Source organism: Tachypleus tridentatus, chromosome 1, assembly GCF_004210375.1.
Source record: "Tachypleus tridentatus isolate NWPU-2018 chromosome 1, ASM421037v1, whole genome shotgun sequence".
Classification (NCBI taxonomy): Eukaryota; Metazoa; Arthropoda; class Merostomata; order Xiphosura; family Limulidae; genus Tachypleus; species Tachypleus tridentatus.
In genome coordinates this window covers 120,131,305-120,203,393 of record NC_134825.1, presented here as the reverse complement: position 1 = coordinate 120,203,393, position 72,089 = coordinate 120,131,305, and the positions used below count along the sequence as shown (strand labels likewise).

General features: G+C 34.6%; 1 protein-coding gene across 1 annotated transcript; it reads right to left on the bottom strand.

Moving 5' to 3' along the window:
- Nucleotides 1–30,596: 30,596 nt before the first annotated feature.
- On the bottom strand, nucleotides 30,597–71,185 carry LOC143222476 (uncharacterized). The gene is made up of 4 exons (XM_076449071.1): nucleotides 70,745–71,185; nucleotides 37,012–37,217; nucleotides 33,932–34,067; nucleotides 30,597–33,424 (listed from the first exon to the last, which is right to left on the bottom strand). The coding sequence occupies exons 1-4, from the start codon at nucleotides 70,779–70,781 to the stop codon at nucleotides 33,330–33,332; spliced, it is 474 nt and encodes a 157-aa protein (XP_076305186.1). The 5' UTR covers nucleotides 70,782–71,185; the 3' UTR covers nucleotides 30,597–33,329.
- Between the last annotated feature and the right edge of the window lie 904 nt (nucleotides 71,186–72,089).

Genomic DNA, 72,089 nt, shown 5'->3' with positions numbered 1-72,089 from the left:
ATAGCGGGATTGACCGTAACATTATAACGACCTCACGGCTGAAAGGGCAAGCATGTTTGGTGTGACGGGGATTCGAATCCCCGACCCTCGAAGTCGAGTACCTTAACCACGTGGTCATGCCGGGCCTTATTGAAAGAACCTTAGAATCTTAAAAGCATTCATTCAGTTAATAAAAAATGTATTCCTACACCAGAAAAATTAGATATTTTATTTTTATACCAAGAAATATTTTACAAGTTTAAGATAAATTCACCAGTTTTTGGAAAAAGAAATTGGTACTTTACATCAGCAAAGAACGGAAAAAAATATCCATAAGCCACCTGATGAATTAACCTTGACTTTGTATTATTTCCATAACGTTAACCCTCATCCTGCCTTTAAGATTTTAGTTCCAAGCTTGTAGATTCTATTATGATTTAAAATACTATCATAGGGTCTTTGTTTGTGCATGATATATTTATAACGGATGTATGTAACCTACTATATCAGTGTCGAATACCAAGTACAGATTCTGGTTATCTTACGTTAACACACCAACAAATCATTATTTTCGTCTCGAGTACAGAATACATTAATTCTGAGAAGGTATCGTATGACAATGAAATCTGTAAAAGTTATATGATTTGAAATAGGCTAAATACATATATATCATTTCCAAGAGTGACTCTCTAAAATGACATTTGATGACACGCAAAATCTAACTTAATGCTATCCTTTTCACTTAACGTTTTTTATTTACTTATTAGCTATTAAAATGATGTTTTCTTGAACTCTGCAGTGCACGTGTGCAGATAGATGTACGTCTATCAGGAATTGATTTCTTTACTGAGTTTTTGCATCGTTTTCAGTATTTATCGTGATAGAAAACCCCACAAAGTTTGATGGAATAACTTATTTTTTCTTTGTTGAATACAAAATGTCACTTCATGTTCGACATGTATCTGGAACTGTAGTTTTAGAACGCGAGTTGACACATGTGAAAGGTATTTTTAGTTTAATCTATGCCGTTTTGGACTGAAAATAATCATAAAGTTAAAACAGTTACTGTATAAATCTACTTTCAATATTATTGCGTTATCAACATTCAATATTGTTGCGTTATTGCGTTATCAACGTTCAATATTATTGCGTTTTTGTGTTATCAACATCTAGTTTACTGCAGTAGCTGCTAAATAAATTCGTGCACATTGAAATTGTAACGTAACTGTTTCATAAAGCCAAAAACTGACGCAGTATCGTTTGTCAACTGAAGAACGTTCATCACAGATGGCATACCGTCAGCTGATGGATTTTAGTTAAACATAAGCAAAGCCACATTGAGCTGTCTACTTAGTTCACGGAGGGGAATCGAACCCCTGATTTTAGCGTTGTAAGTCCGTAGACTTACCGTTTAAACACAATATCTGCGCTCTCACTTTTGCGGGCCAGACATAGCCAGGTAGTAAGAGCATCGTATTCTAACCGTGGCGGGCTCTAATCCACATCCCAGCAAATAAGCTCGCTTTTACAGTTATGGGGGTATTATAATGTGATGGCCAATCTCTCTATTTGTTAGTAAAAGGCTGACAATGGTTGGTAATGAATAAATGCTTTTCTTTTAGCCTTTCAATGCTTAATTATGGCTGGCTATCGCAGGTATTATTCTATAAATCATGTGTTGAAAGACGTACTTTTGCTTTAAAGACATGTATCTGAGCGCAAATGTCTGGCGAGTTATTGTTAGCTTATTATAATAATTTTCATATTTTGCTTGTCATGATAATGCGCGCGTACCTTACTATTTAAATACGCATGCGTGCACAATAGACACAAAAACTATATGATGAGCTATATGATATATCAAAATGAGCAATTGGCAAAACAATATATTTTACCAAGTTATGGTAGCTTGCCATTTAGAAATATAACAGCACATACTCTAATAATGGGTGGGCAGACATCTATTTTTAAGTATAGCTGTAATTATATTGATGGTGGAACATACTTGTTTCAACACTGTATTGTTCTGTCTTCTTCTGGTTTCTTTGCCAACATATTTGCAAAACTATCGAAAGTATTCACTCAGATTATTATGCTGATACTGTTTATATTTTGAACCCATCTTACTATAAATGTATAACCTATATGTTTTTGTTTCTGAGAAACATAACATAAAATGTGTTGTTACCAAAAAACACTGGCTTTTCTATATATTAGAAATTGTTATATAAGGAACCAATTCTTTTATATGTAGTTTTTTGCTAGAGTGCCTCAATAAAAAGATGTGTTCTTGCACGTGTATAAGTAATACTCAGGTGCACACCCTCATGGTTCATTTAATATGGATACAAAATTTAAGATCTCTTAGTTCTTTCCTTTTGGAGCTCTAACGGTCACACAAAAAGACACACAGACTTAAAGACAAGCACTTTTATCATTATAGATGCGCTTTCTTACTCAAGTAACAGATATCCTTATTGTTATTGATCCATTGATGTGTAAAGAATGTGTAGAAGCTCTTATAATCATCTTCAATCAAAAAAAATTGACAATGTTTAGAATAATGTTTCTTTACAATTCAGAAAACTAAACATAAATATTTCAACAAAAATAGTCTTGGAAGCTAAAATAATTCGACTGTTTCAAATTGATGTAGCCCCAAAGTCGACTTACCGAGTCTGTAATCGCGTGATCTGAAGTTACAACGAAATTAGAAGTTGTCGATTATAATAATAAATTCAACTCAACTCTTCAATAAGACTAACTTTATTTTTCTAGCTGAATCATGCAATAAGGTTATACTTAGAAACCTAACTCATCAGTCGAGTTTGAAAATTTTAAATATATAACCTCCGATAACAATTACAATAAATACAATTACCTAGCACTCACTTGAATAAGTTTTTACCAGGCATGAAGAAGAAAAATTATAAAGGAACTTTGACTTAATTTTACTGTAGGCAGATTAACGAAAAATATTGTTGTCAAATCGCCCTTTAGGTTTGTATGAAAATATGCAATTAGAATTATAAAATATTTTGTAATACATGGAGGTACAGAAAACAAAGTTCCAGTTTCAATCATTTCTTTTTGAAGCTGCATTTTTTATAATAACTTACTTGCTAATCTGTAGTTGATTGTTTAAAATCGTTATAATTCAAAGCAAATGTTTACTAAAATAGCAGTTTCAGCGTTTCTTTCAAGGAAAGTAACAATACTGCAATCACACATATCAAGTGATAAAAAATGCGATATGAGTATTCTGTTTGATTGGTTTAATTTCAAATTACGTATTAATATTCCATGCTTTGATGTGTGTGACACATAACAAAACGTTGGCAAATTATTTTATATTCCTAAGCTGAGTTATCAAATTTATCTTACATATGACGCGAACGTTTCACTCATCTCAGGAATTTTAGCGAGTTTGTTTCAGCTCGCTGTTTTTGCATTATAAACAAGGGATAAAACAGCCTATTTATTATAATATTTAACATTCGTTTAACATATTTGAATACTGCCACATGTTTAACTCATAAGATCTGATTTAATACCATTGCAAAAAGGCTGGGATTGCTTCAAAAATGTTTTATGTATGTAAACAATATAAAAAAAATGGACCACTTCGATAAATAAAGATAACACACCTACTGTAGCAAACAACTTAGCAACAAACATATCTGTAGTGTTGGGCTCAAAGTTACGAGATAGAAAACTAAGACAGTTTAAAATATCTTTTAGTTTTGTTCAGAACATTCTACACAACACGTCTTACACACTTTATTCGAGTTTGGTAACATCTGAGCTTTACGATAACTCCCGTAATACGTTTTGATTCATGTTAGTGACTTGAACGCAAATAATATTTTCTATTTATTTAAATGTGGTTGATAAATCAGTTTTATAGACTACTTATAGAAATTCGAATATCACCAGAATAGGCATCAGAATGTTTAGCATGATTTAAAGTAAACGTAAACCAAACTAAGCGACAACTGATAATTATTAGTTTTACTTGAATTGTGTGATTCATACTGTTACTACACTGTACAAGTAGACGTTAAGATCAAATATTTTAGTCTCCTCAGACAACTGATAGGTATTAGTTTTACTTGAATTGTGTGATTCATACTGTTACTACACTGTAGAAGTAGACTTTACTACGATCCTCCAAAGTGACTTGTTGTTGTACCAAAATAGAAAGTGATTAATAAACATTCTGCTTAACACGCTTTAGACAACATAAATGCGGTTCCAATATTTTGTGTCTCGCTCCTCGTTATCGCCAAAAAAAAAATCGCTTTCCGCAAATTGGGGCCGTGGGTGAATTAAAATAGTGACAGTCAAATCCCACTTTTTAAGTAGAGTTGTCAAGGAGAACGGGCGAGTAGCTGCCTTTCCCTAGTCTATCACTTTAGGATTTGGGGCGACTAAACGTATAGTCTTCGAATAGATTTTCGAAACAAATTAACAAATCAGCAACAATAACAGTATTTACAGATAATGAGCAAAGCGTAGAGTTATATTCTGTTATTTACAAAAGAAAATCATATACTTATTTCTCTTATACTTGCATTGTATAGAGTTACGGTATTCTAAGGTTTAGGCTATATATTTTTAAACAAATGCTTTGAGATAATTATACATGTTACATAATTTACACTTTCTAAACGAGTGGTACAGCTGAATTACTTTGATTAATTGTAGGTTTCAGGTCAATAACATTATCAAACTCCTCAGGATTTCTCATTTTTGTCTCATTGTCAGCTCTAGTCGCTACAGTAAAATTCTAACTGGTAAAAGATGTATAAGGCCTAGAGTTAGGGTTTCACTCGCATCTGCTGGTCGTGAGCTTGAATTTCCGTCGCTCGTCCTTTCAGCCCTATGGGAGTTACACTGTAGCAATTAATACCATTATTCGTCGGTAAAAAGAATAATCCAAGAGTTGGCGATGGGCGATACTGACTAACTTTTTGTGCCAAATTATAGATGACTATTAAAAGATAAATTAGTATCGTCAGATGAAATCCATCACCAGGAAAACAAAAGGGGCGTTTGTAAAAATTTTAAAAACATTGAAATACATGACGTGCAGATAGCCCAGTTGCTTTGCGTCATAAAATACCAAACAACCAACAAATACGTAATAGTTCCTGAATTTGCCCAGGAACTTAAGCTTTTAAAGGAGTTGAGGAAAACCTAGTAGTATATCCCAAATTTCTTCCTCACAGCAATTACGTGAAAAGTGTAAGTAACAAATTACCTCTTGTGTAAAGGTATCAGATCCTTGAAATAATTCCAAAATAAATTTTAGCATAGGTTCTCGCCACACCAAAGTTTTCTTCAGCATAAGGAAGTCCTTTAAGTATCCAGTAAATCTTCAAAGGATGACAACTAGCGATCAAACTTTAATGTCTTAGGAACAATCTTAAATGCTGGTTTATGACATAGTTTTTAAATCCACTGCTTTTGATTCGCAATCGAAAATAAAAGTTAACAGTCAATAGAAGTAGAAATAAATTTAATTTTCTTATTTTCCAGTTTCATACTTTGCACACCAGATGGAAGAACAGGTCCAATGGAAGAGCTAATAATAAGAGACTACAAGGCAGAAGTAGGACATTTGTCATTGGAACTTAGGTAAAACGCAAAAACTTAAAACAGAAGTCACTAAATCAATGAGTTCATTATTTAAGCAGTTTACAACCTTGTGATTTTATTCTCAACAATTATTAGCAGACTAAGCTACGTGTGTGAGTGGTGTCATGCTTGTATAGCTAAAAGCGCCTCTGGCGTTTTCTTTAGTAATTGAGGCGACTAGGACGAGTTTAATTAGTTTCATTGTAAATATACGTAGTAGACGGATCGGATTGTATGAAAACTCTGTAGTGCTTGTAACGTCCAAAAACTAGTCGCCTTCTTTCTCAATATAAAAACATACTCAACCAATTCCAGTAGCAGAAAAAATAGTTCAAGACACGATAAAGGCCTCTTTTTTCAAAATATTGTTGTTGTTTTGAATCAATCACTAAGCTACACAAGAAACTATATTTTCTCTGCCCGCTATGAGTATCGAAACTCAGTTTTTGGCGTGTGTAAGTCCGCATATATATAACTGTATCACTTAGGGGATAGAAGGAAACACCAGACCTGTCTTTCTTACGCTATTTACTCCTCTGACCATGTTCTATAATCACCTACTCTAAATAACATTTCTTTATATATAAGTAATCATGTATTGTGTGTTTTTCTTATAATAAAGACACATAAGGCTATTTGCTGAGCCCACCGCGGGGAATCAAACCCCTGATTGTGGCGTTGTAAATCTGGAGATTTACTGCTGTACTAGCAGGGAACCTATTAATTAATAATATTTTCCTTCATCTGTATGTTATATATTTACTAAATCTTTGGTTCAAAGTATAATGTCTTATAAACAAACGAAGTTGTTGTTTTTTAGATAAGCGACCAAAACCTTGACAGATTTGTTACCATATTTTATTTTATACGATACTCACCATCTAATTTAGGAGAAAAAGACATGTAAATAAGAAAAATATATTTGATTTTTATTCCACTGATGTACTTCCCAGTTTTTTTATGGTTTCAATGTAATTAATGTTCAGTATTGTATTTGAAAAACGCGGGCTATTTTCATTTTTGCCTCAAAATTAATTAATTATGTACTTTCTGAGTTAAAACTGGTTATTTGTTACCACATACAATAACAAAGTTACTACAGAAAGTGATTAATGGCTACACATACATCACATTCTGATATAAAAACTTATTCCTCGCGCTAGTACAGCGGTATGTTTACGGATTTACAACGCTATAATCAGGCGTTCGAGTCCCCGCGGTGGGGTCAGCAGGTATCCCGATGTGGCTTTTCTGTAAGAAAAATACACCTAAAAGGATAAAGTTCATGGATTCCTTTGTAAAGGAGTGTTTGCAACATGTGTTTGTTGTTTAGTTTTATCTTGTTCATTTATTGTTAAACCCCAAGCCAAACAATGGGCTAACTACTTTTAATCCACCGTGGATATCGAAGCTCGATTTTTAGCGTTTTAAACCCTGGAGGTAACTCCTCAGCCAGAAGAGGGTTTTCATACCGAAATGAAAAACATACATATATTCTGCATACCTTTGTATCAGATATTATAATAACACTTTCAGTTTCAGTCTATATTTAGTATTTTGAAATTTGCATGGAAATGTAAAACATATTGCATGTTTTGGCAAATAAAAGAAACAATAAAAATTACAAGAAAATAAACTTAAAGAAGAGCATAAAAAATCAGTACTGTAAAAAAAATTCTGTCCAAAAATAGCTGAGCCAATAACCTGTCACGAGGCTTCGCACCGAAACAGACGAATAAGTACACGGTAGCTATAAATGATTATTAATGCCCTCGAGACTTTTCGTGGTTTTATTTATGCACACGTATGATAACGTGGTTATTAGTAACACATTCTTAAAGTATGATGCAGAAACGTGTGAGACATTGTAATACACATCGTACGATTTCGAGCTGCAGAACTAAAAGAGATGTCAATGCAAATACATGATCCTTTTAAACTTTAGCAGTTTTAACAGAGTGAAGGGACCCGGCATGGCCAGGTGGTTAAAAGGCACTCGACTCGTAATCTGAGGGTCGCGGGTCCGAATCCTCATCGCACCAAACATGCTCGCTTTTTCAGCGGTAGGAGCATTATAATGTTACCGTTAATCCTATTATTCGTTGGTAAAATAATAGCTCAAGTGTTGGCGGTGGTTGGTGATGACTAGCTGCTTTTTCTCTTGTGTTACACAACTAAATTAGATATAACTAATGCCTATAGCCCTGGTGTAGCTTTGCGCGGAATTTAAACCAAAACTCATTGAATAAGATTGTTTGAATCAACAGTAGAAATAGTCTTAGCTTAGTTTATCTTGATCGCTGACAAGACTCCTTAAGTGTTAATCACAATCAAAATAGTTGTAATTTTGCATCTTATTAATGTCTGGCACTTAGTAGTGCATTTAAGGTTGTGTAGGTCCAAAGGCTAATAATTTTTGTGGGTCTTACATCCCATGCAATTTTACATAGAATAAAACTACCAATGGACCTCCATTAAGACTGTTTGCCCTGGAGTTAGGCCCCCCATCTAACCTACTACCTAAATACGCCAGTGCTGGCTCCATAAATTTTAAGTTTCGATCAGAGATGCAATGAAACATGTTACGAGGTCTGTTCAAAAAATATGCGGACTGACGTCATAAAACAAAATGTACTTTATTTAGAAGTTACAGGTCTGGCACCCCTTCAAAGTACTCTCCTCCCCAACGCACACACTTATCCCAACGGTGTTTCCACTTGTTGAAACAGTCCTGGCACGCTTCTTTTGTAATGTCCTCCAGCTCCTTCGTCGCATTTGCCTTAATCTCGGGAATCGTCTCAAATCTTCTTCCTTTCAAGAGTCTTTTGAGTTTGGGGAACAAGAAAAAATCACAAGGAGCAAGGTCAGGTAAGTAGAGGTGGGGGGTGGGGAAGAACAGTGATCGAGTGTTTGGCTAAAAACTCACGAGTTCTGAGGCACAAATTTCGCAGCAACGCGGTGCATCTTCAATTTTTCGGTCAAAATCTCGTAACAAGATCCAACAACTGATATCCCACACTCTTCAACAAGCTCCCTGAGAGTGAGACGTCGATTTGCCCGCACCAGGGTGTTGATTTTGTCGACGTATAGGTCGTCAGTTGACGTGGAAGGACGTCCAGGACGCTCATCATCTTCAATGGACTGTCGACCATCCTTAAAACGTTCATGCCACTTGAAACATGCCGTACCCTTCATAGCAACATCACCGTAAGCCGTGTAAGCATAGTAAAAAGTTTCAGTCGCAGATTTTCCAAGTTTAACACAAAATTTCACAGCAAATCGTTGCTCCTTCAGGTCATTCATTCTGAAATCCGCCAAACGAAAAAATCGCACTTCACTTAAAACCGCGTAGCTAATACACAAATAAAGATATCTGCAATCGGGAAATGGCGTCCTAATGAGCTGATCTGTGCGAACCTAGCGACACCAAGCGGATTCCCCTGGAACCAACTGGAGCTGCACAATTCAAACAGTCCGTGTATTTTTTGAACAGCCCTCGTATTCTAGATGTTTAATCTGCATGTAAAATATAGCACCTCATTCAGTTGGATCATGTTTTATAAATAAAATTAGACCTCGTTAGAAAAGTATACATTTTGCATGCAATTAATTTAGTTACATTAACGTGATTAGTCGCTACACAGTGATGTGACTTTCCTTATTAAACAGGATATATATAACCAACATTTTAAAACACAAACAAGCCCAGTTATACCGAAGTTTCGCTGTTTATACTATTAAGATAGGCTTGTGTTCAGTAGGCTTAATGGAGACGAAATAAGTAATTACTGGGTTATTTCTCTTCATTAAATGAAAGGTTTGTTTTGTTTGTTTGTTTGAATTTCGCGCAAAGCTACTCGAGGGCTATCTGCGCTAGCCGTCACCCACCTCCAACTCTTGGGCTACTATTTTACCAACAAGTAGTGGGATTGACCGTATCATTATAACGCCCCCACGGCTGAAAGAGCGAGCATGCTTTGGTGCGACCGGGATTCGAACCCGCAACCCTCGGATTACGAGTCGAATCTCTTAACACGCTTGTCCATGCCGGGCCTAAACGAATGGAAAAGATTCCTCATTTAGTATTTAGTTTTTGTTAGTAGAGCTGATATTAAAACAATTATAAATAATAATAATTTATAGAAACAAGTATTAAAATTAAAAATCATTCCCGTATACGCACTCTGAAGTATCATTACAATTTAATTTACCTACATGGGCAGCAAGTTTGTAACGTAAATAAATCTATCGCTAAAAATGTTACAAGGAAGGGGATGCCATCTATTGAAATTCTGGTTAACTATAGGAAACGTTTATCAGATGGATGTCACACATCTTCAGTGTTTACTTTTTCATTGCATTTCAAAATTATTGTTGTTTTAAAGGACTCAAAATTTTCACTTTCTAATATTTTTAGACATTTCAAATTTCAACACGTTACTTCTTATTTACTTATTTACTATTCATCCATTAATATTGATTTCCAAAGAAAATTTCACTAGAAAAAGCAAAACGATATATTTAGGAATATAAATCGCTTAAGCTTTTCAAAGTAAGCTTGATCCTAAGATATAAAGCACAGTGAAAATAACTTTTAAGAATATGTGTATGTCTTAACTGTTTATTTACACATTACGTTACTTAGAGCATAGTGAAATCATTCAGTTTATTTGAATAATGAGGTTTCGTATAATTATATATATTTTACGTCATTTTTACTTTCGTTTGATTATACACATAAGTCACAGTTTATGTGTCACTTTTATATTATTAATATAAATATCTTACACAGTAATTATGAATACACCAGTATCTTATGTTTAGTGAATCTCTCGGGAGTAATACTAAACAAACCTTATCAACACAGGTCAAATTAGATGTTGCCTGTTTTGTTTAACTTGGATTTTGTGACGCATTATAGATTTTGTGAAATGTTGCTTGTTTGTTTGTTTGTTTTTTCGAATTTAAAGCAAAGATACTCGAGGGCTATCTGCGCTAGCTATCCCTAATTCAGCAGGGAGTCATCACTACCCACTGGCAACTCTTAAGCTATTTTTTCGCGAAGGAAAAATGTGATTGACCGTCACGTTATAACGCCCCCGTGGCTAAAATGGCGCGTATTTTTGGTGCGACTGGGATTTGTACACGCGCCCTGCAGATTATGAGTCGAACGTCTTAACAAACTTGGCCATGCCGGGCCTAACATATTACTTGTTTTAGGTTATATATTATATATATATATACTTTGTTAGGTCTCACGGAAAGGATAATTACATTTAAATTAAATCTTTTGGGTAATTTTTGTCTAATAAAAATGACACGAGTTCGAATAGTTTTTCTCTCAAATAATTTATATTAATAAACTGTCAGGGCTATGTTCAGCCTTATAAGTGGGTACGTATTTTTCACCTGGAATATCTGATTGCCCTCTAAGAAAATACCTACTTACAAAATGTTACGTTTGTGTATATTAAACCAGAGGAAATAGATCTTGGATATGGTCACGACTGTAAGTTTGCTGTCTAAGTAGAATATTCTGGCTACTCTTACATCTTCTAATTTTAATTGTCACTTATTTATATGCAAGCAAAAACAGTACCACTATTACAAACCCGTTTATTGTACATTGTAATATTATGTTGAACAAATAAATTCGTAGTGGATTTAAATGAAATAACTGTCTGATAAAATATGCTCAGGAATAAAGATATAACGTGATGAATCCACATACCTCAATAAATTACTATCAGTCACGTGATATAGCCAGCGAATCAAAAGCGAGAAAGCTTATTGAATTAAAATGCATTTAAACTCACCCAGTGGCAGAGCACAGATAGTTTTCTGTTTAGCTTTGTGCTTAATACTAAATTTTATCTTCTTAATCGTTTTTGTCAGTTTTAAATGAAGGAACTGCGGTTTGGTTTTTTTTTTGGTTTTTTTTTTTGAATTTCGCGCAAAGCTACTGAGGGCTATTTGCGCTAGCCGTCCCTAATTTAGTAGTGTAAGACTAGAGGGAAGGCAGCTAATCATCACCACACACCGCCAACTGTTGGGCTACTCTTTTACCAACGAATAGTGGGATTGACCGTTACATTATAACGCCCTCACGGCTGAAAAGACGAGCATGTACGGTGCGACCGGGATTCGAACCCGTGACCCTCGACCCAGGAACTGCGGTAGAGAACTGGGTGAAAGAGGAATTTGTACGTAATGATATATCTCTGTGACATTTTAGAGACATCTCTTGTTAACGTGATCGTAGAATAAAATGTTCCAGAATCACACGTTGTGGGTCTTCTTGTGTGGAAGCAATAAATAAATTGATTATTAATACATGTATTTAACCGTTGTCATGGTTACTTCGGTTACTCTCATCATAGAAAAGTTAAACGTGACAGTGTTACTTCTCGCACAGTCCTATCAAATATCCAAAACCAGTTACTATCAACTTAGATTCAGCATTACATAAACTATTCAGCTTTCATTTTGGCATTATTGAAGATCGAAAAACAGGACAATAATCACACTGCACAACAATTGTTTTGAAAAGTTTTACTTCCTGAAAAGTTTTTGCTGATTGTAACAGGTACCTGGTGGGTATGTACAAATATAGTTTTGGTTTTGCTTCATCACGTAGGAACTCTGAGAAATAGACAGTTAACTGTTTACCGGCAATAACGTATTTAATTGCGTTTATGTTTCTGATACGCTATTAAGTTGAACATAATTAAAAGTGTTTTCGTTTGTATTCAATGTCCGGTGCATCACGTTTCAGTGTCCAACAATAGTCAACAAGCATTGGCGGATTCCAGTTGCTCTGATATCGTTTTCCAATTGTAGCAAAACTGAAGATTTCGATGAAACAGTACATGATGGACACATTTAGTTGTGATTTTCGTCATCAGCCGCCAAAAATCTATAAGGAACAGTCAACAGTGTTCAAGAAGCAAAATCTTTGTTGTGCAGTGCTATTGTTCAATGTAAAGTTTGTTATGAATTTGGACAAACTACCCGAAAGACAACACTAAATAACAGATGTATTACACGATTATGGTGTTTGTACTTAAAGTTAAATAGCTTAAAACATATGCAATTATTATTACCGGAGTAACTGCTCTTCATTAAATAACCCATGGTGGACACAGTACAGGTAGCCCATTGTGTAATATTATGCTTAACAATAAACGAACTTACATATTTGCCAAATAAACACTAGTATAGTTTTAACTGGCATAGTGTGTAAATGAACTTCATGTGCATTGGACAACTTGTGTAACGTTGTGGATAAAATATCTTGGTCATCAGCCTTGTTTCTTCTCATAACGGTGCACAGGATGACTTCTAAAGAAATGTGGCAGTTCTGTGTAATCAAATCATGAATTCAACATAGTTGACCATTTAATATGTCATTTACAAACTGAATGTTCGTATTTAACTGGAAACTACAACTGTTGTTCCTTTACATTTGAAATAATGAAATATCGTATTGAAATGTATTCATCAAGACTTGTTTTCTTTAAGAAAACAAACCAGTGTGATTATGGCTGTTGTAGAATCTACAAGAATATACAGTAACTCTTATTCGTGGCACTTTCTCTTTTATGGCCATATGTGTCTTGTTTAATGAAGCTTCCTCATCTTAATGGCTAAATATCCTGATGATTGTGGCTTTTGGACAATTCACTATGATGTTATTTATCACCTAGTCTTTATAACATTTGCTGCATTATCACAATGCTGTCCACAATAAGTACTTTGCCTTCATTGGAGTAACATAAGATTTGAAATGTAAATTAATATGGCCACAACTCTAAGACTTCTTCATTTTGTAACCTTTTTCGTGACGCCATTTTGAATCGAAAGTGAAACAATATGTAAGTAGGCCAAATGCATGTATGGTTCTGACATCTAACGTTGAAGTTAGGTATTATTGAGAACAAATTAACTCGTCCGTAGCACTGTGTTAACGATCGGCTTGGACGAGTTATCTCGTCTACGGCACTGAACAGGTTAAAGCTGTATGATCTGAGACACCATTGATAAAAATTGAACAAACGACAACTACTCTATGAAAAGCTTTAAACATTTTGTAAACCTTCATATTGCACTGCTGCTTGTGCAGAATCGTTGCAGATAAACTGAGTATTAAAAGGTTTTTCACTTATGCATATATACATATGTATAGACACATTCATGTCATTATATACTTTCAATAGTTATCAACAGTGATGATTTATGTTAATTTTGGTCTATCATTATACGTTTTCATGATCAAATAAATGATTGAATAGCATATATCTGCAATATATTCTTGGTTATAGTTGTTTTGTGTTTACTATGCCATATAAAATAATCTCCAGGTTGAAAGGAAACTAAAAGGTTCTGACAAAGTAATTCAGTCTTCAACTTATTACATAGTATTAACAGATGATTTAATATTTGATGATGAAATAACGAATGCTATTTAATGGCATAAGTTTCACTCAGACTACCTCCGTGACAAAACCAAATCGAGCGTGGCTTATGCATATATACATATGTATAGACACATTCATGTCATTATATACCTTCAATAGTTATCAACAGTGATGATTTATGTTAATTTTGGTCTATCATTATACGTTTTCATGATCAAATAAATGATTGAATAGCATATATCTGCAATATATTCTTGGTTATAGTTGTTTTGTGTTTACTATGCCATATAAAATAATCTCCAGGTTGAAAGGAAACTAAAAGGTTCTCACAAAGTAATTCAGTCTTCAACTTATTACATAGTATTAACAGATGATTTAATATTTGATGATGAAATAACGAATGCTATTTAATGGCATAAGTTTCACTCAGACTACCTCCGTGACAAAACCAAATCGAGCGTGGCTTATTTTAAGCTGAAAATTGTGTAAGTTTTTAAAACACTTTGTATAGTACATGAGCTCACATAGCTCATGTGAAAGTAACATACGAAAGTATGTTAATCCAAGTACTAGATAAAATGATTTATATCCCATACATTGAGCTTAAATAAATCTGGTCTATCACATCACTTTTATCAAGATATGGATATGAATCATAACCCAATATTTAGAATTCTTAAAACGAAATAAAATTTTCATTTTCCAAGAAATATTAGTCTCATAATATAATTCCATGAATCCGTACTAATTTATACTCAGTTATTATTAATGCTGAAATAAAATATATAGATATAATACTTAAATAATTTTGGAATCTATTATTACATTATAACATGCTGAGAATTACTGAACCTTTAAATAGTTTCATTCAATTAAATTTGAATGAGAACATGTGATTAAAACCTTTGAACCTAACCTATATAAAATTTATTAAAACCTATATATTTTATAAAACCTATATAAAATTTATTGTTACATCACGCTTGATTTCTTTTGATTTCTTGAAATTAGTGGAACCATGAAAGCCAACATGCATTTATCCGTATAGAATAGTTAGATAACTGTCTGCTTATTACGATTTTAGTGACCAGTATGGAAGAGGAACATGAGTGAAGGGTTGTGTGAAACCCTACATGTGTAGTGAGTGTTGTTATTTTAAGTTTAAAGTAAAGACGTAGTGCATACAATTTATCATGAAAGTAAAAATATCCATTAGATTTTATACTTGAATCGCTTACAATGGAGACTCTAAATTAAGAAATTAACAAATACTTTTCCAATTTTGTTGTATTTACATTAATTTCTGTATTTTAAGCACATAGATTAATAACAAAGCACTTTCATTGTTAAGCAACGTGAAATTAAACCCACTGAAGGAACATTGTGTCACCAAAACACAATTCATTTTTTGTAAATATTAGAAGTTCTTAATCAGACTGATTTTATCAATAATTATTTTACGAATAAAATATCAGTTTATTTCACGACTAGTTCACAAGAGAATTTGTTGGTCAAACTTGACTTTGGAAAATTTATTTATTTCGGTGAGGGTATACTATGGGGTAGGGGTGGTAGTACTTGCCTGGTTATTTTTGTGGACTATACGCTAGTTAGAAAATTATAGTTAGTTATTTGTGTCTTTATTTCATTATGCCATCACAAAGCAGATAAAAGAAAACATTTCGAATTAATTGAGTTCAAACAAGATACACGAAACATACATTGTACAATATGCAGGAATTGCATTACAAAATATGCTCATTGAAGCACTCCAAAAATTTCAAAATTCTTAAAGCGAGTTCTATTACGTCTTTAAGGTATATATCTACATTAAGAATATTTACATTTTAATTATTAAGTATTGGTGTTACAATATTTCATCCTGGCAGGCACAAAGCTCTACACTTAGCAGACCGTTCTGATGACGCAAGCAAATGTGCTTTTATTTCGGGAACATACCAAATTTAGGTTAATTATAAACACCTTCTTCCCATATTGGCACAATATCACCATTTAAGTATGTTCCAAAACTTAATTCACTTAAATTGCACAAGAGGATTTCTACCTGCCATGCTTACTGTTTTCCAGGTGAGGACAGCCTTAGATAACGTGTCAAACAGTAAGCATGACAGGTAGAGGCTTGGAAAAGGTCTTCATCAACAGATTTATTTTGCTCTTGGTGTAGTTCTCATTACATTCACGTTATTGTAGCAGTAGTTTCCTTTATACCTTTGATTATACATTGTTGTAACCAGCTTTAAAAATGCTGAACTCACGGGTTCATAAACTACCTCGATCAGATGGTACTAATTATATGACAAGGTAATACCAAAATGCACAAACTGTGCCACGTGTGTAACTATTTGTTTTTTAAATTTTGTTTTGAATTGAACAAATTAATGAGCTCGGCGTGACCAATTATTAATTTGTACATACTCCGAATACCTTTAAGACAGCTACTGTATGTCTAAATATCTACAAACCACTCGTTTTATTCGTCATTTGTGTCACGTAAACCTTAGACACTGACTGATGTACTGACAAAGTCCGTCCACAACATTAACCAGATCCATGTTTCTGACATAAACACCCAACTTTCTAGCAATTGATGACTTCCAGTAGTTTTGTAATGCAGTTGGTAAAATAATTTGTACATGAACTAACTATCTGTAAAGATTTGTTTGTTTGTTTTGAATTTCACGCAGAGCTACACGAGGGCTATCTGCGCTAGCCGTTCCTAATTTAGCAGTGTGAGACTAGAGGGAAGGCAGCTAGTCATCACCCACCGCCCACTCTTAGGCTACTCTTTTACCAACAAATAGTGGATTGACCGTCACATTATAACGTCCTCACGGCTGAAATGGCGAGCATGTTTGGTACGACGGGGATTCTAACCCGCGACTCTCGGATTACGAGTCGAACGCCTTAACACACTTGGCCATGCCGGGCCTTCTTCGAAAACCTATGGATACCTAGTCAAATTATTTCAAGTTCCCTTGCCACATCTGGAGTTGAAGATATTCTCTCAAGAAGTAATATATTGTATTAACAATGTTGAGAATATACATTTGTTTCTCATTGTAATTCTTTGACAAACCAATTTATGTCATAAGATATTTCAACTATCATTTGAGATGCCATTTTAGAGGCAAATCAAAGCTTATTCTCTCGTTTTGTAAATTTGTTATTTGGTTGTCTGAATGGATATCAACTTGCTGTTGGGAGTAACATTGTTCTTTGCTCTATTTTTAATGCCTCAACTTTTTACTCCAAATACTTGGCTTCCGTGGCAAGTAAAGATGTCGTAGACATGCATGATGCCATATATGTTTGACGTTGTTGTTGCGGCTCTGTGTGGCTTTGTTTTGAAGTAGACTCAGATAAACATGATAACTAACTGCAGGTGTTGTGATTTCACACGAAGCTTACTCTGCAGCTCGCGTTATCAGTAGATCTTTATCTTCCATTGTCACTTGTGGACAATTTCATTTGTGGACTACTCATAAATATGGTGCAGTTAGTGATACAGGTGGAATAATAAACGAATTAAAAATGAAACTTTAAGAGGCAGTTTCTATCAAAAAATATATTAAGGAGAGATTCATATATTTTTTGATAGAAACTGCCTTTTAAATTTTCATTTTTAATTCGTTTATTATTCCACCTGTATCTAACTGCACCATATTTATGAGTAGTCCACAAAGGGCATCACAATTATCCTATTATATCCTTTATAGCATAAGAAACGTAAATGTATGGGGATCTTCGCCTGTGTTTCTTGATTTCTATGGTGCACTGTTACTTACATATCTTTGTAAACACAATATTGGTAATTTTACAATATAAAAATGTGAGAAAGTAGATCAAATTATACTTTTTTTTGTAAAGCCTAAACTAAACACTATGCCACTTGGTGTCGTGCTATTCAGTTAAATGAGTAGCAAAAATGGCGTGGTAATTAAAACATTTGACTCGCAATCTGAGGGTCGCGGGTTCGAATCCCCGTCCAACCAAACTTGTTCGCCCTTCCAACCGTGGGGGCGTTATAAAGTGAAGTTCAATTTAACTATTCAAAGAACAGCTCGAGAGATGGTGGTGGCTGGTGATTACTATCTGCCTTCCTTTCATATTTTTATTGCTAAATTATGGACGGCTAGTGCAGATAACCCTCGTAGTTTTGCGCGAAACTGAAACAAAATCTCAACAAAACTTTATTTCAACCAGAAATAAACAAAACTTTATACAAGCACTGAGATGAGACCGTACTTTTTAGATTCCTGCACGGTGATCTTTCTGTGATCACAAAGTGGACTGTTTCTACAAAGTGGCAAGTTTAAAAAGGTTGGAACATTCTTCAAGGTTTTTTTTTCAACTACTCAGTATGTTCGATTCATGGTATAGTGGTGTTTGGGTTATTCTGTTAGCAATTCACTACAATCAGTAGGAGATTCACGTGCTGCTTAAAAAAAAAACAACCAGTGACCTTAAGTTTATCAACACAAGGTTCGACGCTATGTACCAGTACCATAACCTAACCTTTAACTGTGTTTACTTTACTACTCATCTCAGGTTCGGTTCAGAAAGTAGGGTTCACCACAAAAAAAAGGCAACTTCATCTTTTTGTGAAACTGTGTTGAAATAGGAAACGTATAAGATTATTTTAATGTAGTTAACGTTCAGGAAATTTAAACAATATAGTTTTGGATAGGCTTAGCAGAAATGTATTCGAAAACAAAATTGAACTTTAAAGTCACCAACGAAAGGACGTACCAACGCAAAAAACAAAACCAAAACCATGTACATTAAAACATTCACTTAACAGAATAATAGGATTGACTGTCAGTATTTCAAAATGCTGAAAGTGTTCAAACTGTGAACTTCTCAGTCTCAGCCTGATATGGTGACCATTAAACTGCACAATTACCCAAAAGGCCGCAATCGTATTATAAATATTCCTACGTAAAGCTGGTGTTTCTGAGACTAGCTCTATTAGATCTTGTATGTTGTCTAATCTCCTTAGCGAAATTAGTCGAATTACATAAATCGTAACTGGTTGTCTCATGTACCTGTTAGGATTGTTTGTTTGTTTGTTCTTTGGAATTTCGCGCAAAGCTACACGAGGGCTATCTGCGCTAGCCGTCCATAATTTAGCAGTGTAAGACTAGAGTAAAGGCAGCTAGTCATCGCCACCTACTGCCAACTCTTAGGCTACTCTTTTACCAACGAATAGTGGGATTGACCGTCATATTATACCGTCCTCACGGCTGAATGGGCGAGCATGTTTGGTGCGACGGGTATTCGAACCCGCGACCCTCGGATTACGAGTCGAACGCGTTAACCTGTTGTGAAAGATATGTTCTCAGAACTACGTTATATTTTAATGTAAGCCAAATGTTCCACACGCATAGAAATTACATACGTATTCTGAACTTCTCCATACATTCTAACCGCCCGGCATGGCCTTGTGGTTGAGACACTCGACTCGTAATCTGAAAATTGCGGGTTCGAATCCCGGTCGTACCAAACATGCTCGCCCTTTCACCTGTGGGGGCGTTATAATGTGACGGTCAATCACATTATTCGTTGGTAAAAGAGTAGCCCAAGAGTTGGTGGTGGATGGTGATAACTAGGTGCTTTTTCTCTAGTCTTACACTGCTAAATTATGGATGGCGAGCGAAGATAGCCCTCGTGTGGCTTTGCGCGAAATTCAAACCAAAAACCATACATTCTAAGAAAGTTTGTACATATTACAAGTGATCGCTACATCCTTATCAGTTAGCCCATATAAGAAAGAGGGACTGTAATAGTAAAAGGAACATGTTTTATGAAAAAAAATGATTTAAGATTGATTTTACTCACTTTCAAAATGAAACACTATCACAACACCTTTTCTCTTTATCAGAATTTGCAACAAAATATTTGTGTAGACAATCACTAGATGACGCTACAAGTGAAAAAATTTTCTTTAGTTCAATGATGCTGGTTGTTCAGTGTAACGTTTCACTAAGGGATATATACCTACGCTGTGAGAAATCGAATTCAGAATTTTAGCGTCATAAATCCAGAGGTTTCCCACACTCCCACTGGGAATATTTATTTAAATTTATTTTATATCGTCGTTAATCGTCTGCAATGTGAAAAAGAGTAATACAGGCCTAAAACAATTCCCCCGGAAGGTATTACATGTTTTGTTTCCAAAATCAAGCAACAAAGACATAAGATTAAGTGGAAGACAACAGAAATCTTTACCAGATTTTTTCCAATAAAAAATATTATTGGCTTTTTACTGGACCAATTTGACTTAAATATTAATGTATCATGTTAACTTGTCAAACAGTGAATAATCTTACAACATATTTTGCAAACCTCCACAGTTTCGGCCCAAATACATTTCACTAAAACTTTTATCTTTGTTGGAGCTAAAAATTTCGACCATCATCTGAACCATTAATGTAAATTTATGGCCAAACTGTGTTGAATATTTTAGCAAAGTTTAAACGTAAATAACAAACTTTTATATGTCGTAGAACATTTTATATTGTGATCAGGGTCTTTGCTGTAACAAATTATAGAGTTTTATTTTTTTACTGTTGATGAATAAAATCATGCGAGAAAAGTTAGTTTTGAGTAATTTATGTTTTAAAAATTACGATAAGTTCTGTAAATTTATCCTAAGGGATTCAGTGAACCTACTTTGGCTCATAACTCTTTTCTTCTGTGGCGATTTGTTTTTTCTTATTAATATTTAAAGATGGAGTTTGGATTCTTGTCTTATTTTCACCAGTTAACGTTTCACTTAGCTTTAATGAATCTCTGTACTATTAGTTTATGTTGAAAATTAATGTTTAAATTTACCTACAATAACAATTTTCAGTTAAAGTTGATCTGAGATAAGCGTGAATCAAGTTTTAGTATTTCTTAAAGATGGGAGTTCAGTGACCTCATACATTACGAAAGTCAAGCTTAAAAAACATATATATTTATAAAAAAACAACAACATGTAACACTCTTTTATCTAGGTTTTCTTACCGATAATTTGGGCTTATTATTTTCCTTTGTTTAAGAGAAACAGAGAGTTATACAATGGGCTATATGTGCTGTACCCACCTCGAGTATCGAAACGCAGTTCCTAGATTTATAAGTCTGTAAACATACCTCTGTGCCACTGGAGAAGCTTCACTTTTCTATGTTAATAAACTATAATTCAAAAGCAAGTCATTCCAAGCTATAAATAATAATTGGAATATGCGTACATACATAAATTTAGTAAGTTGAACAGAGATGTAAAAAACATCAAAATCTGGAGTAAGTAAAGATACCTTTTTACATACAAAAGCAAAAACAGTTTCATTCTCTTCTAAATTTGAAGGAACACATTTAATAACATAATCTTACTTATATTACACATATTATAAATATAATCAATCAATACCATACCCCAAATTTAAATATAAAACAGAAGAAAATTCATTTTCAAACTATAAAACAGTTAAAGGGTTAATTTTCGAAATATAAAACAGGGAGAAAGTTAATTTTCAATAATATAAAACAGGAAAAAAATTTAATTTTCAAAATGTAAAACAGTAAAAGGGTTGATTTTCAAAATATAAAACAGGAAAATTTTAATTTTCAAAATGTAAAACAGTAAAAGGGTTAATTTTCAAAACATAAAACATGAAGAGTTTATTTTCTAATTATAAAAGGTAGGGCAATGTGCTTGTAATACCTCCGATTCTTCTTCAAGTGTTATGAGTTCTTCACTACCTTTAAAGCGAGCCCTGTTTAAAATTTAGTTTACTACCAAGTATCTCTAAAGATGTTTTAACTGAAACTCAAGTATATATGTAAAACGGCTCGTTTGGGTTGAGAAAATATTTTACGTAGAGGAGCGAACAACGTTTCGACCTTTTTCGATCATCGTCAGGTTCACAAAGAAAGAAAGAGATAACTGACCGGAAGCTGACCACATGTTTGAAAGGGGTTGTGTTAATGAGTGTCAGAATGTAGAGGGCGTGCTTAGATGTTTGAATATATAATTTTATATTATTTATATATGTAACGAGCCGTTTTTACATATATATTTCTCTCCGTTTCTGTTTCGATGCGAAGTATTTCAACGTAGTATAAACCATTGTCTTAAAGAAGAAATACAGTTACTGTTCTAGAAAGCATCATTATACTATTATATATTCTACAGAGTTAAAAATATTGAAATAGAACCTCAAGAAACAGAACGTGTGATGATTTATCACTAAGCATTACGATTTGACGAACAGCATTCGATAAATCATCTTTGAAAAATAAATGTGTATAAATACCGACCTCGTAACCATTTTATTCGTTTCTTTACTATGCAAATCCATTGGAAAAAAATCTCATTCTTCCTTTTCTTTGTATCTTCTAAATTTGTTCTCACCGCACCTAATGGTTCAATTGGATCTTTATGTTACGCCAAGTAGATTTTATTATTTATACAAACTACTGCTGAACAGATAATCTTGTACGATATTATGTATAATTTTGTTTAAAAAGGTAAGATCGTGTTCAATAGATCTTTAAGGATGTAAGCACTGTAGCAAAGAAGTTGCAGTATAACAAGGTACTGATTCTTCTACGTATTAAAAGAGTGTGGTGATCAAAGAAGTTAAAAGGGGCCCATATATCATATTACGATTACCACACCATTATTCGCGATCCCAAGTTCCTCTTTATTAGACATATCTTTGTGCGCAAGAAATATTAAGCGTGGATTACTGGTTACCTAATTCGATTTTATTACTCATTAGGGTCACTACCAACCTACCCTTAAATCTAATTATTACCCCGAAATAGCGTATCTTCCGTTTTATATTTTTACATACTAGTAACCTCTTTGTTAAAAGAATGTTATCACTGAGACTTCAGGTAATGGGAGAGTTCTGTGAAAGAACTATCAAGCTTTTGTTCGTTTGTCTGGAAAAAGTCACTTACTTGTTTAGATGGAAATTCGTTGAAATAACGAAATACTGATTTACTCCATAAACACGTTTATAATGACTTAGAGGGCTTTATAAGTTTGTTTGTTTTGGATTTCGCGCAAACCTACACGAGGGCTATCAGCGCTAGCTGTCCATAATTTTGCAGTGTAAGACTAAAATGAAGGCACCTAGTCATCACTGCCAACTCTTGGGTTACTCTTTTACCAACAAATGTTGGGATTGGCCGTCACATTATAATGTCCCCACGGCTGAAAGGGCAAGCATGTTTGGTGTGACGGTGATTCGAACCCGCGACCCTCAGATTACAAATAGAGTGTCTTAAACACCTGCCCATGCCGAGCCCTTATAATGTTAAATTAATATAAATGAAAGCTTTCTACTCTATTTTAAGTAAAATGTTTATGTATGATCGAAGACAACACTTTACAAGTGGACTTGGTGGTTAAAAGGCTCGAACTGCAATCTTCAACTTGCGGGAACTAAAGCTGTTTCGAGTATACTAGTTTTTCAGCCGTGAGGTTATTGTAATGTTACGGTCAAACGTACCACTTGTATCTGGTAAATAGTCCAAGAGCTGTCTGTTGGAAAGAAATTCAAGAGCTAAGAAATGACGGTTACGTAAAGGAAGAGAAACAGAATAGATGAGAGATAACCAGATAAACTACTGACGTATCTCTGCTGAAAGTCAACCATAATTAACACTTAACAATAAGATAGTACCGCATGAAATGAATACAACAATAGAATAAGAATTTGTCAATAACGATATAGTCCCAATACCATTTATTCCCCGAACTCACTCTGAACTTAAGTATCACCTGGTGGCAAAATATCTTTAGTGGACACATAACAATAGAAATTTACACTATAAGAATGATGCAGTCTAAGAAAAAAATATGTAAAATGTTCAGTAAGAACACATTAAAGAAACTTCATTAGAAACGCGAGATATCGTCCGATTTTCTAGAAACATTTTCTTTGTTGTGGTCCAGGGAAGCCTTGCTTTTCTCCGTTCCTTCTGTATGTGCTATTATGAGATGAAAGAGTTGTCTTCCTCAACGGATGCATTTTGACATCATACTTGTCAAAGTACTTGTAATCTGTCGTAAAAACGAAGAACCGACATGGCCAGGTGGTTAAGCTACTAGACTCGTAATCTGAGGACCACGAGTTCGAGTCGCTCTCACACTAAACATGCTCGCTATTTCAGCTATGGTGGCGTTATAATGTGACAGTTAGTCCCATTATTCGTTGGTGAAGGAGTAGCCCAAGAGTTGGGGGTGGATGGTGATGACTAGTTGTCTTACACTGCTACATTAGGGACGGCTAGCGCGGATAGACATCGTGTAGCTTTACGCGAACAAACAAACAAATCGTATGGACGAATACGAAACAATATTCATAGTAGATTAAGCGTAAAGAATTCGAAATATTAAATTTTCGTCTGTAGCAGATTGTGCGGTGTTTGCTCTTAATGAAATAATTATATATATAAAAATATGTAATAGGTTACTGCACTCGGAGCAAAGCAGTGAAATTTAAGTTTTTAATGTTTGTACATAAATATATCTGCTTCAAAGTTTGAGTCTCCCAGTGGCGCAGCGGTGCATCTGCGAACACAAACTGATAAAAATCGAGTTTTGATACCCGTGAGTATGTAGCTTTATGCTCAATTCCAGAGAAATAAAAAACAACACAACTAAAATTCAATATTAAAAATAATCCGTCTAAACAACACACAAAACGTACACAAAGTCATAATATTTATTTAACTTGTAACTCTGGTCCTTTACGTTCAACAGACGAGCACACAAGTTATGGCATTTCTGATTGCGCAGACTCTGAGTACATTCAGTGGTTTGACGACCACTTTCAAGTTATCAATTTAATGAATATAGAATATTTGAACAACAATAAATTCAAAAGAAAAAAAAGGTGTCTATCTGAACATTCAAACGTTTTATTCTATTCTTGACGTCTTTATTTAACGTCCTTAATTTGTTCTAGGATTTCCTCGGCCAGCCATGGCCAAATGTGTTAAGGCGTTCAACTCGTAATCCGACGGTTGCGGGTCCGAATCCCCGTTGCACCAAACATGCTTGCTCTTTCAGCCGTGGGGGCGTTATAATGTGACGGTCAATCCCACTATTCGTTGGTAAAAGAGTAGCCCAAGAGTTGGCGGTGGGTGGTGATGACTAGCTGCCTTCTCTCTAGTCTTACACTGCTAAATTAGGGACGGCTAGCGCAAGTAGCCCTCGAGTAGGTTTGCGTGAAATGCAAAACAAACAAACAAACTAGTATTTCCATAAGCAGAGCCTCCATACATTTGCTTTTAATGGAGAAACAAGGCATTTTTATAAAAAGGTTGATAGTGGACTGTGGTGTTGTTGTTTTTTTTTATCTAGTCTGCAATGAATTCAAGATTCTGAACAGCTCTCGCGAGTAACACACACACACACACACACAAATATATATATATATATATTGAGATCTTTTCGCTTTCCGAAGCGTGTTTCACGCCAGCTTAAAAGTTTGTTTATAATTGAGTACAAAGCTACACAATGGGCCATCTGCGCTCTGTCCACCATGGGTATCGAAACCCGGATTATAGCAGTGTCTCAAGACATACCGCTGTGCCACTGGGTGGATCCAATTTCGTATGACCTGCATTATTAGAAAGTATACTTTATCGAAATAACTATTGAATAGTTTATATTTTTTATTTTTGTAACACCTACTATAGTTGTTAGCTTTTCTTTTTGGACCTGAAAGAAGGATTTGACCGTCACTCTTATAACTTACACGACTTTTACAATAAACTCTAGGATTCAGAGTCCGAGCATTCCGGTCACTAGAGTATAAGTAAATCATTGTTCTTTCTTTACTTGAAAACTAATTTCTTCTTGGGTCCTCTAAATCCAGAACATCACTGAACGACATTGGTATTAGACATTTAACATACACTGTATATTAAAACATCCTTTAATACAACAAACAAACACTTGTATGCGTATTTAGGAATTATTCCTATAAAGTTAGTTTTATTAATTAAAGTATTGTAGGAAAATCAATAAATGTAGCCAGAAAAAGAAACTGATCATTTACTGCCACAAGAAAAGCGACAACAGTTTCTTTCTCTAAATCCAGCTGCCTCCTAGTATTTTATTTTTTTTTGTCGCCAAATTTCCCGATGGAGTTCACAGTAGGTGGGGATAAGTTAATAAACCTTTTTTTTCAATATAAGAACAAGCAAACTGAGCAAAACTAACAGGGAAAATTTTTTCTGCTTAAAGTGAACGTAGAAGAAACAAAATTGGAGGCTTGTGAAGGAAGGAATGTTTTGACAATTCAGTCAGATTACCTATTGTGACACACAACTCACAGGTATGACAATCATTATGTCAGTCAGATTACCTATTGTGACACACAACTCACAGGTATGACAATCATTATGTCAGTCAGATTACCTATTGTGACACACAACTCACAGGTATGACAATCATTATGTCAGTCAGATTACCTATTGTGACACACAACTCACAGGTATGACAATCATTATGTCAGTCAGATTACCTATTGTGACAAACAACTCACAGGTATGACAATCATTATGTCAGTCAGATTACCTATTGTGACACACAACTCACAGGTATGACAATCATTATGTCAGTCAGATTACCTATTATGATAAACAACTGAAAGGTATGATAGAAAAAACTCTTCATGCGACAAAAGATAAAGTTATTTCCGTATCTAGTCGACTCTCAATGAAATATTTTAAGAACTTGATTTGCACAATAATAAAACAATATTCATCAAAACACGCATTACTTTACATTTGTTTTACCAGTATACAATCCACCTCTGTACATAAAGTATAATTGGATCAAATTAAAAAAACAACCATAGCAAACTGGTTAATACACAGATAAAATGTGTTTAATTAAATTAGATAATCAGAATTATTTTAAGATAACTAATTTTTTTCTAAATGTTTGTGTGTATATATCTACGTTATGCTATTTAAATTTCATAGGTTACAATCTGTTGTTTCATCTACGTTCTCTCTCATCTTTGCGATTCCAGATGCTCCTGGTTCGCTCTACTCAACAGTTTTTGGGAAGATTTCTCAAATGTTTATATAGCGACAACTCAATGTTCTCCTGTAAGTCTTATCATTGTTTTTATTTGTATTTTTATATAGATTATAATCGCTGAGGACATTATCTGAAGAAGTAATAACATTTTCTTGCTTGTTCATTGAAATTATTCCTAAGAACGTCGCAATTCTACCGCAAACGTAGACTTCCACATAACACCGGATATACAGAAATCACACATTGTCTGGTAATAACATTCTATTGCCCGTTAGCATAATGACAAAAGCAAATAGACGTTTACAACTTGATACAAATAAAGTCCTGCCACGTTGTTTTACAAAGCAGTATCTGCAGAATAACATTATTATAAAAATACATCACTATGATTTCACGTGTTCACGATAAGCAACGGCTTACATTTTAAATTGTACATTTCGAAAAGCGAAATATTCAATTACAAATACTTTACGCTCATGAAAAACCTAGTTATTTTTTACACCAAAAATAACGTCTGATAAGCTTGTTTGTTTTGAAATTTCCCACAAAGCTACTCGAGGGTTATCTGTGCTAGCCGTCCCTAATTTTGCCGTGTAAAACTAAAGGAAAGGCAGCTAGTCATCACCACCCACCGCCAACTCTTGGGCTACTCTTTTACCAACGAATAGTGGGATTGACTATAACATTATAACGCCCCCACAGCTTAACACGCTTGGCCATGCCAGGCCTGCTGGAAACGAAGAATGTATTAATGTGTATCATATGTTGCGTGCGTACAAATTGGCAAAGGAGGACCTGTTTAGTGTACAACAGCTGCTGTGTACGCAGAGGAGGACCTGTTTAGTGTATAACAGCTGCTGTGTACGCATAAGCTAACAGAGGACCACCTGTTAGTGGTATCAAAACACTGATACCAATATTTTAACTACGACCTTTTTCTGAGGCCCAGACTAAACGTCTGTAGGAAGAATGCTTAATAATCACGAAACACGTCGCAACCGATTTATTAAATCTGAAATGTTTTACATTTCATGTTTGAAACCTGTAGCAGAGCAGTAGAGTAGAATGTAATTAAAGGGATGATCAGTCTTAGTGGGACGAGTTACCTCTGACAGTTACATCTAACAGTTACACCTGACAGTTACATCTGACAGTTACACGTAACAGTTACATCTGACAGTTATACCTAACAGTTACATCTAACTGAACTTTATTCATGTTAGTTGTTTATGATACATTAAGCTTCATGGTATATAAAACATAAGGTAGCGAAACATGATCTGTTAGATGTAACTGTAAAATGTTACATCTAACAGATCATGTTTCGCTACCTTAGGTTTTATGTACCATGAAGCTTAATGTATCATAAACAACTAACACAAATAACGTTCAATGTGCATCTCCCTATTTCATAACTCAGTTGACTGAATAAATTATTTTATTTAAACGAAATTCCACGTAGAGGCAATACAATATAAGAGAGTTCAAGTGCTTTGAATGTTTTAAATGGCACATAAAAATACTTCGGTAAGAACATACGAATGTACGTTCGTTTGTTTTATAAAGGTATCTAAAGCTACAAAAGGGCTTCCTGCTCTAGTCGTCCATACGTTATAGCAGAAACGCTAGAATGAAGACATCAAATCAACCTAATCCACCAACAGTCGTTTGGCTACTTTATTCAAATGGTAAATTTGACCCACAGCCTCAATATATAGAAGACAAACAATAAATAAAACAAAAAGGCAATACACGAAATAAACCAATAACGAAGTGAATAGGAAGAAAAAGTCCCTAACCACCTACTGTCTTAACACTAAACACCGACCATGTCAGATTGGAAACTAAAGGAGCTCTCGTTTTCATAGACAGACACGCTAGCCAGCAGACCGTACCCTAATATTCTTAATTAGTAAAACGTGAATATATTTGAAGAGATACTCAAATAGCATGATGAGTATTCTAAAACTGTTACTCCCCCCTCTGATTTTACGATGTTCGTTTTAGCAAATAACCTTGAGGAAAAAGATTAAATGCATAATACAGTTTATGTGTAACTGTGACCATGAGCACTTTCGTAATTCAAAACGATAAACGTGTCTTGTTACTTTACCCATTAAAAGTGACTATTCCCGCTGCTTGTCTGTACTAAGGATTGTATAAATTATGTTTTATTGAGACTTCTTAAAGAAATATAAAACACACCTTTAATACATACGAGTCACGAACACGTTCTGCAGAAGCACCTGATAAAATGGGAGTGGTTTATTTTGATACAACGAAAACCACGCCCAAATGAACCTTTTGAATTAATTTGTTGTAGGACTAAATACGCGATTGAATAATTGATCTTATTAATATGCAAAGGTGTATTTTAACATAAAGGGGTTGTATATGAATCTACATAATATTTATATTATTATGCTTTAATCACGTATAAGACATACAAGACGTATAATAATGTATTTGTGCTTCAACGAAAACGTCTCACCTATACAGTGAGTTACACACAATCATATGATCGAAACTAAAGACTGAATACATTAGTAGCCTAAAATAACTTTAAAATACATGTAATTTGCCACTCAAAGTTCAATAATAAACCCTTACTCATATTATTAAGGTGGCATTTATTTATCTTTTAGTAGTCTCGTATTCTCACGTGGCTTATCAGTAGGCTTATAATTCTATAATCCGAGGTCCGACTCTCTGCGGCTGATACTCAATGCATAACTCAATGTGGTATTTGCGCTTATGAAGAAATAACTCTAATTCTTTTATTTTATTCTATACGAGCGTTAGAAAGTTAAAGATTATAAGTTACTAAATTAGTACTATGTGTGTGTTTGTTTGTTTTCTAATTTTGCGCAAAGCTACTCGAGGGCTATGTGCGCTAGCCGTCCCTAATTTAGCAATGTAAGACTAGAGGAAAGGCAGCTAGTCATTACCACCCACCGCCAACCCTTGGGCTACTATTTTACCAATGAATAGTGGGATTGACCGTCATATTATAACGCCCCCACGGCTGAAAGCGCGAGCATGTTTCTTGCGATGGGGATTTGAACGCCTTAACCCACCTGGCCATGCATGTGTGTGTATTTTCTTTTAGCAAAACCATATCGAGCCATCTTCTGAGCCTACCGAGAGGAATCGAACCCCTGATTTTAGAGTTGTAAATCCCTAGACTTACCGCTGTACTAGAGGGGGGGGCAGTTGGTTCTGGTAAGTCTTTACTTTATCTGTTAATATATTTGTCGTCACCAAAGAAAGATCACGAACTTCATTCTTTCACGCCTTTGAGAGGGGCCTGGCATGGCCTAGCGCGTTAAGGGGTTCGCGCCCGAGTCGCGCCAAACATGCTCGCCCTCCCAACCGTGGGGGCGTTATAATGTGACGGTCAATCCCACTTTTCGTTGGTAAAAGAGTAGCCCAAGAGTTGGCGTTGGGTGGTGATGACTAGCTGCCTTCCCTCTAGTCTTACACTGCTAAATTAGAGACGGCTAGCACAGATAGCCCTCTAGTAGCTTTGTGCGAAATTCCAAAACAAACAAACAAGCCTTTGAGAGAATTACAGACAGCTACGTTTGAACCACTGAATAAAAAAGGTGTTCATATACAAATGAAATATTTCAAGTTTGTAACAGTTACGTAGGCAAGAGCGTGATTTCTTGAATTGATTGTAAGCAGACATTATTAGTCAATTATTTTTCCTTAATAAATCCATTTTTTAACAAGTATGAATGAAATAAAAGAGTTATTGCCTTATGATGAATAAACTCCAATTTAAGAGCAATAGTAGTGTAATCGTCAACTATGGGTCTAGTTTCAGCTCGAGCTTCTCTCCTTGCGTCAAACTCTTATTTCGTGGATTAATGATTATACTTTTAAATAAACAGAACTTTTAGAGATGTATGTTAACATGAACAATCAAACAAGTTATTAATAGAAATCCTTGAGATATTCGATTAAATGATATTGTTTTACCACTTCACATATTATAAAATACACAAATATAGAGAACCACCTTAGTAACATAGATATCTATATACCGATAACCAATAAAATAAAAACTATATTTCGACTAAATGTGACGTAGTCTTAAGTGATGACAACTACATGGTTATTAATTGATTAAAATCTCAATTTAGGCTAAACTAGCAAGTATTTACATTTCGTGATAATTTATTAGAAAGTCTGATATTAATTACCACAAAACGATTAATGGTTTGTAATAGGTATCAAATTACTGCGAAATGGCTTAGCAACAGCAATAAAAAATCTGGCTAAGCCTTATATTAAATCAACATTTTATTCACGAACACGACGAATTTTAACTGAAATGATGTATCATTCGATTATTTCGATTGGTTTAGATTTTTAATGAACGCCAATTGATTTAGACATTGTCATATTCAGCGTAAGTTTAAAAATATTTAGACAAGAAAATATAATGTATGATTTTGCAACCACACTCTCACAAGATTTGAAAATCATACATAACTTCGAGTTTATGAAAATTAATATATGTCAGAATATATGGTTATATTTTATAACGTTAAATCAAATGCTATAAATTAGCCATCACAAAATAAATGAACAAACAAATTATGCGCCATGTCAGTAATGATGTAACACGAATTGGTGTGATAAGATGTACAATGTTCTGTAGAACAAAAACCAGTTAAATTATTTCTCTCATGATACTGACGTATTGTATTTTAAGTATTGGTGATGACGTAGTCAAATATTACAAACAAATATTTGTTGGTGTAAAAACTGGAACTTGTAATAAAATATATTTAATGTAAAGTCGAAATGAAACTGAATAGTGTAACAGTTATTTTTAATTTCTTTTGCAAGCTTCTAACAAGTTAAGTAATTATAATTACTTAAATGATTAAGTAATTAAAACTTCACGTCACATCTACTTTCCTTCTTTCTGACTATGACATCACATCTATTTTCCTTCTTTCTGACTATGACATCACATCTATTTTCCTTCTTTCTGGCTATGACATCACATCTATTCTCCTTCTTTCTGGCTATGACATCACATCTATTCTCCTTCTTTCTGACCATGACATCACATCTATTCTCCTTCTTTCTGACTATGACATCACATCTATTCTTCTTCTTTCTGACTATGACATCACATCTATTCTCTTTCTTTCTGAAGATGACGTATTAGTTATCTAAAAAATCGTGGTTTACAACATGCTGTTTTATTTAGAGTATAATTTAGATGAATATAGACTTTTGTCGATTATACAGCTGTAAACATATTAAGTTTCTACTGCTACAGCCATCAAAAGACAATATACAAATATATATATATATATAAATTTCATACAATAATAAGTTTTATAAGTCATGGCCTGATTAGGAATGATTTATATTGTTATGAAAGTGCTATCTTTAAAAATTGTATCTCTAACATTAACCGCAGTGATAAACAAGCAGTAAAAGAGGGTTTCACCAATACACAAACTGTCCACATTTGATTAATCTATAAACATTTACGTCTAGTCAGTATAAATGCATTATTTGTTGTATGACTTAAGTTAAGAAGGAAAACTACTGACGTATTAGCATCTACTAAGTTTTCCTACGCTATTCAACAGAATCGATGACCAAACTACACTTTCTACTTTATAATTACCGAATATTTTGATTAATATTGTAGATATATCTTCTCAATGCTAGAAGGTTTAGTACCAGTATCTGACACTGGGAGATCTTAGATATGTTGAGTCTTTAGCATTTGGTTAATTAAAGTCTAAGTGGATTTATTTATCGATAATTTACTTTATAATTACGGCCCAGGTTACACGAAAAACAGAAGAGTGAGACATTATTGTACTTATAAGTGTATAATTTCACTTGCTGAGTCAGAGAATACGATAACTTTTACGTCTTGTTCGTCAAATCGAATTCACGTTACGCGACGATGGTTGTCTTTTCAACCAATACCAGTAACTAGGAAAAAGAGCTAGTTAGGTCACAAATTTCATTAAACAAAATAGCAAAGAACTTTGGAACAAAACGTTAGGTTTCTGCAGTAGCAATTTCAATACAAGGTCTGAATAAGAATCAACGCTATCCAAGCCTGTCATCGGATCTCAATGTTGTGGATTTCACCAACTATCCTTCACCAAAAAACAAAGTTTTATTTTGTTACGTCGACTCTCCCCGTAATTCGGTCACATCCGTTATCTCAGTCAAGGGAATACTTTCTGTAACAATAACAACAATGGAAAGCTGATGAAAGCCATCCTCATACAATCTTGATGACCCAGGGCACTTCCTGTGGCATCTAGAAAAACAAATAATGTGGTTAAAGTCTTACTCTAACACTTACTAAGTCTCAAAACTTTCTTTTCCATATCTTAGCAATTCATAATCTTAATTTAGACCTTAGAATTATTGGGTTTTTTGACGCAGTACAGCGAAAAATATCATATAAAAAATCCGAATATCCTTTTTTCTGTTATTTTTTTTCAGTCAAGGGAGGAAAATACATAAACATTTTGATTAATTAAAATCTAACAATCAATGTATGTCTGAATAGACAGTCTCTCTGGAAAATATAGAATTTTACCGGTTGAAAATATAGAATTTTACCAGAATGCCGGAATCGTTTCCTCCACACTTAAATCCTTTTGGGACAAACATTTCCTTGAAAAGTACATATACAACATGAATCAACACAGGGCTATGAACATCATAAAACGTTAAACTATTATCTCAACTCAATATCTTTCTGTAAATATTTTGATACGCATTTCAAAAATTAACCATTTATATTTTCATTTTTTCATACCTTCAATTTTCATACTTTTTTCCGAAGAAACGGTACGGAAGGAAGGAGCATCCGCCGAAACTTCACACCTGTATCTCCCGGATGTCTCTGTTTGTACGTCTTCTATATAAACAGTCTGCTGATTTGACCTAGTAAACTGATAATTAATAGAAACAGATCAGAAACATGTTTAAAACCTAGAAATATGTAAGTGCGCACTTTTCATTAACTCGTACTTTCCATGATGTAATTAACTAGAACGTTAAAAATTATAAATGTGCTTTGCTATACCACATGATGGTTGTTACATTAAAACAAAATCTGTTACACATAATTTTCATTGATCCTATAAACTTAACTAAAACTTATTTTATAATGATGAACATTGTGAACGTTTGTATGTATATATCATAAATCATATAAACAAATGTTTGTTTGGTTTGAATTTCACGCAAAGCTACACGAGGGCTACCTACGCTAGCCATTTCTAATTTTACAGTGTAAGGCTAGAGGGAAGGCAGCTAGTCATCACCACTCACCGTCAACTCTCGGGCTACTCTTTTATAAACGAATAGTGAGATTGATCGTTACATTATAACGCACCCACAGCTAAAATGGGCGGACATGTTCGGAGCGACGGTGATTCGAACTCGCGATACTAAGATTACGAGGCGAGTGCCTTAACCCACCTGGCTATGCCGAGCCTATAAACAAATGTAAAGAGAGATGTTTACTCTTACACATTTAAAACGTCTATTTCTGCTAATATGTTTACATAGACCTTACCGCGGTGTTGAGAACAACACCATCAGACTTAAACTTTGACTTTAAAATAATTTAACAGAATATGCGTCTTAAACTTGGTCTTTGACTTCGTCAAATAATATACGTTGAAAAGGATTAATATTACGTAAACGTTAATATTGTTACACAGGGGGCGCTACGTATCTAATCCCAGAATGGCATAATTTTGTACGAAAAAATACAGTTATTTCTCACATCTGGTCGTTACTAGAGAATTTGATTTATTGTCTTGTTCATTTAGAATAAATAGCTGCATTTCGTTGTTTCCCTCCTTTCTGCAGTCTATGAGGATTAAAAGGAGGAAATGTTAAACATTTTAAACTAATATTATATTTAGAAGTTCAAGTGTAAACTTTGTAGCTATTTTTACATAATTCATGGGGCCCGGCGTGTTAAGGCGTTCGACTCGTAATCCGAAGGTCGTGGGTTCGAATCCCGGTCGCACCAAAAATGCTCGCCCTTTTAAGCCATGGGGGCGTTATAATTAAACGGTCAATCCCACTATTCGTTGGTAAAAGAGTAGCCCAAGAGTTGGCGGTGGGTGGTGATGACTAGCCGCCTTCCCTCTAGTCTTACACTGCTAAATTAGGGACGGCTAGCGCAGATAGCTCTCGAGAAACGTTGCCCGAGATTCCAAAACAAACAAAAAGACGGTTCTCCAGTGGCAGAGCGATATGTCTGCAGACTCACACCGTTAGAAACCGGGTTTCGATACCAGTGGTGGGCATAGAACAAACAAAACTACAACACTTTACGTCGTCAGGTTATGTAATTACATTTGTTCGCCTTATATATATGTAAAAACGGCTCGTTTGGGTTCAGAAAATATTTTACGTAGAGGAGCGAACAACGTTTTGACCTTCTTCGGTCATCGTAGGTTCACAAATGCAAAGAAACACCTTAGTACCTATATTAATAAATATAATCAAACATCTAAGTTAGCACGCCCTCTACATTCCTACACTCAGTTACACAACCTTCTTCAAAGCTATCGGTCAATTATTACTTTCTTTCTTTTCAACCTGACGATGACCGAAGAAGGTCGAGACGTTGTTCGCTCCTCTACATAGAGCTCTCTCTATCCATACCAGCCGTTTTTACAGATATATTTTTCTCTACAAGTGGGTTTTCTCGACATCACTGATTTTGTCGCCTTCTAAGTCGGTTTATATAATTGCCTTCGTATGCGGCTCGACATAACAAGACGGTTAGGGTGCTCGACTCGTAATCTGAGAGTCGCGGGATCGAATTCCCGTCGCACCAAACATACTCGTCCTTTCAACCATGGGGTCGTTATAATATCACGTTCAATTCCACTATTCATTGCTGAAAGAATAGCCCAAGATTTGGTGTTGGCTGACGATGACGGCTAGAGTAGATAGCCCTCGTGTAGCTTTGTGCGAAATTCAAAAACAAAGAAAACCTTTTCATCTTCTACGTTAGGTTATAAAGTTACCTTTGTTCGTCTTACACACGTTATGCAAGTTTCTTTATTCTCTGTTTATGTTCGTAACAAAAAAGTTTAGTTTCACCTAACCCATTTTAAGCTGCTTCAAACATTATGAAAATATAACATAACTGTTCTTAGCTGTTTTTGTTGTTCTTCGGAAGTAGCTTATGTCCTGATTTATTCTGAGTGGGCGTTGACGTAAATAACTATTTTATTACATTAAATGTTTTGCAACAAAATTTTTCAAGAACGTGAGAAAAAAAGGAAAATATCTCTTATTTCTGCCATAAAAATCGATTTCAACTTCAAGTGCAACTTATGACAATATATTACCAAACTAGAAAGCCAAATATTTCACTGTTTTCCTCTTTCGGCTGGCATTGCAAATGATGACTTGCGAAATAAAACGTAAAGTGCTGACAGTTAAGAATATTGTAATGTTCCTTAAGATCTGGACTGGAATTTGACGGCTACAAGAAAGATCTCGCACAGAAGCAGACATTGTTTTATATCGTGCTATACCGGTTGTATCTCTATTGAAGAAAAATGATTACCCAGCATGGCCAAGCGTGTTAAGGCGTTCGACTCGTAATCCGAGGGTCGCGGGTTCGAATCCCGGTGCCACTAAACATGCCCACCCTTTCACCCGTTATAATGTGATGGTCAATCCCACTATTCGTTGGTAAAAGGGTAGCCCAAGTGTTGGCGGTCGGTGGTGAGGACTAGCTGCCTTCCCTCTAGTCTTACACTGCTAAATTAGGAACGACTAGCGCAGATAGCCCTCGAGTAACATTGCGCGAAATTAAAAAAGAACAACAACAAACAAAACAGAAAACTGATAACTTACATCAATCTTGACACCGTCAAGAGGAAAAAACTGTCGCTGAGGTGTATCTTTTGGCACGTATCGAAAAAACTCTAGGTCATCTTTGTACCACTTCACCGAATAGAGGTTGTCCCTTTCCAGGTCGTAGTTACAAGTTAGTCGAGCCTTCTCACCGAACCTGGCACTCCTGGGAACATCGAGAGACAATATACGTAAACCTTCAGTAGCTGAAACAGAAACGTGAAGGCGTTGTTAATTTAACGTATACATTTCTGTTTGTGTTGTTTTTTTTGTTATTACAAATGTGCAATAGACGAACCAAATTATTTGTAAACAGTTTTTTTATTTTTTTTTAATGGTTCACACATCTGTGAGTTTAAAGCACTTTGGTTTGTATTTTATAAGTTTGGGTTTGGTTTGAATTTCGCCCAAAGCTACACCCTTGTGCAAATTAATTTAAACAAGACGGACAATTACGATTTTTTTTCGATTTTTTGCGTTTTATTTCTGAGAATCCAAAAATTACTCAGAAATTAATGCATGATATGACCGCCTTTATTTTTCAGAAGATAATTAATCCGCTTTGGCATCGAGTCCACGAGTTGACTGCAATCTTTACTAATTTTTGGATCGCGGTACCACACCTCAATTATGGCCTCAATAAGTTTATCTTTCGTAGCATAGTCTTTTCCCCGAAGGTTTCCTTTACAAATCGCCCAAAGATTTTCTATAGGATTTAAGTCCGGAGAGTTTCCAGGCCAGTCCAGCACCTTTATTCGCATTGTAGTCATAAAATTCTTCACAAGTTTCAATGTGTGGCACGGAGCCAGATCTTGCTGAAAAATGCCAGATCCATTCTGGAAATCTCTTTTTCAATTCTGGAACGACTCTTCTCTGCAAACGTTCGAGGTATTGTGGTCCTCGCATCATACCTTCTACGATATGTAAGCCTCCGACGCCATAGTAGCTAAAAAGCCTCAAAACATCTTCTTCAAGAAATGTTTTACGAACTGATTGATGTGAGATTCTCGAAGTTTCTCACCTGGAGATCTGCGAACATGCAGATTTCTTTGACCCTGTACGAAGAAATGAGTCTAGTTACTGAATAACACCTTCCTCTATTGTTCTTCCGTCCAGTTCTTGTATTTCAGACCCCATTGATACCGTTTTTTCTTCATTGAGTTGGTAAGAAGTTGTTTTCTGACTGGTCTCCTTGCCCTTCGACCGACATCAAAAAGCCTACGACGAACCGTTGAAGAGCTTGACTTTTATTTCTTTGACCTCTAAATCTCTTTTTATGGCGTCACTTGTCTTCCGTGGATTTTCATACTCTCCCTAATCACCTACTCGTCGTCTCTTGGCGTTGTTTTCCTTTTTCGGCCACATCTTCTTTCACGTTTCCGACTGATAGATCTGGTACTCACCTTGGCCTTGATCACACGGCTGACGGTCAATAGGCTAACACCAACAACGTCCGCGATTTCCCTCTAAGTCATGCCCATGTGCTCGTGTAGTGTCACAATCTTTGAACGCTTTCTAGGAGTCACGCCCATTGTGTATGTCGGCTGAAAGACGACTGATTAGCAGTAAAACAAATAGCCTCATTTTTGAGAAATGTCTGACGCAATCTCGAATGACGTAATATTCCTCAAAATTTCGTCATATATCCCAAAAATAGATCGACCGTACTGCAAAACACAGCTAATGACATCGTTTGTGTGAAAAAAATGACTATTAAAGGAAATCAGCGGGTCCAGCGAGCCTACACCGGACCGCCATGCTGAAAATATCGTAAAATGACCATTTGTTTCAATTAATTTGCACAAAGGTGTACTCCAGGGCTATCTGCACTAGTCGTCTCTAACTTAGTAGAGTAAGACTAGAGGGAAGGCAGCTAGTCATCACCACCCCCCGCCAACTCTTGGGCTACTTTTTTTACCAACGAATAGTGGGATTGACCGTCATATTATAATGTCCCCTCGGCTGTAAGGGCGAGCATGTTTGGTGTAACGCAGATTCGAACCCGCGGCCTTCGGATTACGAATCGAGCGCCTTAACAACCTGGCTTTGCAAGGCCTCTATAAGTTTTGGAATTCGAATAAATGTATCGTGTTTTAAATTAATAGCTTAAGTCTAGGTATATGCCCCCCCGCTAGTACAGCGGTATGTCTCCGTATTTACAACGCTAAAATCAGGGATTCGATTCCTTTCGGTGGGCTGAGCAGATAGCCCTTTGTGGCTTTGCTATACGAAAAACACACATACACTAGGAATATACTTTCAAAGTGCCAAATAATTTCAACAGTTATAAAAAATAATAATTATTCTAATCCCATTTTGTCCTTGAGTTTTATGTGTGAGATTTTGTAGCCATAAGTTACTAAGTCACTATAACTGGATTTTATTTATATTTGTTGTATTAATATCGTAGATGTAAACGTATGCATTCTTAATCTCCAGCGAAGTATTCGTTCTGACATTCTTGTTCTGTAGCGAGGTGTTTGTTCTTGCCCTTCATGTCGGGGGGGGGGGGGGGGTGTCGTAATAAATTGGCGGTGAATATCACTATTCGTTGGTAAAAGAGTAGCCCAAGAATTAGCGGAAGGTGGTGATGTCTAGCTGCCCTCCATGTAGTCTTTTATTGTCAAATTAGGGGCGGCTAACATAGACGGCCCTCGCATAGCGATGCGCGAAATTCAAAGCAAACTAAAGCTAGTGCCCCCCCAGTGGCATAGCAGTATGTCTACGGACTTACAACGCTAAAATCCAGGTTTCGATACCCGTGGTGGACATGGCACAAATAAGCCACTGTGTAGCTTTGTGCTTAATTACAAACACACAAATAAAGCCAAAGGTAGTTAATGAATTTACATATTTGATGATGAAACCAAATCAAAATATCTAGTTAGGATAAAGGAGTCAGCCACACAAAGATATGCCATAAAAAAAAAGTTAAGATTTACCAAAGAACATGCCTTTTTTATTTATGTTGTTTTTAATTGTGTGAGGTTCAATTAAAGAGAGGACCAAGTATTCCCCATTTTTTTCTTAGTTCAACTTACCCCCTCTATATCTTTACACTATTGAAATAAATAATCTGTTGTTTTTTTTGGGGGGGGTTATAAAATACTTATACGGTTGATCTCATTATTCTAATTTAGATTGTTTGTATATTAAATTGTTTTAATCGTTTTTGTTTTTATTAAATTTTGTTACTTCTTCCGCTGGTACAGGGGTAAGTCTACGGATTTACAACGCTAAAATTAGGGGTTCGGTAACCCTCGACGGACTCAGAAGATTGTCCGATGTGGCTTTATTTATAAAAAAACACACTTTTATTACAGGTGTGAAAGTTTGTTTACATGTTTGTTTTTATTACAACAGTTAAAGTTTGTTCAATTTTAAGTAAAGCCACACAAAGGACTTACAGGAGAATTTAGCTACTTAATACCAATCTCTACCAACTCTTAAATTACTCTAATAGAGGAATGGGATTAAGTTAGTAGGCTTATAACGACCCCAAGAATGATGGGGTAGTCATGCTTGGTGAGTCGAGAGTCCTAACCACCAGACACTGCCAGGCCTGACCCCAAGAATGATGGGGTAGTCATGCTTGGTGAGTCGAGAGTTCAACCACCAGACACTGCCAGGCCTGATGTGTTAAAAAAGTATACATTTTGCACTTCAGTAAATAGTAGTTTATTTATCTGTTGTGTTTGTACATGGAAACTAGTAGCTTTCATCTATTTGCTATAAGAAAACACACACACAATTTTTATCTATTTAAGAATTCTATTAAGGAGACTGTACTTTCTATATATTAAACACGATAAAATTTTTTCATAAAAACAAATATTTTTGACGACATAAACTGTTTATGTCTGAGAAATAAACTTTACATTTAATTGTAATTAAAATGTGAACACATTAAGTTAGTTGTTTTAAACTTTCTGACTCTGGTACAAGAAATCAACAAGAAGATGGAGACAGTAGTATTTCCGTACACTCTGATTAATGTATAACAGATATATACTCGAACGTTTGGGGATATATATCTGTATCTTCAACAACGATCTGCGCTACATCAAAGATAGTACTCTTCTAATACAATATTTTCAGTAGAAACTCGAGATAATATAAAAAAATTGCTTCTTTGTTAAACATAAATTTATGCAATTGGCTATCTGTGTTCTGCTCACCACGACTATCGAACTCCGGTTTCTAATGTTTTTTAGTACGTAGGTCTATCCCGTGCCACTAAAGGGGGTATTAAAGATAGAGGTCAGAATACAAGTAACTTAATAAATTTTAAAACAGTCACTAAGAAAACAACAACCGGAATTAAAATATTGATTAGGTTTAGTTATTAGTCAGTTTAAGACATTCAGTGAGTTTTAAGACACGTTCTTTAACGATCAATTCCTATTTAAAAGTGTTGTATACAAATAGTATCGAAACGTCACGCTCGTATTCTTTCCTGTGTAATTTCATAGGTAAAGAAGGCACATTTGTTAGCTGTGTTGATCTTGTACGAATACGGGTGCCTTGCAGCCCCCACAAATGTATTAATGAACGATCTACGGATTAATGGAATAAGGCTGTCTCCTGTTATTTGTTAAAGTTCGCTAAAGATACTTGAAATTTGTTTGTGATGGTCTTAATTTTAAAGCTACAAACTAGAAGGATGACAGATAGTCGATGCATCCCACCTCCAGCTCGAAGTATCGATCACTCAAAAGATGGATTTGACCGTCACTCTTATAACACGCCCCTGGAGCTCAGACGCTTTTGATTTTTGAGGGAGAGGCGATAAAGGGTGTATCTTTGGAATCTATTGCGAATATAGAAACTAGTTTTATAAAAAGTACGCAACTAAACTTGGGACTAATGGTTCAAAGTTAGTTTTATTTATGAAGTGTCATCATCGTTGATGTACCACACATCGCTGTAGATGGAACATGTAGATCACTTCAATATTGAATATCTTATCAATCTTAACATGCGGTTTCACTGCTCGTAATTAAGGTCCATCTACCATATAATGAATCGATAACAGATGCGATACATTTTAATACGGTATATTATTTTAAAAATTAATTGAAAATAATATTTAATCTGAGGTTAAGATAAAAAAATCTTCATCTGTTAGAGGAATCGGGATCTATCAGCACGAGAGTAGCATCTCTGACTTTTACATCATTTCCCATTTCCAATTTCAACGTGACCCAAGGCGACCTGAAGTGATCACGCTTAACCCAGAGGCTGTATAGTGGAAATCATTATTTAAAAAGAAAATATATATCAAGAAAAAACTTTATCACACATGCACCACACTTTTCAAACCCAAGTTCACATTAATATCTATCAACGAAAACGTTTTTGCTTCGTGTCGACCGTATTTTGTTTTACCCATCATCGTGACCCAAACTGATACAAAAAACGTGTACTGGCTAACTAATGAATGGATATTTTGTTAAAATATTGATAAAATCAGGGGTTCGATTCTCCTCGGTGGACTCAGCAGATAGCCCGCTGTGGCTTTGCTGTAAGAAAACAATCGCACAATCTTTTATTGGCCATGCCTTTTATTTTACACACCTAAGGTGTTTACAGTATCAGGAACAGCTTTAGTAATATCCTAGATTTTTTTATCAAAGTTAAGTGTTGTGTGTTGAACCGCAGTAATGATTAGTTCGTTCATCTAGCTTGGCTGGAATTACTACCGCGCCTCGATATATCCTTAATGTAACACTACAATATTTACAAATATTATTCTATATATTTTGTATTATTAAATTTAAAAAAACAAGCCAACATATTAATTTCTAAATGTTGTAAACTGTAAATAAAAAATAACATACACTTATATTTTATGTCATTACAATAACAAACCTAAATTTCTTTATTACGAGTTAGCCTGGCCCGGCATGGCCAGGTAGCTTAAGGCCGTTCGACTCGTAATCCGAGAATCGCGGGTTTGAATCCCCCTTTGTAATATTAAACTGTCACACGTGTCGAAAGATGATCCTTTGCAAAGAGTTTGATGTATTTGTTGGTCACCCGTTCCATACCCCCAGTGGCACATCGGTATGTCTGCGGACCTCCCGGGTTTCGATACCTGTGGTGAGCAGAGCACAGATAGCCCCTTGTGTAGCTGTGTGCTTAATTCAAAACAACAACGACATCACTCGTTGTGTATTTGATTTTTCTGTTTTCCACGACGAATAAAAATGATTATAAATATGTAGTCGTGTCTGAAATCAATAATAACATTTTTCTCGTCGAACCATATTTTAGTAAATAAAATATTACTAAATAACTAGTTATAGGCCTCATTAATTAATTAGTATTAGTGTATATTTAAATCAGCAGATAACATAATAAATTTAATTATTAGAAGACAGATAAAATGTATTGATTTTTCCAACATTTATTCTTGAAACCACAGAGGGCTCATAGCCCTAAATAATTTACAAAATGTTTAACTAGACGCTTTTAAGTAAAGTATACGTATTATGTATTGAAATGTGTTGATACCAGTGGATCTAGTCCAGATTTACGGACTACAATACTACAGTCCTAGGTTCGAATCTCCGTAGTTGATAGAGTACAGAGAAAATATTGTATACGTTTTCGTCAAGACAAACTAATTACTGAACCTGTCCATAAAAAATATACATATATAAATTTCTGGCTAACTGAAATCGTGCCTAGCTGATTTACATCGAACGCTGTCTATGGTTTAAACAGCTTCATTATATGATACTAAATTCATTGTTTTTAATATCAGTTTTATCCGGATCGCAGGAGAAATATTTGTATTTCTGTAAGCTTAACTACAAACTAGAAAAAAAAAAGATTTGTTTTGGTAATAAAATATATTCCAAGAAAATAATTCATGTTTACAGGAAAGAGTGATGAATATCGAGTGTGTCTTTAGTTCATGGAGATGTACCTATCATAGTTACTAATCTATTCAGTTGCTAGTTAAAGAAATAAACAAAATTTCGTTCTTTCAAAATAAATTTATTTTCAAAATTAATAGAACGTAAACTACATTAGCTACAGCTTTTAATCAACAAAATCATGCTTTAACTGTATCCACCTGACTGTCATTTCTGGATATTATTAAACGTATTTCGTTGTAATTTCACATTTCACGAGTCTCATAACTTTCATACGAAATTGTATGAACTTCGTGGTTGCACATGCTAACGAATTTATAGCATCGTCAATTAGTAGCGATTCATAAGTAATCACTGTTCACACGAATCACGACGAATAATCACTTAAAATAGCGATATTTCTTAGCATTCGATTTCATTTGTAGCCTCAATAAACAATAAGACAAAATAGTGTGAATTTATATTATTCTGAATGTTTACAGCCATATTTATTTGAATGTTTTAAAAAATAATAAAAGAAGCCCGACTTATACAACAACTGAACACCAAATTAAACCAACATAAAGGAACACCTATATACATATACTAATTTATAATCTAACTGCAACGCCCCTACAATCCCGTACCCGTTAGTATTCTCGTCCCTAAGACAACGGTCAGTTAGTTGCAAACTCTTTCTTTGCTTTGTTTCGAATTTCGCGCAAAGGTACACCAGGGCTATCTGCGCTAGCCGTCCCTAATTTAGCAGAGTAAGACTAGAGGGAAGGCAGCTAGTCATCACCACCCACCGCAAACTCTTGGGACACTTTTTTTACCAATGAATAGTGAGACTGACCGTCGCATTAGCACCCCCACGGCTGAAAGGGCGAGCATGTTTAGTGCGACAGTGATTCGAACCCGCGACCCGTAGATTACGAGTCGAGTGCCATAACCACCTGCTCATGCCGGGCGAACACTTTGTTAACCTGAAGATGACCTAAGAAGGTCGAAACGTTGTACTGTGTTTTATTAGTGAAAGTGTTAATACCAATACCAGCAATTCTGAAATACAGTTTTACTTACAGTGGGTTTGCGGTCATTATGACATATGTTTAAATAGAATTAGAATAAATCATATAATATTAACTTCATATTATACATGAATGTTTGGAAATTCTAATTTGTTAGTGTTAATCATTTTACGGAACGCATATTTCAGAATTTGGCTGAGCTCAACTAGAGGAATCTAACCCTTGATTTTAGGGTTGTCCGTAGACTGTACTAGCGGGAGGCTATAGCCAAGAAAATGATACCTTTATGTTGGTATAATAATTTATTATTTTCATCACGATTTCTTAACTTAATAGTTATTTCAGACCTAAATATTGCATGATAACACAATTTATGAAGTAGCAACAGTTAACACGTGGAAAAGAATACTGAAAATGCTTTGTATCTAGCTGAGCATGTTATACATTTATTCACGTAGAGTAAAGCTTTGTTTCAATAAGTGAATGACATATTTATTTCTTATTGTTCAAAGAAACTTTTCTTTTGTAACACTTCCCAGTAGTGGAACAACGGTATGTCTGCGCACTTACAACGCTAGCTTAGCCCGACATGGCCAAGTGTGTTAAGGCATGCGACTCGTGATCTGAGGATCGCGGGTTTGCATCCCCGTCGCTCCAAACATGCTCGCCCTTTCAGCCATTCGGGTGTTACAATGTCACGGTCAATCCCACTATTCGTTGGTAAAAAGAGTAGCCCAAGAGTTGGCGGTAAGTGATGATGACTAGTTGCCTTCCCTCTAGTCTTATGCTATTAAATTAGGGACGGCTAGCACAGATAGCCCTCGAGTAGCTTCGTGCAAAATTCAAAACAAACAAATACAACGCTAGAAACAGGATTTCGATATACGTGGAAGGCAGAGCACAGACAGTCCATTGCGTAACTTTGTGCTTAACTTTAAACAAAGTTTTGCGAAATTTAACCACTAAGTCATTTTAAATTAATAAGGTTAGGATAGAAAAAAAACGAGCATATTTAGTACAATTATAGGCGTTAATTATTAAATGAAACACGGGAATGTAAAACAGACTAAACTGCTTACAACATAATCAGGAAGCAGTCGTGACTCTGTTACCCTTTGATCAGGGTAACATGTATATGTTACATGTATATTATTCACGTGTTATTTCAAGATAAATATTTTCCAGTAGTTTAATTGAAAGACAACAACAACAACTTCGATTCTATGTGTATACAAATATTCTCTGGTTTCAGTTGCAAAGACTGAATAATGGGCTTATATACGAGAGATGTTTGTTTTGTTTGTTTGTTTTTTGTAATTTCGCACAAAGCTACTCGAGGGCTATCTGTGCTACCCGTCCCAAATTTAGCAGTGTAAAACTAGAGGGAAGGCAGCTAGTCATCACCACCCACCGCCAACTCTTGGGCTACTCTTTTACCATCGAATAGTGGGATTGACCGTCACATTATAACGCCCCACCGCTAGGAGGGCGAGCATGTTTGGTGTGACCGGGATGCGAACCCGTTACGAGAGGTGACTCTTATCTGACATTTCTGCAAATGAAAGTCACATTAGGAAAAGATGTAGATATTGGTTAGCATAAATAGCTGAGAAGTTGCTTCTAATTTTGTCACTGTAAATTAAAAAGTACTTTCATACACTATGCTATTTATAACTTTGTCTCATCATAGGCTTAATGAGAATAGACCTCAGCTTGCTGTAACACGAGATTTATAACCTAACAATCATATTTCCTAAAATATTTTACTGTAAAGTTTAAACTCTCAAAAAGTAAAATATTAATCTCACTGGAAAATAAATCTGTTGATTTCAAGTTTCAAACAGTTTCCATTAAAATACTTTAATATTCGAAGATTCAATAAGGTAGCTTTTTCATGTGATGTTCATCAGGAACTTGTCTACCATTAATATTTATGTATATAGAACATTTTGATCTAATATCTAATAATGTGTAGTAAACTAGAAAGAGAGATGTCTTCAATGGAAATGCATGATAATTATCCAAGGCTGAATAGGCTTACTAAAGCAACCTTATGGCTTTAAAAGGTTTTTAAGTATTTATATACTAAACTCAGCGGTTACGGTGTGCCTTGTTACATCTTGTATCTGAAAACTGAAATCTAAATGGAAGGTTTTGTATTTTTTATCACTTATTGTGACATATTTTCCTCTACCCCATATGACGTATTCTTCAGTTTCTTACGAAATTTTGAAAATACAAAGATCTGTTTTAAAAATGCTTATCAGGTATTTGGAAAATCTTTTCTTTTTTTTCTGCTTCTTCGTTGCTACAAGTATCATGATCTAAGAGGGAAGTTCGTTCGGGAAGTATAATTAATTTATGCTTACGTGTTTGTTTTTCTTGTGGGAAGTGTTAACAATATAGGTAACGTAATGTTTGTTCTTTTAATTTCGCACAAAGCTACACGAGGTATATCTAAGTTATCCGTCTCTAATTTAGCAGTGTAAGACCAGAGGATGTATGCGTGTTTTTCTTATAGCAAACCCCCATTGGGCTATCTGCTGATCCCATCGAGAGGAGTCGAACCCTAATTTTAGCATTGTAAATCCAAAGACTTACCGCTGTACCAGCGGGAAACGTAAGACTAGAGGGAAGGCATCTAGTTCTCACTACCAATTCGTTGGCTACTCTTTTTACCAATAGTGGGATTTAGAGTCACATTATCACGCACCCACGGCTGAAAGGGTTATCATGTCTGGTGTGTCAGAGATTCGAACCCGTGACCCTCAGATTGTGAGTGGAGCGCCCTAACAACCGGGCCATGCCGGGCCTGCTAACGTAAAGTCATAAAAATAGATGTATTATTACATATTCGTGGCTTGATATAAACTAATAAAGAAACAATTCTGATATATCATTCAGAGAATAAACGCTTTAGTTGGCTTTGAATGTGGGCTCGGCATGGCAAGGTAGTTAAAGAACTCGTCTCGTAAACTGAGGAATGCGGGTTCGAATCCTCGTCACACCAATGATGCTCGCCTTTTCAGCTGTGAGGCAGTTAAAATAAATTGACCGTCAATTTCTATTCGTTAGTAAAAAAGTAGCCCAAAAGTTGGCGGTGGGTAGTGATGACTAGCTGCCCTCTCTCTAGTTTTACATTGCTAAATTAGGGACGGCTAGCGCAAATAGCTTTCATGTAGCTATGCATGAAAATTCAAAACTAATCAAACAAACATTCGAATAGGCCAAAGTAAAGAAGCATGATTTTGTAAGCCGACAGTAAAATATTCTTTCTTTTGCTGTTCACCACCTGATAAACCATTTAAATGTGAAACCAATTATGCGTTGAAGCATTAGGTATTAAAATTTTACCATACTTTCCTTTTAGAGTCGATGTTCATATTCATAATTATAAATAAATTACAACCATTTATTATTAGTTTTTTTTAGAGCAAGTTTCATTTGTTTGTTTTTTAACTTGGCGCAAAGCTACACGAGAGCTATCTGCACTAGCCGTCCCTAATTTAGCAGTGTAAGACTAGATAGAAGACAACTATTCTTCACTACCCACCGCCAACTCTTGGGCTACTCTTTTACCAACGAATAGTGGGATTGACCCTCACATTTATAACGCCCCCACGGCTGAAATGGCGAGCATGTTTGGTGTGATGGGAATTCGAACCAGCGAACCTCCGATTATGAACTAAGCGCTTTAACAACCTGGCCATGCTTTGCTCTATAACGATAAGTATTGGTGTGTATTTAGTTTTGTAAAGCGTACAAGGCTTCACGATATGCGGTTTATTTGTTTTAAAACTTTGCGCAAAGCTACACGAGGGCTATCTGCGATAGGTGTTCCTAATTTAGCAGTGTAAGACTAGAGGGAAGGCAGAAGAAATGTAATAAAAATATAAATCAGAATAACTGTTTTTTTAATTAAGCACAAAGCTACACAATGGACTATCTGTGCTCTGCTCACCACGGGTATCGAAACCCGTTTTTTAGCGTTGTAAGTCCGCAGACACACCGCTGAGCCACTGGGGGGGCATTAGAATAACTTCATTAAACCATGTGTTCAGTTTCCGAAGAAAATAATTCCACGTGTTAAAAAACAAACAAACGTTTTGATTCGTGATATGACATCAGATCGTAATGTTAGTAGTTTAAACTACTGAGAAACTACAATGAGGGATCTAAGATGCTATGCCTTTTTATTTTGATATTTTTGGGACTAGTTATTCTTATACCGATTCCACGAAAGAACTTTAATGTGAATTTATTGATTGATCATAAGTCAGGAACGAGTACAACACATTTATTAATTAACGTACCTGTATGCCTATCATGGGGGCGTTATAATGTGACGATCAATCCCACTATTCGTTGGTAAAAGAGTAGCCCAAGAGTTAGCCGTGGGTGGTGATGACTAACTGCCTTCCCTCTTGTTTTACACCGCTAAATTATGGACGACTAGCGCAGATAGTTCTCGTGTAGCTTTGCGCGAAATTTAAACAAACAAACAAACGTTTTTGGAATGGAAATCTAAATATTCGTGGTTTATTTCTTGGTGCAACACTAAGAAAACTTCACTACTGTGAGAGAATTATAACAGAAATTGTCAATTTCTCCTAGTCGGTCAAACAAGAGTAGCCCAAGAGTTGGCGGTGAGTGCTATTGACTAGTCGCCTTCTTTCTGATTTATTCACACAGATGTTCTTGTTAGTAATTTTAAGTATTCTTTAACAAAACGATTCGTTTGTGTTTTATTTTACCTTACCAGTTTCCAGTTTCTCATTATGAAAAGGAAGTTTACTTAGTTCAAAGATAATTTCGTATTCAGTTTTGTTGTTGTTTTTTTACGATTTTTGTGGTTCTGTTCAACTTTAGTTCTAAGAGTTTGTGAGAAAAAAACATCCACTATCCTCTTAAATTCTGTTTTACTCCGAAACGTCAGATGAACAGATTGAAATTTTTTTCTTAGAAAATTGGATCACAGAACTATCTGATTGTATAAAACAAAATCCAGTTTTTGAGCAATTTTAATCAATAAAAGAACACACCTCGCAATCCCACACCCACACAAAAACAAATCTAATCCTCAAATGAAATTTGAAATTAGATCAATAGAATTAAAGAAAAACTTTATTTAAATGGCTTTGCATACAGAATTGGAAATACTTTGGTTCCTTCATAAGCATATTGTATCTTTAGCCAATCATCAAAGCGTTGTTATTAAAAAGTAAGTTTGAAAGACAATGCTAGATGCTAGAATACAGCTTTCGAAACTAAACCGTTGTAAACAGGTTGTACTGGAAACACGTGGACCTTCTAATCAATTTCTATATTTGAAATGCCAATGTCTTCCATTAAGTGCTTTGATATACGTCTATAACACGGTTATAAAGAAGAGAGCGCAGAATATTGATTAACAGTATGAATCGAATGTAATGATGGCTTATTAAGAAAAAAATGGCTGGTTTAAATAGAAGGGTGTCATACTTTAATGCATGACGTCAGTTGGTATATATGTAACGTGCTTGTACACTTACTAAACCTTTCTTTTGGAAAACACATTAACATCAAAGAAATATCACCAAGGAAAACATCTTGTATATACTATTTTTGTAACTTCTGTGCAATACCACTCCTTACATTTCAAAGAAGCATATTTACCTTGTAGTCTAAAAACAAAGTTATGTCAACTTTAACCCTTAAACAGTGGGAATATTGTAGGTACCAGCATCAGTGGATGATGGTTCCCGTTTAAGGGTTAAGTAGCTGGTATATTATCTCACCAATGTTTCACTGTCGATTGTTCTGAAAAAAAAACAAAAAAACAACACAGGTTGAATCTGTTACTTTTGTTTTCTATCGATTTTTAATCATACCAGTAACCTGAAAGTCAAGAACCATCGGATCTTCGGAAGTTAAAATATGTACAAAAACAAATTTTAATAGTAACCATAAACCACAAAAATTTGTCGTTCGATTTGAATCGTTGGCTGACACCATTTTGTTCCTGATTCACGAGTCGACTTTCAGCGCACGTTATTCTGGAACAGGTCATTTCCTTATTCCATTATTACTTATTCAACTTTATTTATCGAAGCCTCGAGCCTCATATGAACATATGATCATGAAAGTCGTTGTAAGTGTAGTACAACAAAAGATCATGAAAGTCACTGTAAATGTACTACAACATAAGATAATGAAAGTCTCTTATCTCCGTTCAAACTTTTCCGTTGTTTCCTCACTATCAAACATTCTACATTGATATACATGTTTAATAGTCGGGAATAGTCCAGTAGATATTCTGCTCGACAATGTATCAGATACGTCAATTTTTAATCGCAATACAACACTAAATGTGTCCCTTAGTTAATAATGAGATAATTTAATGTCTTTTACATAACCAATTACGAAATAATAGCGTTAATCCATTGTTATCCTGAAAAGAAAAGTGAAAAACATTAGTTATGCTTTATATGAAATAGTTTTCAGAGTGTGAGTTCGCCTGATGGGGTGTTACCCTCTTCAGAGTGTGAGTTCGCCTGATGGGGTGTTATCCTCTTCAGAGTGTGAGTTCGCCTGATGGGGTGTTACCCTCTTCAGAGCGTGAGTTCGCCTGACGGGGTGTTACCCTCTTCAGAGTGTGAGTTCGCCTGACGGGGTGTTACCCTCTTCAGAGTGTGAGTTCGCCTGATGGGGTGTTATCCTCTTCAGAGTGTGAGTTCGCCTGATGGGGTGTTACCCTCTTCAGAGCGTGAGTTCGCCTGACGGGGTGTTACCCTCTTCAGAGTGTGAGTTCGCCTGATGGGGTGTTACCCCTATCGAAGATTTGGTTTGAATTTCGGATAACTCTACAAGAGGTCATCCCTAATTAGCAATGTAAAGACTAGAGGAAAGGCAGCTAGTTATCACCACCCGACGCCAACTCTTGGGCTACTCTTTTTACAAACGAATAGTGGGAGAGAGCGATACATTATAATACCCACCATGGTTCAAAGGGCGAGCGTGTTTAGTGTAACGAGGATTCGAACCGCGGCTCTCAGATTACGAGTCAAGTGCCTTAACCGCTTGGTCATGCCAGGCCACATGTGAAAGAGGTCTAGATTTCGGAGCTGGTAACCACGTTCGAATCCATATTATACCACAAACTATTCCCCGTACTTTAAATTGTGGGCGCGTAAAGAGAGCAACCCGACAGCGTGGGTAGTAATGGATGGTAAGGTGATGCTGGCAGATATTTTACTATATAAAATTATCTTGTCCAATGTTGTTTTAACATATCTGTTATTTTCAAAGATTTACAAGTGTTTCTACGTTTCTATGTCTTGTCTTTCATACAATCTTTTAACTTGTACTTTTTTGATAACGGCCCGGCATGGCTAGGTGGATTAAGGCGTTCGATTCGCAATCTGAGCGTCGCGGGTTCGCGTCCCCTTCGCACCAAACATGCTCGCCTTTTCAGCCGTGGGAGCGTTATAATGTTACGGGCAATCCCACTATTCGTTAATAAAAGAGTTGTCCAAGAGTTGGCGGTGGGTGGTGATGAGTAGCTGCCTTCCCTCTAGTCTTACTCTTCCAAATTAGGGACGGCTAGCGCAGATATCCCTCGTGTAGCTTTGCGCGAAATTCTAAAAAACAAACAAACAATCCTTTGAGTTAAAATAAAAACCAAACTGGATTGCTACTTATTTAAGACTAATGAATAAAAAACAACACAAAAAACGAAATTCAGATACTAATTAACTATATATATCACAATCTTAAACCTGTGAATCAGGAGTTCCAGCGATCTCATCAGTCCAGTATTTTTGTGTAAACTTAATATATTTTTCTTTCAGAATTTGAAGGTACTTTTTATGCAGTCTTCAAAGTGTCTCTACAATACGATTAAGAGCTGATTAGGCCTACGTATTTCTTCGGTTTCATCGAAGGCTAGGGAAATTGACATTTCTGACTGTTTGCAAACCAAGAACTAAAAACTAATCCATGCAATATTTTTCTGGTAGACAAATTACTAAGTAATTAATTAATTCATCTAGTTGATAAAATGTAACTAATAATAAAGTCATTTCAAAAGATTACTAAAATTTCTACAACTTCATGGCCAGGTGGTTGAGGCACACGACCCATAATCCGCATGTTTGAATCCCCGTTACACCAAACATGTGACGCCCTTTTAGCCGTGAGGGTGTTATAACGCGACGGTTAATCCAACTATTAGTTAGTAAAATAGTAGCCTAAGAGTTGGCGGGTGGGTGGTGATGACTAGCTGCCTTCCATCTAGTCTTACACTGCTAAATTTGGGACGGCTAGCGCAGATAGCCTTCGTGTAGCTTTGCGCAAAATTCAAGACAAACCAAACCTTCTAACTTATCAGTTAAACATTAGAGTCGGCTATGCGTAGTCACACTTGCGTAGCTTTACGAGTATTTCTGAAACAAATAAATAGCTAAACTTAACCCATCTAGCCATGCTAGGCCTATTTAAGTGTTATTTAAGAAATTACAACGAAGATTAACACATATATAAGTACCATTATGAAAAAAGTGAAATTAATTGTATCTTTCTCTAGAAATACACTCAGAAGTGAAAGGTTCTCTTCAACTTCATGGTAGACTGTTGACTTCCAGTTTGAAAGAAAACCAGAAGTACCATTCGAAGCACTATAAACACCAACCACGTAAGAAAAAAAAAAGTCATTGATAATCGAAGGAAGCGGTTGTGGAAATTCATCTTAATCATAAATACACGAGCTTAAAGAAGCAAAACTGGGTTTCCTATACTTAGAGCTTCAATTCGGTCATAAAATAGTCCCTTAAAATAGAAATTTTAAACGACTCCTAGAAAACAAAAGACACATTTTCAGATTAGAACCAATCTAATAAAATTGCATTATAAAATTAATCGTTTCTTGATAGGTATATATGTAAAGGTTTTTTTTTTATATATATAATAGCCAAGCATCAAAACGTACGACCAAAATTATACAATTTTTAAAAATATTTAATTTTATTTAGAAAAATCCTTGTTACATAACAACCATATATTCAAAGTAAAGGCTTTACAAGAGTATAACTGTAATTGACCGTCGCACGGCTGTTTGATGCAATGAGGATTCGAAACCGGGACACTCGAATAACAAGTCGAGCGCCTTAACCTCATGGCCATGCCAGAGCCTATTGTAGGATAATCTTTCGTTTTTAAATGCTTTAATGAAAAACACGGCATGACGAATTTCAGAGTTCCACTTTTCGTAATAATACATACCTGGAAGTTTACCTTTATGGAAATTCGTTCGACAATTCTGAGCAAAAAACAGAGATCATACAAACTATTTTTCAAATAGTTAAAAATGTTGTTTCAATTCAACAGACTTTTCGTTGCTCAGAAAAAAATATTTTAAAATGACAACTTTATCCACAAATAAGAATATTTTTATTAATGATAAATAAAGCTTCATTGACTTAGAAAATTAATTACAAACAAAGAGACAAACAGGTCTTCCAAACTATCACTAGCAAATTATAAAGTGTGGTAAAAACTGTTAGATTATAATATGGTCTTCAGTGTAAAAGTCTTTTCCACCAGGAAACATTGTACTAGTAAATCAAGTTAAGTGTGACGAATGTGATATTTCTTACGTCGGATAAAGTAACCGATAGTTGTACTAGTAAATCAAGTTAAGTGTGATGAATGTGATATTTCTTACGTCGGATAAAGTAACCGATAGCTTCTAAGAAAGGCTGAAGAAAATTTGTAAACCCCCTCTGGTGTATTGGAAAACGTGGTTAAAAACAATCATTCGTGTGATTTTTCCTATGTAGAAATCATTGTCGATTGTAAATCGTAGAAAAATTAAATAATTCATCGGATAAAACAAACCTTAAACCTTATACTAATAAATATGTAGGTTGATAGTTATGTGCATTCTAGGTACATATCTATTGCACTATCGTTTAATCACTGAATGTCTGTTTGTTTGTTTTCGAATTTCGCTTCGATTTATAATTTTAATAAAAAGGTTTGGTGTTATATCTTAACACAAATAATGCAAAGTAGTTAAATTATTTAAAGTTGATCAATGGAAGCGACAGTTTCCTTTTATTGTTTGTTTGTTTGTTTTTTGGAATTTCGCACAAAGCTACTCGAGGGCTATTTGTGCTAGCCTACCCTAATTTAGCAGTGTAAGACTAGAGGGAAGGCAGCTAGTCATCGTCACCCACCGCCAATTCCTGGACTACTTTTTTACCAATGAATAGTGGGAATGACCGGCACATTATAACACCCCCACGACTGAAAGGTCAAGAATATTTGGTGCGACGGGGATTCGAACACGTGACCATCGGATTACAAGTCGAACGCCTTAACCCACCTGGCCATGCCGGGCCCACAGAATGTCATAGGTGATATTGTAGAACGCGTCAATTGTATTGTCGTCCGATAACACTAGGTGAACCAATGAAAACACTGCATTCTTAAAAGAAATTACAAGTATATATATATATATACATACATAGAACTACTGAATTGTTTACTTAACTCTATCAGTATATTAATCTTCTCTAACAATGAAATGAATTTGTGTGCTTCTTGTTGAATTATAACTAATACACACTTGTACACTCTGAGCTGATGTTTTGACACTTCTTGAAAACTAACAACTCGGATCGTAGTAAAACACACTAAAGATTAACTTCCGCCGCACGTCATAAAAATATTTGTACTTTCATGTTTTTTTGTTTTTACAATTTTAAAGAAAGGAAAATTATATCCACATGAAGTGCACCTGCTTGGTGTACACAAAACAAATTAAATTTGTTGATAGAAAAACATTCACACAATTGTTAGTGATGACAAAATTTAAGCACTCTGTTTTTTACTCTTTTACGAACAAGCAATTTATTGCTTTCATAGCTTCTTTTTAGTTTGAAATTTCATGCATATGTCTGTACTATGCTTTGGGTTTTCCTTTAACCTGTTGACTGCCAAGTGTTTCAGCTGCTACAATACAACTCTAATCCTTCTTCATTTTGTAACTTTTTCGTGACGCCATTTTGGACCGAAAGTGAAACAATTTGTAAGTAGGTCAAATGCATGTATGGTGCTGACATCTAACGTTGAAGTTAGGTATTATTGAGAACGAATTAACTCGTCCGTGGCACTGTGTTACCGATCAGCTTGGAAGAGTTATCTCGTCTACGGCACTGAACAGGTTAAATGGCACTTTTATCCTTCAGTCACTGAATTTAAATTTTTAAGAGTAAAAAAAATCCCTTTCACACAAAAAAATTAATACAGATTAAAATTTGAAGACATTAATAGAAATATTTAATTTATAATTTCTATTTTGCTTATTAGACAAAGGAACTACTATTAACATCACATATATACCTATGTATTTAAAATAACTGTAAAACCTCAAAACGGTACAGAGTATTTAGTGTCAATATAGCATATTCAGTGTGAAAACTCAGAAATATTTTTCAATATTTGCTTAAAGAAATCATTATTTTCAAGCCTCTGACACAGAACGAACTAGCGAGAAACGAGTCAATCATGTTACGTTTGTGTATTTGGTGTTTGAATTTCGCGCAAAGTTACATTTAAGCTATCTGCGCTAGCCGTCCCTAATTTAGCAGTGAAGGCAGCTAGTCATCACCATCCACCGCCAACTCTTGGGTTACTCTTTTACCTATGAATTATAATGCTTCCAAGGCTGAAAGGGCGAGAATGTTTGGTGCCACTTGAATTCGAACACACGACCCTCGCATTAGAAGCCTTAACTGCCTGGCCACGCGGTGCCAACCTTTTAGTAATATGCATCGAAAACAAATAAAATGAGTTGTTTTTTTTTTAGAAGTATATGCATGTGTTGATAAACGTGAGTTAATATCTCAAAGTCAAGGAAAACTAAACGGTTTGATGTGATTTTATTATTAAAACATAAAGCACTCTAAAACACGTCAGATAATTCAGTTTCTTTTACTGCTGTCTACGTACGACACTTACAAAAAAAGGAAAAAATCCCCACTGTGACAGGACAATCAGTAAATCAGTGAAACCATCCCTAAAAGTCGTTATTATGCATTTATTGTTTGTTTGTTTTTTGGTTTTTGAATTTCGCACAAAGCTACTCGAGGGCTATCTGTGCTAGCCGTCCCTAATTTAGCAGTGTAAGACTAGAGGGAAGGCAGCTAGTCATCACCACCCACCGCCACCTCTTGAGCTAATCTTTTACCAAAGAATAGTGGGATTGACCGTCACATTATAACGCCCCCACGGTTGAAAGGGCGAGCATGTTTGGCGCGACCGGGATGCGAACCCGCGACCCTCAAATTACGAGACGCACGCTTGACCATGTCGGGCCATGCATTTATTAATGTGTTTCATGTCACCAAAATTATTGTAAATAGTGTTTTAAACGTTACACTTAAATTTCATTTGTAACCGATGAATATAGAGCAAACTGTATCAATTGAGGCTTTACTTTAAGAAGTAAACAGAAATAGGAAAACTATCGTTCAGAAATTAAGTTTAAATAAAAATATTTTAAAATCTTTTGAATTCGAAACAGAACACGAGTTACTTACAGAAATCTACTTGAAAGTTACGAAATTCTGGAGGTTGTTGTTTTGAATTAAGCACAAAGCTACACAATGAGCTATCTGTGCTCTGCCCACCAAGGGTATCGAAACCCGGTCTTTAGCGTTGTAAGTCCGCTGACATGCCGCTGAGCCAATGAGGGGTGTCTGGAGGTTGTTTCTCTCAAGAGCTACAAAACCAAACCTTTAAACCAGTATTGTAAAAAAAAAAAAACAATAAACTTATAAGGAAGATATACTAGATTGTGGAAGTTGAGCTATGTATTTAGATGTAGCATTTCCTTACAAAAGTCCACACTTGCACATATTACATTAAAGTGCCCATACTTACATACTGTGATTTTTAAGTGCGGTAGCAGTCGATAGAAGGTTAATAACCCGTCCAAATTACAACTTAAATCAGCTAGTGGTATGGAATATTGGTTATTGTACATCAGTAATAAAATGATAGAACACTAAATACTATTGTAATGGAGATGTGAGCTAGTTAACCAGTGATAAAAGAAACAAATTTCAAACCCATCAGAAAAGGACACTAATCTTCACCACGACATATGTAAACTACGTTAGATCATACAGAAACACACAATTTCAAATTAAAGATTTCTACACTTTTTATGAACTACAATTTAACATTGGACAGTTCCTTTCATATTTAATTTGATTTTTTTGTACTTGAATGAGTGAAGTCATAACCACTGTCTCCGTGTCATTAGTTGAGTTCAACCCATTTCTATCACCGTGGTTAACACTTCAGAAAAAAATGTCCTCACTCATCTCTGTCTTTATTTTTTTTTCAATCTTCTTACCACATTTTATGAAACAACTTTACGGTGGTGGTCGTTTTTGGACCTTCTTATTTTGATGAATTATAGCTTGTGCAACGCGACTGATGAAAAAAAAAAACAACGTGTTTTGTGGTTAACACAAAAGTTTGTATGAATAACTCTTGAAGGTTAAGAAACGTGTCCTTCATTTTAGCCATTATGGAAATCGTTGTAATATGCTTCGTTGAAGCCTAATTGTCCTTTTGGGGTCGATAATCGTTACATGATTTGTTTTATATCTCCAATTCACTTTCCTGGTATTGTGTAGATATAAGCTTAGCGGCTTTCACTTGACCCTCGCTGATACAGCAGTAAGTCTGCGGACTTACAACGCCAAAATCAGGGTTTCGATTCCCCTTGGTGGACTCAGAAGATAGCCCGATGTGGCTTTGCTTTAATAAAACACACAAACATACATTTATTTGCCTCCTGTTAGTACAGCGGTAAGTCTGCGGAGTTACAACACTAAAATCAGGGTTTCGATTCCCCTCGGTGGACTCAGAATATCGATAGCCCGATGTGGCTTTGCTTTAATAAAACACACAAACATACATTTATTCGCCCCCCGTTAGTACAGCGGTAAGTCTACGGATTTACAACGCTAAAATCAGGTGTTCGATTCCCCTCGGTGGGCTCAGCAAATAGCTCGATGTGACTTTGCTGTAAGAGGACACAGACGCTTTCATTTAACTTGACGTTTTATCTTTATTCAAAGCATAAAAAACTGTATGACTAATATTTTATGCATTTTGTGTAATATTTGAATGCTTGAGAACCAAGAGCTGTAAATTTTATATCGGTCCCCAGCTGTTTCAGCGCTGACGTTTCACTCAGCTATTCGCAGTAACTTTTATCTAGGCCTATTTATTTTCCATATTTGGAATACTAAAGGAACGCAATTTTTTTCAGGTGCATTTATGTAATATCTAAACAATTGATACACGCGAATATTCACACATTATTTTCCGGAGCAAAATTTAATTTTGTCTTGTTTTTTATCAAACTCATTTTAATCCTCGTCCATTAAATTTTGCAGCATGATTTACACTAAGAGCACAGTGTAAAAATTACGTGATGTTATTATAGAAACGATTCAGTGTAGGTACATAAAACGAGTACTTGTATAGAATTAAAAGTCGATTAGTTTTACCGCGTGTTTTATTTTCTAAGAAATGTGATAATCCACACAAAATACCTTTCTCATCGTTCAAGAAAGTTTTTAAAGTTCGAATCATAAATAGATCAAAGTTTTAACAAAGAGGAATTCCGTAATATGTAGATTACTGGTACTTAGGTTCTGTACTGTTCTTAGTAATATGTAGATTACTGGTACTTAGGTTTTGTACTGTTCTTAGGATTTCGAGCTTGAAGAGTAATACGACTTTCTTCGTGTATGCCTATGATATATAATTCTTTAATTCAATCATCTTTTCATACTTTAATGTGCTAGAAGCTCGATATTATCGTAATACACGAGAACTACCATGCAAACCTTAAATGGGACAATATTCCCTGAAGACAAGGTAACTTCATAAGTACCTTAACAACTCTGTTGAGAAACGAGTTATCAAAAAGCCACAGAAAGAAGTTTTACATAAGATTTTAAAAAGTGTTAATGCGACACTAATAGGCCCGGCATGGCCAGGTAGGTTAAGGCGTACGACTCGTAATCTGAGGGCTGCGGTTTCGAATCCCGGTCGCACCAAACATGCTCGCCCTTTCTGCCGTAGAGGCGTTATAATGTGACGGTCTATCCCATTATTCGTTGGTAAAAGAGTAACCCAAGAGTTGGCAATGGGTGGTGATGACTAGCTGCCTTCCCTTTAGTCTTACACTACTAAACTAGGGACGGCTAGCACAGATAGACCTCGAGAAGTTTTGTGCGAAATTAAAAAAACAACAACAAAAGCAACACTAGTTTTGATATTGTGGGATTTTTATGACCAAATAATAAAAAAATACATCCTGTTTACTATAGAAAACGTCACGTGTTACATAAAAAGAGACAGCTACTACCATTTACTGTACTCATGTATAGCAAATAAACTGGGACAAAATACATTTCCTTTATAAGTAATCAATATTATAAGATACATTTATACGAAACTAAGGTCCACATCTATCAGTTTGTAAGTAGGGTTTTGGTAATAGCATTCTACCAGTAGTAACACTAATGTGTATTAGTGTCCAAAATGAAATTAATTAAAATTCTTGCTCAAGCTCTAATTAAATTCAAGTCATATAAGTGCTAAGAAACTGAAGTGATCCTTGACAAATTAGTCAATATCAAGATGTGCTCGCTATTTTTAGTTTAAAACAATTTACTTTGTTGGAAAATAAATACAATTGGTATAAATGAAATAAACTCGTGACTGTTTATTTCACTCTAAAATCAAATGAAATAGAAAACACGTGACTGTTTATTTCACTCTACATTCAAATGAAATAAAAAACTCGTGATTGTTTATTTCACTCTACACTCAAATGAAATAAAAAAACTCCTGATTGTTTATTTCACTCTACACTCAAATGAAATAAATAACTCGTGACTGTTTATTTCACTCTACATTCAAATGAAATAAAAAACTCGTGACTGTTTATTTCACTCTACATTCAAATGAAATAAAAAACTCGTGACTGTTTATTTCAAATGAAATAAAAAACTCCTGATTGTTTATTTCACTCTACACTCAAATGAAATAAAAAAACTCCTGATTGTTTATTTCACTCTACACTAAATGAAATAAATAACTCGTGACTGTTTATTTCACTCTACATTCAAATGAAATAAAAACTCGTGACTGTTTATTTCACTCTACATTCAAATGAAATAAAAACTCGTGACTGTTTATTTCAAATGAAATAAAAAACTCCTGATTGTTTATTTCACTCTACACTCAAATGAAATAAAAAAACTCCTGATTGTTTATTTCACTCTACACTCAAATGAAATAAATAACTCGTGACTGTTTATTTCACTCTAAAATCAAATGAAATAAATAACTCGTGATTGTTTATTTCACTCTACATTCAAATGAAATAAATAACTTGTGGTTGTTTATTTCACTCTACATTCAAATGAAATAAATAACTCGTGACTGTTTATTTCACTCTACATTTAAATGAAATAACTCGTGACTGGTTATTTCACTCTAAAATCAAATCAAATAAATAACTCGTTACTGTTTATTTCACTCTACATTCAAATGAAATAAAAAACTCCTGACTGTTTATTTCACTCTACATTCAAATGAAATAAAATACTTGTGACTGTGTATTTCACTCGACAATCAAATGAAATAAATAACTCGTTACTGTTTATTTCACTCTACATTCAAATGAAATAACTCGTGACTGTTTATTTCACTCTAAAATCAAATCAAATAGAAAACTCGTGACTGTTTATTTCACTCTAAAATCAAATGAAATAAAAAATTCCTGATTGTTTATTTCACTCTACACTCAAATGAAATAAAAAACTCGTGACTGTTTATTTCAAATGAAATAAAAAAACTCCTGATTGTTTATTTCACTCTACACTCAAATGAAATAAATAACTCGTGACTGTTTATTTCACTCTACATTCAAATGAAATAAAAAACTCGTGACTGTTTATTTCACTCTACATTCAAATGAAATAAAAAACTCGTGACTGTTTATTTCAAATGAAATAAAAAACTCCTGATTGTTTATTTCACTCTACACTCAAATGAAATAAAAAAACTCCTGATTGTTTATTTCACTCTACACTCAAATGAAATAAATAACTCGTGACTGTTTATTTCACTCTAAAATCAAATGAAATAAATAACTCGTGATTGTTTATTTCACTCTACATTCAAATGAAATAAATAACTTGTGATTGTTTATTTCACTCTACATTCAAATGAAATAAATAACTCGTGACTGTTTATTTTACTCTACATTTAAATGAAATAACTCGTGACTGGTTATTTCACTCTAAAATCAAATCAAATAAATAACTCGTTACTGTTTATTTCACTCTACATTCAAATGAAATAAAAAACTCCTGACTGTTTATTTCACTCTACATTCAAATGAAATAAAATACTTGTGACTGTGTATTTCACTCGACAATCAAATGAAATAAATAACTCGTTACTGTTTATTTCACTCTACATTCAAATGAAATAACTCGTCACTGTTTATTTCACTCTAAAATCAAATGAAATAAATAACTCGTGACTGTTTATTTCACTCTACATTCAAATGAAATAAATAACTGGTGACTGTTTATTTCACTCTACATTCAAATGAAATAAATAACTGGTGACTGTTTATTTCACTCTATATTCAAATGAAATAAAAAACTCGTGACTGTTTATTTCACTCTAAAATCAAAATACAAATTTTTCCTAGTTGCAGGAATGTTATAATTACATAGACATTTGGTGGTCTCATTGTCTTTATATTTTTACATGTTTTTCTGAAAATTCTGTACGCTGATTCCTAAAATGAAATCCATTTTTCCGTATCACGTACAGATTTTTAACAAAACATTATATGTACTTTTACATACGTGAGTGATTTTCATTGAAACTCGGTTACATTTTGTTATACTTAATGTTGACAACTTCTGGCTATAGATTTCTCTAGCCTAATCGCGACGTGAAAATCTTAACAATTGTTTTAGGAACCAAACATAACAATAAAAAGGTTCAGTGGTAAACATAAAAGTAATTTGATCTAAGTAAGAATTTTCTAACGGATTTCTGAAAAAAAAAAAAACCTCACGTGTTAAAAAAAATGAATTTTATTTTTGAAATGTGCGTTGCTGAGTTATGGTAAATCCATTATTAAAATCAAAACAATTTTTATGAAGTGTAAATTCTTTATCAGTATTGTTTTTCTTCTTTGTAGAAATATTTGTTTCAAAAATATACAAGTCACTCTTTTTTAAATTTCAAATCATAAAACCATTATCTCGAATTACTTGAAACTATTTCCCTAAAAACTTTGTAAAATTGATACGATGGTATATTCTAATATACTAGTACAGCGGTATGTCTCCGGATTTACAACGCTAAAATCAGGAGTTCGATTCCTCTCGGTGGGCTGAGCAGACAGCCTTTTGTGACTTTGCTATACGAAAAACACGTAAAACACACACAGTTATTGCGCTAACACGAATTAAAAAAAATAAGTTGTCTGGCCTTAAAAAACATGGCCAAAGATATATAGTAATCTTTGATCTGAATATGTTAGAAACGTCACTTCCAGTTTCTTCCTAAGCTAACTATTAAACGCACATTTTCATCGTTGATTTAATAGTGACTTTCAAAACATAAAAAGGCTTTTGCTTATTTTGCTTATCGATTTGTGATGTTTTATTTATCTGAATAATAAATCACAAAATTGGTGTTATTTCGTAGCACACAAAATCAGATCACGTTATTGCTGTAGTAGCGCATAAAGCTTCGAAAGCAATAGAGTTCCTTAAGCCTAACAGAAGCAATTTAATCACAATTGATTTCTGATCGAAAATTGAAAGTTTGTAACATAATAGAATTAGACTGGAAAGTTTGTAACGTAATAGAATTAGACTGGAAAGTTTGTAACGTAATAGAATTAGACTAGAAAGTTTGTAACGTAATAGAATTAGACTGGAAAATTTGTAACGTGATAGAATTAGACTGGAAAATTTGCAACGTAATAGAATTAGACTGGAAAGTTTGCAACGTAATAGAATTAGACTGGAAAGTTTGCAACGTAATAGAATTAGACTGGAAAGTTTGTAACGTAATAGAATTAGACTGCAAAGTTTGTAACGTAATAGAATTAGACTAGAAAGTTTGTAACGTAATAGAATTAGACTGGAAAATGTGTAACGTAATAGAATTAGACTGGAAAATGTGTAACGTAATAGAATTAGACTGGAAAGTTTCTAACATAATAGAATTAGACTGGAAAATTTGTAACGTAATAGAATTAGACTGGAAAATTTGTAACGTAATAGAATTAGACTGGAAAATTTGTAACGTAATAGAATTAGACTGGAAAGTTTGCATCGTAATATAATTAGACTGGAAAGTTTGTAACGTAATAGAATTAGACTGGGAAGTTTGTAACGTAATAGAATTAGACTGGGAAGTTTGTAACGTAATAGAATTATACTGGAAAATTTGTAACGTAATAGAATTAGATTGGAAAGTTTGCAACGTAATAGAATTAGACTGGAAAGTTTGTAACGTAATAGAATTAGACTGGAAAGTTTGTAACGTAATAGAATTAGACTGGGAAGTTTGTAACGTAATAGAATTAGACTGGGAAGTTTGTAACGTAATAGAATTATACTGGAAAATTTGTAACGTAATAGAATTAGATTGGAAAGTTTGCAACGTAATAGAATTAGACTGGAAAGTTTGTAACGTAATAGAATTAGACTGGGAAGTTTGTAACGTAATAGAATTATACTGGAAAATTTGTAACGTAATAGAATTAGATTGGAAAGTTTGCAACGTAATAGAATTAGACTGGAAAGTTTGTAACGTAATAGAATTAGACTGGAAAGTTTGTAACGTAATAGAATTAGACTGGAAAGTTTGAAACATAATAGAATTAGACTGGAGAATTTGTAACGTAATAGAATTAGACTGGAAAGTTTATAACGTAATAGAATTAGACTGGAAAGTTTGCAACGTAATAGAATTAGACTGGAAAGTTTGCAACGTAATAGAATTAAACTGGAAAGTTTGTAACGTAATAGAATTAGACTGAAAAAGTTTGTAACATAATAGAATTAGACTGGAAAGTTTGTAACGCAATAGAATTAGACTGGAAAGTTTGTAACGCAATAGAATTAGACTGGAAAGTTTGTAACATAATAGAATTAGACTGGAAAGTTTGCAACGTAATAGAATTAGACTGGAAAGTTTGTAACGTAATAGAATTAGACTGGAAAATTTGTAACGTAATAGAATTAGACTGGAAAGTTTATAACGTAATAGAATTAGACTGGAAAGTTTGCAACGTAATAGAATTAGACTGGAAAGTTTGCAACGTAATAGAATTAGACTGGAAAGTTTGTAACGTAATAGAATTAGACTGGAAAGTTTGTAACGTAATAGAATTAGACTGGAAAGTTTGTAACGTAATAGAATTAGACTGAAAAGTTTGTAACATAATAGAATTAGACTGGAAAGTTTGTAACGTAATAGAATTAGACTGAAAAGTTTGTAACATAATAGAATTAGACTGGAAAGTTTGTAACGTAATAGAATTAGACTGAAAAGTTTGTAACATAATAGAATTAGACTGAAAAGTTTGTAACATAATAGAATTAGACTGTAAAGTTTGTAACATAATAGAATTAGACTGGAAAGTTTGTAACGTAATAGAAAGTGAAATATATTTCTTCCTATTTGTACTCTTCTGTGTGAGATTCCTTTCACCATATTTTTCTTTTCAGATTTGAGTTTTTGAAATAACTGTCCAATAAAAAATAATAAGTAAACAAATTATTTTATCTTAATGGAATTTTAATCGCTCTCCAATAGTTACACTTGCATACAATTTTTTTTTCTGGATCTTAAAGTTGTATATTTTCAGATGCATATAAAAATCAAATCGAACGAAATAACCTCAAGTGGTTCATAGAATGATAATAGAATGTTGAATATTCATTGCCAGATATTTGAAATAACAAACGGTCCACTCATACCTTAGCTATTATCACTAACGCCAACAACGTTACCAGTTGCTCTAACAATATATAACTCTAATATAAATATTCAAAGATTAAGTTCCAACATATGTATTGTTTCCTGTTGGTTCAGCGATAAAATACGGGAGTTGTTCCTTACAGCGTACAAAGCACAGAAAAGAACCCTATTCAAGAGTCACATTAACGTTACATAAAAATGTGCAGTTGTGTTTAATGAACAAAAATTGAGATATTGATAAAAGAAGTGTGAACTTTGGAAGAGAAAGAAAGGCAGATAAGATAGAATCTTTAATAAGCTTGTCAGATTGATCACCCATTTCTCTGTTTTTTGATGTACATTATCGGCCTTTATATAAAATACATATTTATCTTATAATGTATTAAACAGAGTCCGAAAACACTTTTGGTAACAACTGACACGAAAGTGTGGTAGCAGTTCGGAACGTGTTTGCACGTGGCTTTTAATATACTCAATGAACGGTCGATATGGAAATTCATTTCACAGAAGTCTGTATTTTGTCACCTGCAGAATCCTTTCACGGGCCTTCTATATCGTATTAAACTCATCCATTTACTAAATTGTGCCTGTAGTTGATAATACACTATTTTATCCACTCCATTATCAAACAGTTGCCATGAGTATATTGTGAGGATTTTACCCCCTCGTGAATCGTTTATTTGCTTTGCTTCGGTGATTCGGTGCCTTCTCTCTGACACACCCAAAATGTCTACAAATCTTATAATTGTATGAAACGCATACACACACACATAACTCGCATTTGCACTGGGGAAGAGCCACAGAGCTTAAAGCTTAACATCTACTCATTCATTACAAACTGTAAGAGGTTATAAATCAAACACTGTCGTTTGGGTTATCACATGAATATTAAGAAAATATAATGACATTATTCTGGTCATTATAAAATAAAATTCTACTTGAGGGTTTCTATTTCACTGCTTACATTGGATCCGTATGAACGGTTAGATGGAACAGACTGGTATAAGGTTTTTCACCTGTTCCATCAACAAAACTAAATTCAGACCAGAAAATAATTAGTTTCTACATTTACCTGAACAAACAGAAGTTGTTCACGAAAGAGACATTAGCTTAAATTACATCAATTTCGGAGGATATTATAACCAAATGATATATAATTAGAGTGTTGACAATATAATATGAAACGTGAATAGATATTGCGTGATATTTTTTAATATAACAGCTGAGACGCGTGGATATAGAAATAATTTATACGTTTTCAGACTTATGAACAATTTTTCAACCATTTTAGATGTTAATATGTTTTACAAATACTTATGAATCATATAAATTTTCAAGCGTATATTAGTCTACTGTGTATTTTCTGGAAGCCATTGTTCCAAAGTTATTTAATGTGAGATTTCAGCTTAAAGTAATTGGAAAAATAGTTTAAAACTCGTAACTTACCTCGCGTAATTATTTTGTATATCTAAGAACAACAAATATTTTATTTTTCACTTATTTTCATTGACAATCTAAACTGTTAGTGCAATTAGCTAGCGCCAAGAACTTTTCTTTTTCAAACTGTTTGTTTGTTTTTGAATTTCATGCAAAGCTACACTAGGGCTATCTGCGCTATCAGTCCCTAATTTAGCAGTGTAAGACTAGAGGGAAGGCAACTAGTCATCGCCACTCACAGCCAACTCTTGGGCTGCTTTTTTTACCAACGAATAGTGGGATTGATTGTCACGTTATAACGCCCCCACGGCGGAAAGGGCGAGCATGTTTGGAGGGATGGGGATTCGAATCCGCGACCCTCGGATTACGAGTCGATTGCCTTAACCACCTGTCCATGCCAGGCCTCTTTTCAAACTCCTAGAAATGTTTATTGTAGAGAAATAAACGTTATCCTCTGTATAGAAGTATAAAACTAACAAGCTATTTATGATATATATAAGTGTGTGTGTTTCTAAAGAGTTACTCGATAAATAATTAAAAGTGTAACACGTAAAATTGATTATTTATATTTTTACAAGAAGAAAGAAATGCTAAATATTCCGTCTTTTACATCTAAAGTTAAGCAAAAGAAAAAAGGAGGGTTGGATAACTGAAACAATATGAAGAAATCGTTTCTCATAAAACACGAACTCAGCGCACGCCCAACACACAAAAGGCTCGACATGGCCAGGTGGTTAAGGCACTCGACTCGTAATCGAAGAGTCGCGGGTTAAAATCCCGTCACACCAAACATGCTCGCCTTTTCAGCGGTTGGGGGCGTTATAATGTCACGATTAATCCCATTATTCGTTGATAAAAGAATAGTCCAAAAGTTAGGGATGGGTAGTGATAACTAGTTGCCTTCCCTCTAGTCTTACACTGCTAAGTTAGGGACGGTTAGCGCAGATAGCCCTGGTGTAGCTTTGCGCTAAATTTAAAACAAAGAAGCACACAAATATACACGAAATGTATGCATTAATTTACTTAACAGTGAAATACATTTTGTAATATTGCGTCTTTTATTTTAGAAGTATTCACAAATATTAACTGAGTCATAGACATGTTTATAAAAATTACTTAAGGAAACATAAAAATATGTAATGGCTGTACGCGTATTTCATACCAGTGTCAAAGTATTATAGAACCGTGTTATGATTTGATTTCTAGTGCACGAAAGAATCCAGAAAACTACAAGTAAGTCACATCATAAAATTAACCATACACGGATGTACTTTACCATACGGTTTAATATACATAATTCATCATAAAATTACCATACACGGATGTACTTTACCATACGGTTTAATATACATAATTCAAAGTGATATTTTTTTTTCTTATAGAAGACATTTATATTCAATAACAAAAATGAACAATTACGTCGACTCTAAAGATGTGTTAATACCTAATTATTTAATTTGTTTTTATTCTATAATGCAATGAAAATTTTCTCCATCTTTATTTTACACAAAACAAGTAACATATTCATTGGTACGAAGTTTATTTTATTATTATTAATCTAAAGATTCAACGAATAATCTAATAATGTTTGAGCAAAGACGCCACGCTGGATTATTTTCGGTTGCACGAGCTATCAAACGGGAAGTTCTGTGACGTCGTATGACTTAAAAGCAAATATTTATATTTTACGTCTTTATATCGTACTAAGTATGAACGTTCTTCTATTTGCTCTGATTAAAACAAAAACTGAAACTAATAATTTACTCATAAAACATGTCGTGCAAATGCAATAATGAAGAGAAAATGCGTTCCTTTCATAAAGTTAACACGATTATCCCATCGTTAACAGGTAATGATAAACCATTGATCCAATGATAAAAAGTTTAAGATCACAAAAAATAACATAAAACAAAGTTTGATTAGTTGACTGAACTCCATGTGTGAAAACATTTTTTAAATATATTTTAAGTTACACAGTGAACTTGGTGTATTTGTATTTACTCGTGGCTGTATAACGTGATAGGTACAGCTTTTCGGTTCTAAACAATCTTCTGTAGTTCAACTGTCTTGATGATTTCGTATAATTTCTTTAAAAGCCTAATCAGAAAGAAATTTATAAATACATATTGTAATTAAAAAATCAAAATGTTCCTTACAACTGAACTGAAACTAAATATGAAATAACACCGGGTACTTATTCTAACGGGCCCGGTACGGCCAGGTGGGTTAAGGCGTTCGACTCGTAAGCTCAGGGTCGCGGGTTCGAATCCCGGTCGCACCATACATGCTCGCCCTTTCAGCCGTGATGGCGTTATATAGTGAAGGTCAATCCCACTACTCGTTGGTAAAAGAGTAGTCCAAGAGTTGGCGGTGTGTGGTGATGACTATCTGCCTTTCCTGTAGTCTTACACTCCTAAATTAGGGACGGCTAGCGCAGATAGCCCTTAAGTAGCTTTGCGCGAAATTAAACAAAAACTTATTCTAACTAGAAATGCTGTGTATTTTAATAACAATATTAAATATACGAAAACGACTTTATGAGCTTTTCATATGGAATATTGTGGAAGTTCTGGGTATCTAAATTTATATACGATCCCCAAGTTCTAAAATATTCAAAACTGTTTATTTTTTCTCGTCATGTACCAAAGTACTAACGAAACGCGAGACACTTTTTATCAAGCAAAAATTCACATATTAAATTAATATCGATTTAAACCAAAATCACAGAGGGAGAGGTGCTACTAACACGTAGTATCGATTATTAACCCTAATATTGAGAAATATATGTGTTAAGTTCCACATTGTTGTTGCCCCGCATAACATCAACTATACCCCACATGTTGCGTTATTACAATGTTGTTCTTCAGGTGTTGTACCGTAACCGCAAAACAATTGTATTGTTGGTATTTCACTGTACTTCACATTGACTCAAGTTGCCTTATGAGCGTTGAAATACGTTTAACATGTTTCCAATAAAAACTAATTCTTCATTAGCGTAGAATAAAGCATCACTTACATTTTTTATTTCTCCTTAATTTTAGAAACGTCTTATGTAAATAATTAACTAGGTTTAATTTTTTACAAAGATGATCAAATTATTTATAAATAAACAATATATTTGTTTAGAAAAAATAACTCTTTACCTTCTGCTGTTCCTAGTATTGCAACATTTTAATTATTTTTGATAACTTACCATAAAACTGAATATATTGCTGAATTCAAAACCAATATTACAATCCTATCTTACATCTCTTTATATTATTTTAGCCGCCAGACGCAACATGGCGACAGTAGTCTTACCTTTTATTAATAGTAAAATTCCTAGAGTAATCCACATTCTAATAAACTTTTGTCTTTTAAACGTGGAAACAGATGTTTACAGAGTCCACACTCTCATTTCCTTACTAAGAAGAGACGTTTAATCGGTCAACAGGCAGTGTATGTGCCACCTGATTGTGCCTGGCCTGGAGTCTAACTGGCCCGAATGTCATAACCGGGTAGCAATGGTAAGTAACGACAAGCAACGCCACCACTGTCACTGGATCAATAATTTGTCGAAAAAAGTGGAAAACCACAAAATCTATCTATCTGTTTATTCCTTCATCCAACTATTTTTAAACACTTTGTTCCGTGACACTTTTATTGTGATTTTTACCGATCTGTTCGTTTTACCTCGTCACGAGACACAGTGTTAAAGCAGGCACGACAAACAGAAAGGTTTCTATTTTTAAGTATTTCATTCTCGTCTCTCGTCCGTTTGCCTTAACCTCTAAACGGGTTTAATCAAGTGAAATCGCTTTTCTTCAGAGAGTGATGGCTGTCTTCATTAAAATTTTTATAACCTTTGACGCGCGCGCGCAAGAATAATGCTTTTATCGGACTTGATTCGATCACGATTCTCTCCAATGACAATTCACTTTGGAATATTACTGTATAATATACCTGTTCTTTCCCTTTTCGATACGGTGAAAGTGTATGTCATATAACAATGATAGATGTTTGATTTGTATCTCTATTTGAACATCTGATTTAAGTTTTTTGAATAAATAAATAAATGAAATAGGCTCAAAATGGTATGCATATGGTATACATATTTCCAGCGTCTGCGTATAAAAATTATTTTTCATAATTCAAGACATATTTCCCAGTTCATCTGGCTGAAAATTATGATCTTCTACGTGTCGTGCAAACTTGGAGACGTCAATACGTCGATGGCACACTTTGACTTCTCAGATATGGACGCATTATAAAAACAATACAGTCTCTTCTTCGGTTACGAATAGACGGTGAATGGTCTGATTGGTTAACCTTCCTCTACTTAGCAGTTGAAAGTTAGAAATGGCTATGCCTGAATATGGGGGTCTCTAGCCTGGCTGTATAAAACACATGTCACTAAAGGTTTTATACCAGATGTCGAAATATTAAATGACATTAACGAAATGTAAGTGGCACGCTCTAAACGTCTCCAACTTGTGGGATATGGACATACAGTAAAGTTTGTGTGGAGTTAAGCTCAATATAGTTAACAGTGTTTTAAGCTCTGTGGAATTAAGAGTTTAGTCTATAATATCATCAAAATACCTTAACAATGTATGCAAACAAGTCATATTCTTGGTATTGACAGATTAGCAACAACAACAAAAAC

Bases quoted from the DNA above. Each gene is read 5' to 3' on its own strand.
- LOC143222476 (XM_076449071.1), bottom strand. From the start codon at position 70,781: ATGTGGATTACTCTAGGAATTTTACTATTAATAAAAG. The intron at 37,218-70,744 runs GTAAGACTACTG...TTTCTGTTTCAG, and splicing joins AATTTTACTATTAATAAAAG to CTACTGAAGGTTTACGTATA. The intron at 34,068-37,011 runs GTAAGTTATCAG...ATTAATTATCAG, and splicing joins TTGACGGTGTCAAGATTGAT to TTTACTAGGTCAAATCAGCA.